General features: G+C 40.6%; 3 protein-coding genes and 1 long non-coding RNA gene across 6 annotated transcripts; 2 read left to right on the top strand and 2 right to left on the bottom strand.

Annotated features, from left to right (window-relative positions):
* Positions 1-5,149: 5,149 nt before the first annotated feature.
* Positions 5,150-11,127, bottom strand: LOC138948805 (actin-related protein 2/3 complex subunit 5-B-like). The gene is made up of 4 exons (XM_070320431.1): positions 10,889-11,127; positions 9,761-9,833; positions 6,989-7,165; positions 5,150-5,670 (listed from the first exon to the last, which is right to left on the bottom strand). The coding sequence occupies exons 1-4, from the start codon at positions 11,029-11,031 to the stop codon at positions 5,608-5,610; spliced, it is 456 nt and encodes a 151-aa protein (XP_070176532.1). The 5' UTR covers positions 11,032-11,127; the 3' UTR covers positions 5,150-5,607.
* A 145-nt stretch (positions 11,128-11,272) lies between these two features.
* On the top strand, positions 11,273-17,929 carry LOC138948806 (large ribosomal subunit protein uL29-like). Its single transcript, XM_070320432.1, has 4 exons — positions 11,273-11,353; positions 12,025-12,099; positions 13,268-13,329; positions 17,662-17,929. Exons 1-4 carry the CDS (start codon positions 11,351-11,353, stop codon positions 17,891-17,893), a joined length of 372 nt encoding a protein of 123 aa, XP_070176533.1. The 5' UTR covers positions 11,273-11,350; the 3' UTR covers positions 17,894-17,929.
* A 15,567-nt stretch (positions 17,930-33,496) lies between these two features.
* On the bottom strand, positions 33,497-39,247 carry LOC138948801 (uncharacterized). The gene is made up of 3 exons (XR_011450083.1): positions 39,027-39,247; positions 37,751-38,087; positions 33,497-36,449 (listed from the first exon to the last, which is right to left on the bottom strand). It is a non-coding gene; the product is annotated as an uncharacterized lncRNA (long non-coding RNA).
* A 6,947-nt stretch (positions 39,248-46,194) lies between these two features.
* LOC138948798 (multiple epidermal growth factor-like domains protein 10) lies at positions 46,195-61,504 on the top strand. 3 transcript variants are annotated; one of them, XM_070320416.1, is made up of 6 exons: positions 46,195-46,745; positions 51,720-51,851; positions 52,935-53,084; positions 56,194-56,331; positions 57,173-57,232; positions 57,844-61,504. In XM_070320416.1, the coding sequence occupies exons 1-6, from the start codon at positions 46,643-46,645 to the stop codon at positions 57,969-57,971; spliced, it is 711 nt and encodes a 236-aa protein (XP_070176517.1). In that variant the 5' UTR covers positions 46,195-46,642; the 3' UTR covers positions 57,972-61,504. The 3 variants fall into 3 exon arrangements, with proteins under 3 accessions (XP_070176517.1, XP_070176516.1, XP_070176518.1); XM_070320415.1 differs by having other exon boundaries at positions 51,717-51,851; XM_070320417.1 differs by lacking the exon at positions 51,720-51,851.
* The last annotated feature ends 3,043 nt before the right edge of the window (positions 61,505-64,547 follow it).

Below are 64,547 nucleotides of genomic sequence, written 5' to 3'. Positions count from 1 at the left end.
ACCACACCATATCCTGAGTAAAATACCAAAACCTGTCCCAATATAGACCATCTGTACTGTCTCGGTAAGTATCATATAGACAGTAGGCTTAAAAAGAAGCCTTACACTCAAGCAAAAACAGAAAAACGTAATTGGTTTTGATTTGTACATAGCAATGCTAGTGAACATTGAAGTGTGAACTGACTGAAAACATTGTGATTGAATGCTATTTTGTTCCCCAAGTTCCTTTTTACATTTAGTCAAGTTTTGACTAAATGTTTTAACATAGAGGGGGAATCAAGACGAGGGTCGTGGTGTATGTGTGTGTCCGTCTGTGTGTGTGTGTGTGTGTGTGTGTGTAGAGCGATTCAGAGTAAACTACTGGACCGATCTTTATGAAATTTTACATGAGAGTTCCTGGGTATGATATCCCCAGACGTTTTTTTCATTTTTTCGATAAATGTCTTTTATGACGTCATATAAGGCACTGTCACGCCCTCAATTTTCAATCAAATTGATTGAAATTTTGGCCAAGCAATCTTCGACGAAGACCGGACTTCGGTATTGCATTTCAGCTTCGTGGCTTAAAAATTAATTAATGACTTTGGTCATTAAAAATCTGAAAATTGTAATTAAATTTTTTTTTTATAAAACGATATAAATTTACGTTCATCTTATTCTTCATCATTTTCTGATTCCAAAAAACATATAGATATGTTATATTTGGATTAAAAACAAGCTCTGAAAATTATAAATATAAAAATTATGATCAAAATAAAAAATTCATCTTATTTCTTGTCGGTTCCTGATTCCAAAAACATATAGATATATGTTTGGATTAAAAACACGCTCAGAAAGTTAAAACGAAGAGAGGTACAGAAAAGCGTGCTATGCAGCACAGCGAAACCACTCCGCGCTAAATAGGCTCGTCAGTTTCACTGCGTTTTGCACGCGCGGCGGACAACGGTCATTGTGAAAAAATGCAGTGCGTTCAGTTTCATTCTGTGAGTTCCAAAGCTTGACTTAATGTAGTCTGTAATTTCGCCTTACGCGACTTGTTAGTTTTACACTTATGTTTGCCATCGTGTTGATATTCTTGATACTCATTCAGGTAGCGATCCGGTGTACGTGTTCATTTTTGGCTCACGTAAGTGTAGCCTATGCGATGGTAAACTCTGTCTGTCTGTGCGTGCGTGCGTGCGTGCGTGCGTGCGTATGTATGTATGTGTGTATGTCTGTGGTAGAAACTTTAACATTTTTGGCTAAACACCGAAATACTCATTTCACGTTTTTAATTTTCAAGCACCATCTTCAAATTATTGAAGCAATGATCAACATTGTGTCGGCATGTGTGTAGTTAAAGCGTGTATCCAAAGAAAACGGGTGGTGGGGGGTTTTGAAGGGGTACAAGCAGTTGACTGGTTTGTGTCGTGTTTGGCATGCAGACGGCAGGTCAGGTGTCAAGATCAGGTCAGGGGTCGCGCGAAGGATTGTGGTCCAGTTCTCACCTCGCCGATTCGCCGGGGAAGACGATTTCATGTTGTTCGGTTTCTAAGCTCCAGAAAAGTAAATAAAGAAGATACCAAAGGGAGATTTCCTACAATTTGATCTGCACAGCGTGTTTCCAATGTCCACGCGAGGAAGAGCTGTCGAAAGCGCGGCAGTCAGTGCCGATCTTGCAGCCGTATCCCGGTAAGTTCAGAGACAGATCTAGTGTCTCCCACTCTCATAACGTGTCACCTACTGTTAATCCGTTTTGTTTTAATTTCTTTTTATTTCAGCAGACACGGATGTCAAACACAGTGCTAGGCAGTCACCTCTAGTGAAATGAGTTGATCTAAAGTGCCTGTAATGTTTGGATGTCTTTGCTCGTGGTTCGATTTATGTGAATTTCAAGACTTGCAGTAGAGTCTCAAGTTAAGTTTACTCTGCCCGAAAAAAACTGTCCACCATTTACTTGAACATGCAGATATAAGGAAACAGAATGAATCTGTTCTCAAAGTCAAAATGATCACGATTTTTTCCTCAGATTCAAAACATGCACTGTCATGGTTTTGTCTGTACAATTTAGTAAGTCTTAAGTACTTTGCAACAACTTCCTTGAACGTGAAAGACAGTTTTTGAATGCTAGATCTGTATCGCGTTTCATTCCAGACTCGATCCTCTCTTTGATTGTAGATCTACTGTTTGCTGTTTACGCACTATCATATGATTCGCTATGTAACGTTTGGTAAGCTTACCTTGCAACAGCTTTCTTGTCTTTGTTGGCATTTCTGGCTGTGTTGACCGTCAGAATTATTTTAAGAACCAGGCTGCTGCAGTCGACATGTTTCGCATATTGTAGGGTCACCATGCTGCATAGGTAAAGTGGCTTGTATAACCTGACTATTCTGTTTCAAAACACTGTTTATATTTGTGTAGGTTGTAGTCATCATAACTAATCGCATTTTGCCATTTGTTTCAGAAAGGAGGTTAACCTACAACAAGATCGACGCTATGATATATGCCTCAGCCACATGAAGACTTCCGAATTTAGATCTACTCGGCATGGTGACAAGTCTTGATGAAAAGTATAGGACTGAGGACAGCAGTGGAAAAAGTGCCCACATGGCAGGTACCTAACCTATTACCCTAGTCAGTTTGCCTTCTTTTGAAAATTATACATGGAGTTGATATGATGCGTTAGTTTTAACTGTGTGTGTGTGCGTGTGTGTGTGTGTGTGTGTGTGTGTGTGTGTGTGTGTGTGTGTGTGTGTGTGTGTGTGTGTTACGGAGTGAGTGAGTTTGTGTTATGTTACTGTTTGTTGATTTCTTACGGGAGCCTTGAAGGCTTCGCCTCTTGTTTCTTCTTCTTCTTCGTTCGTGGGCTGAAACTCCCACGTACACGTATTTTTTGCTCGAGTGGAATTTTACGTGTATGACCGTTTTTTACCCCGCCATTTAGGCAGCCATACGTTGTTTTCGGAGGAAGCATGCTGGGTATTTTCGTGTTTCTATAACCCACCGAACTCTGACATGGATTACAGGATCTTTTTCGTGCGCACTTGGTCTTGTGCTTGCGTGTACACACGGGGGTGTTCGGACGCCGAGGAGAGTCTGCACACAAAGTTGACTCTGAGAAATAAATCTCTTGCCGAACGTGGGGACGAACTCACGCTGACAGCGGCCAGCTGGATATAAATCCAGCGCGCTACCGACTGAGCTACATCCCCGCCCCACGTGTTCATTTGATTAAGAGACCATGTTGGGAAGAAATCACAAGCAATGAAATTGATATATCTGTGTACACTTGTGTTTGATGAATTTCAGTAGCATGTTCATTTGTTTAGTTTTTGATTGGCATTTTTATTATCTTTTTTTTTTTTTAGGGGTGGAGAGAGTAGCAGGGGTGGCATTTGCAGATGCGGGGCAGTATTTTGTGGACAGACTATAACATATTAACATGTTATAAATAGCTAAATATTCTATTCCAGGCAATGGATATAATCATGTATTGTAGTTCAAGATGAAAGATATGTTTAGTAGACTGGTGGAAGTGCCCTTTTTCTTTTATAGCAAATCATTCAGTTATTAAGGCGTCTGTTATTTCTCATACTGGGCTTGAAATCTTTCTTCTTTTGGAGGAATTGCTCTGATGAAAACACGTTTTCTGCCTCCTGAAAGTTTGATTTCTGAAGCCTTCTCTCTTTGACATAGTTGGTCCCATAATGCAACATATTGTATAGATTTGGTTCTTATTTTTCACAGGGGGTGGGGTTGAGGGTGGCAAGTCCTCAGACCCCCATAGAGGGGCGCCGCTGATTTGCTGAGCCACTCCAACAGTTCACACAACAAAATGTCTTTATCGATCTCGTATCGTTCAAGCATTGCTTGTTGGCATCACAGTGTTTTGAGGGGCATGTTTTGATCTAATGTTCAAATGGGTTGCACATGGTAAGAGGGGTCGGTTCCTCCAGTGGGATTTTATATCGACTTTCACGTTACAGTGTGAGTATGAGTGTGAAAGTAACTGTGATCGTACATTAGTCATTAACATGTGAGGGTTAGTTAGAGTATGTATGTGTGCTGATACTTAACAAAAATATGAGTCTGGCAGAGAGAGTTAGAGAGACAGCAAGAGAGGAAGAGAAAGAAAAAGAATGTGTACAGATTTATTTTATTTACTGAGTTTTGTGATCATGTTCTGCTTAACTGGGTTTAGACTCGGAAATGTAACTTGTCGCCATGAAACAGTCAAAAATCATTCTTTCTCCGCGGAAGTCGCCATTTGGTGGTTGTCGTTAAGATAATCAAGGAGCAATTATGCATCATGTGTGAAAAAACATAATTGGTTTTGTTCTTAATATTTACTATAATAGATTTGGTTGAAGCAAAACGGTTCATTACGATAATTTGAAAAACCAAAACTTAGATTGGATTTACTCCGTTATGTAGAGTCAGTAAATCCTGATAAATCTTCATAATTCATGGAAGTTTGAACTCATAGACGCTTACTTTCTTTACTTTAATCTGGCTGTGAAAAATATATTCATGTCTGTTTCTTTGCCAGACTGTGTTAAGTTTGCTGATCTCCAGTGCAATACATAAAGTATGTAAAATTTCAGTGTGACACAGTAAACATTTCAAGGAGTGCGATGCACCTTTCTTCTTCATATCATTACAGGCTTGAATCATTTGTTTTTCTGACAGCTGTAATGATCATACTCTGCTATTTTGCTTGTTTATTTGTTTGATTCTCCATTTTAGTATCTGTTGGAACATATGGGATTGAAAATTTAAAATGCAATTGCCTGGCTGAACATATGAATCTGAGTTTAAGATGTTGCACTGCCCTGGCTGTATGTGGTAGTCAATGTTGGTGTCCTTTGCATGTATATAACATGAAGAGGAAAAATCACAAATCTTCAAATGAAACCTATCAATGTGTGGGGTTTGTTCTATATTGATGTTTCAGTATGTACAGTGTACAATGCAAACACAAATACATGTTATTTATTTATTATGCCTTACGACTGTGTGAAGTATTTTTTAAGTGACTGAGTGGAGCAGATCTTATTGTGTGTGTGTGTGTGTGTGTGTGTGTGAGAGAGAGCATGTAGGAATATGTAAGAACCATCCAAACAGAACTAAACACAGACACACAATGACACATACAGAAATGAACACACAATGAGACATTAATAATTTTATAATCAGTTATGATAAAAGGATGTCACAATGAAAAAACAATTTATAAACTTTATAAAAATTACAACAGTCTTTGTACGTCTTTGCCCAAATCAAGTACACTTCTATTTAGTTTGTCATGCTATTTGTCAAGACTATGAAAATCGCTGATAAAGGTTTTGTACACAAAAAGTTACGGTGTATTTTATTTCAACTTAAATCACATGTCGATTTTTTGGTTAGCAAAAAAGACACACTTGGACCTTGAAATCAATTGTGTTAATTGTATAATCTCACTGCCCCTCACCATACCTTTGAAGAAAAATAAAAGATAACAGGAAAACAAAAGATACTTTGACTCGCAATATATTGCCCAGCTCCCTTATTCAAACAATGCATAATAAAACATCAAGGTGAAAATATTTACAGACAGAACAAGCCACAGCACCTAAGGACATAGAATCACACACGCTTTCGATCCGTCAGGACTCGAACAATGCTGCCAAGTCCTCCAGCGACGAATGTCTGAAACAAATACACGAACGGGTTTACTATCACAGTAATCTGATGAGGGTACGTATGTTGAGGACAGTGTAACCCTCTTCAGGACTTTTCTTTCTTTACAAGACCTGGATTTTCTTAGATTTTTTTTTAGGTGGTAAAACGGGAGTTCCACTGCATAATAGCTTGCTTTGTTCTGTTCTTCACACAAAAGTAATGCATACATGAACGGTAAAATCATCACTCACACACGCAAACACACACATACTCGAGCATCTAAATTGTTTCTCACGCAAAACTATCAAGCAAGGCTCATTCTTCTTTACTATCCATCATAACAAATTGGCAGACGCATTCCAGTGTAGATCTCTGGGATAAGGTTGTTTATGGAATATTTGAGATACAAATTTGATTGTTCTTTCCAATGACATGCATAACTTGTTCCGTGTGAGCTATTCTGATTTTTATTTTATTTTAACTTTACGTAGGAACCTTGCTTTCGTGAATTTGATTTCCGGGGGTGTCAGTGTTGTTTGTTCATGTACAACCAATCTGTTTCCTGAATATGATAGGGGCATGAATGGCCTTTTCAGTCACAGAACTGGTTTCCTATTAAACCGCCTCATCACAAAGTTCTGCACTCAAATGCCTCTTGCTTAGTTATTGATGACGGGTAGTATAGATGCTTTCTGCTTTACAACTTCAGGCTGACGACAAATACTGTGAGACGAACAACAAACTTGAGATTTCATGTTACCAGGAAAAGACCACTAAAAATGCTTGCCTTAAAACTAAAAGGGTGAGGGTCTTCCAATGGAGATCTTTCTTTCTTTATTTGGTGTTTAACGTCGTTTTCAACCACAAAGGTTATATCGCGACGGGGAAAGGGGGGTGGGGGGGAGATGGGATAGAGCCACTTGTTAATTGTTTCTTGTTCACAAAAGCACTAATAAAAAAATTGCTCCAGGGGCTTGCAATGTAGTACAATATATATTACCTTACTGGGAGAATGCAAGTTTCCAGTACAAAGGACTTAACATTTCTGACATACTGCTTGACTAAAATCTTTATAAACATTGACTATATTCTATACAAGAAACACTTAACAAGGGTTATAGGAGAAACAGAATCCATTAGTCGCCGCTTACGACATGCTGGGGAGCATCGGGTAAATTCTTCCCCCTAACCCGCGGGGGGGGGGGGGGAATGGAGATCAATTTACACTTACAGATGTTATGCTTTGAAAAGTCAAGGTCAGGAAAGGTCAAAATGATGTCTAAACTCGAGGGTCTTAAAAGGGCGTAAGTAAATGTATGTTCCCCTGTATAAAAGAAGACGTTACCTTTTCATGCCATGTGAGGAGCAGTGCACTGCTATTGTCGGATGGAGTCTCAAATCCTCTATAGATGTACTTCATCAACGTATCTATGCTCCTGGGATCTAAAGCTTTGACAGATTTGTCGATGTCCGCTGATTTGAATGATGTCAAAACTCGGAGAGCAGTGTTGAATGCTCGATCCTGTTTTGGGAGAAAAACAACATCTCAATCATCAAAACAGGAGAGAAAAAAGTACCCAAAGCAGATAAACAGATTGATACACTTTTCCTGAACATGCATCTGAGGAAAGATTATTTTAGATATATATTTACAGACCCTGAGTATATATATATATACTTTCAAGTTTATGGTGGGACTGGGAAAACTGAACACACGCCTGGCTTTTATGCTCTATGTCACATTATGCCCACAAACCTTAGTTGAGCAGTAATCACTAATGTATGGAACAGTATGAAAGATATAAATCATTATGTATAAAAAAAAAAAATTTAAACTTTTTTTTTAATTTTTTGTTTTTAAACAGTTTTTTTTCAAGCAAGAACATGCATAATTATACAAAAACTGTAACAGGTAAACTCGCATACACACAAACTTAAAAATGTAAGTTATCTTGTAACCCTTAATTAAGTTAATGAGGCATGTTGAATAACAACATTACAGTGGGACCCCCCTCCCCCTTTTATTTTTTAGATCCCCAGATTTAAAACTGACCCTCCCTTTGAAGATCCTGTTTTTTTCAGATTGTCTATATATAGCAGCTGTAAATCTACCCCAATTTTAACAGTCCAACCTTTTCATTATTCTAAGACCTGTTTTTCTCAGATTTTTTTTAGTTCATAAAAGGGAGATTCCACTGTAAAGTGTAATGTATCGATTGGACATTGGATTTCCCTTCTTTGAGCCATGTGACGTCAGAGGCCTACAAAACTTCATATATGGGCGTTTCAGGTTGACCGAAACTTTAAAGGAACTACAAAACACACGTCATGTGTTTGATTGCGCGTGTGTGTGCTGTTCAATGTCAAAACAACAACAAAGTCAGTACATGACGTGTGTGTTGTAGTTCCTTTGAAGTTTCGGTCAACCTGAAACGCCCAAATATGAAGCTTATGTGTTTGATTGCATACATGTGTGTGTGTGCTCGTTCAATCGTCAAAACAACAACAAAGTCATAGTGCCTGAAAGGAATTCGATCGATACATAAATGTTATTTGCGTTTTTGACCAAAATGACATTTTACACAGATCTTGACAGTCATTGTTCACCTCGACCGCGCCTCGGAGAACAATGACTGTCTCGATCTGTGTACAATATCATATTTTGGTCAAAAATACAAATAACGTATAATATCACACTCATAGAGTTGAGCCCACCATTAAGATCCTGTTTTTCTCTCTCCACATTTTCTGTTCATAACCTCTGTAAATCTAAATGTACCCCCATTTCAAGACTCGCGCTGCTTTCGAAGGCCTGATGTTCTCAGATTTTTGGAGGTCTTCTTCTTCATTCATGGGCTTAGACTCCCACGTACACTCGTGTTTTTGCACGAGTGGAATTTTACGTGTATGACCGTTTTTACCCCGCCATTTAGGCAGCCATACGCCGCTTTCGGAGGAAGCATGCTGGGTATTTCTGTGTTTCTATAACCCACCGAACTCTGACATGGATTACAGGATCTTTTCTGTGCGCACTTGGTCTTGTGCTTGCGTGTACACACGAAGGGGGATAAGCCTGTAGCAGGTCTGCACACAAGTTGACCTGGGAGATCGGAAAAATCTCCACACTTAACCCACCAGGCGGCTGCGATTCGAACCCTCGACCTTCCGATTAAGAGGCCGACGTCTTACCACCACGCCCGTCTATTGGAGGTCTAACAAGTCGCGTAAGGCAAAAATACAACATTTAGTCAAGCTGTCGAACTCACAGAATGAAACTGAACGCAATGCTATTTTTCAGCAAGACAGTATACTCGTAGCATCGTAAGTCCACCGCTCGTGGCAAAGGCAGTGAAATTGACAAGAAGAGCGGGGTAGTAGTTGCGCTGAGAAGGATAGCACGCTTTTCTGTACCTCTCTTCGTTTTAACTTTCTGAGCGTGTTTTTAATCCAAACATATCATATCTATATGTTTTTGGAATGAGGAACCGACAAGGAAAAAGAGGAAAGTGTTTTTAAATTGATTTCAAAAACTTAATTTTGATCATAATTTTTATATTTTTAATTTTCAGAGCTTGTTTTTAATCCAAACATAACATATTTATATGTTTTTGGAATCAGAAAATGATGAAGAATAAGATGAATGTAAATTTGTATCGTTTTATAATTCTTTTTTTTTTTTTTTACAATTTTCAGATTTTTAATGACCAAAGTCATCAATTAATTTTTAAGCCACCAAGCTGAAATGCAATACCGAAGTCCGGCCTTCGTCGAAGATTGCTTGGCCAAAATTTCAATCAATTTGATTGAAAAATGAGGGTGTGACAGTGCCGCCTCAACTTTTACAAAAAGACGGATATGACGTCATCAAAGGTATTTATCGAAAAAAAGGTCCGGGGATATCATTCCCAGGAACTCTCATGTAAAATTTCATAAAGATCGGTCCAGTAGTTTAGTCTGAATCGCTCTACACACACACATGCACAGACACACAGACACCACGACCCTCGTCTCGATTCCCCCTCTTTGTTAAAACATTTAGTCAAAACTTGACTAAATGTAAAAAGGGAGTTCCCCTGTAAAAGGTATCCATACACACACATACTGCACATCAATTTACCTTGACTGCTTGGCTTTTGGAACCAACAGGGGCACTGGTTAAAACTAGCTTCAAGGCGTCTTGGCTCTTGCCTGTGATACTGGTTAAGGAAGGTAAACATGTCCATCTAAATATATTATATATACAAAATCATAATCACTCAGCTAAAACATGCAATGACATGCACAAGAGTGCGAAGAACTTTTTTCTCAGAGAGTGGTCCTTGACTGGAATAGCCTACCAGTACCAGACAATGTCGTAGCAATCGACACCGTCAACGCCTTCAAGTCAAAACTAGACACGTACTGGAACTCTACTAGCAATATATACATCCCAAGCTGCCTATGCTAGAGCCCACGCACAGCAGCTTATTTTTCATACCAAGATCGGCGAACAGGTTTTTCTATAAACCTACAACGTCGCACAAGTACAAGTAAGTAAGACATATTTAATGCACACACACACACACACAAACAGAGGCTATTACTATCAGCTTCACAGTCTGCATACAAATGTATAAATAATCTTGCAAAAGTTCTTGTAATACTTGAGAAGACTTTTCAGTGCTTACAAGCAACATATATATGTTTATAATCAAGGACTGGTTAGTGATTTGAGCTCCAGTGCTCGTGTTAACAGGGAACTGTTTTGCAGCTTGCCAAGAGATGGAAGCTTGCACATATATTCATATCTTAAAAAAGATGAGAGCTGCATGTGAATAGTGTTGTTGTACACATCCCTTTACAATTACATGAACATCCCAGGAATTCAATATCAGTCATGAACATCTTAGAAATTCAATATCAGTCGACAACAACGCATAAACACCAACTGCAGGATTATACTACCTGGTTCAGCTTAATTGTCAGTTTCCTCTTGAGCTGAAGAGGAAATGTTGATGATTCATCATTCATGGCAATCAAACATCAGCTAGTATGACTTTAGCTCGCACAAGTTTCTCTTCTTGGTGAGATAATGCCAGCAGTTCTGTACACTACACAACACACGTAAATCAATATACAGTGTTAACATGTCTTTTTGAGACTTTTTATCTCCCTTTAACGACTATTTCAATTTAATTAAAATGATCTTTTAACTCAAAGTCCAATGATCAAACATAGCTCTAAGTTTGTAGTCAGCAAAGGATATTGAGCTAAGAGGTTGTTCACTTCCGCGTCGTTCGCTCCCTCCGCCGATTCGGCTTCTGTGTCAGCGTCATCTACAAACTTGTCGTCATCAAATTGATCGACATCTACTCTCCGAAATTTACTTGCTCCCGTGTTCTTGGCCATGGTAAATTAATGGTAGTTCCTCGCACAGAACAACGCCTAGCAGACAATGCTGACTTGATGCACACCCCGGAAGTTGAACATACAAACTTCGTTGTGCGAAACGAAGTTAGGGAAATATTGTTCACTGAGAATCAACTTGGTATGCACCTAAAATAAAACATCAATAAAACCATATGTCTGAAAATATAAAACAACGAAACAAAAGATGTTAGATTAGAATAATTAATACCCAAAAGTATTCCTCGTTTTTTAATAGCCCTTTGAATTTCCGGTCACATCGACCTCGTTTCGGTCTCTACTTCCTGCACACATTAGAAACATGGCAAGTGCTCGAATTTTATGTTGAAAATATCTGCCAATTACCATGTAATCCTTTATGCTAGCACGTTCAATGTTTGTTTTTGATTATATCTGTTATTAACACATTTATGTATACATATATTTGATTGTGATACCCATTGAAATATGAGAAAAATGATCCCAAAACTACCATGATCATATCCAGAAATGAAAGTTAGACGAAATGGCAGGTAAAGATATAGAAACAAAAAACAGCCTTACGGTCTTTACACACCCCTCTAGCATGATTTCTTCATATGGTTTGTTTTTAGTGCACACAGATTGTGTTTCTCTTTCATTATTTATTGATCTACAACTAGCCTGAATGTACTGTAGCAGAGCAAATTTCTTTGCTTGTAGTTGTGCTTACACTTACAGACGAAACGTCGCGAGAAATGTTGGAAGTGGGGATGATGAACATTGTATTATTACGTGAAATTTGTGAGGATGTATTACATGGATCGATAGGACTGACCCACACGATTCCTCAGAAACAGACGCCTACACAGGAACAATTGTCGAGTTTAGCTGTTCGGAAAGAAGCAACACACGTAACGCTAACACGAATAGATCCAGAGAGTAAACAGACCACTTTTAGTGTACCGATAACTTATTTTGCATTTGAATTGACTTGTGTTTATTTGACTTTTGCAGGGGAAGGTCAAGGCAAAGGACCTGCGGGGCAAGAAGAAGGATGAACTCCTGAAACAGCTAGAGGAATTGAAAACTGTGAGTTACACTTGTAGAGAACAAATACAAAGTTTTTTCATTCTTTTCACATCTACACTCACAGTTACTGAGTGAAGGTGATCTTTGTCAACATTGGTTGAGCCAACCATGTTTTGCTGTGTTACGTGGCATGTGAAAACCTTTTTTATGCTGAAAGAAGGTAAAAGTCGAGAGAAGATTACTCATTTTTGCACATGACAGAGAAGGCAGGTTCTGATTACTTGACCAGGGGTCGATACTAACTTATTTGGCCTGGGGCCACACTGGCCCCAGAGATGGAAATTGCTGGGGCGGAAAACAAAAATCTGGGGCCCACTCTCAGTATTCACGTGCAGCAATGCATTGTCTGTTTTTCTTCATCGTACTGAAGCCAGGGAAATTCTTTCAACCATTTGACATTGAAATTACGACAGCGCTTCGCACTTTAGGCTGCATCGGTCTCCTTTTTTCGTTTCTCTCCACCCTGTTCTTCATCTTCATTTCCATGTCTTTTTACACCAGGGATGTGTCGCCACATTTTGCGTCAGTTTGGCATTTGAAGGCGATACTTATCTCTCACGCTAAAGAGCGCAATCTGGGAGTTATTTCCCTTGCGGCATTGTCCTTCGACGATTTCAATGGTTTTTTTTCTTGACTGCGGCATTGATCGTAACGCAAATTTCAGTGACGACTTTGACTGGCGATTTTTAGTGATTGGCTCTGGCATTAGAATTTTCGGTTTGTCATTGTTGGAATTTATCCTGGGGCGGAGTGGGCCCCAAGCTTCGGCAATGTTTGGGGCGGAACACAAAACTCTGGGGCGTTCCGCCCCCCGCCCCCGCTAGTGTCGAACCCTGCTTGACTGATACTGGCAAGCAGTATCATACACTCCCATTGGCACTGTCAAATAGGCAGGGTGGGTAGAGGGGCTTTGCTTGAAAACAGGATCTGTTGGGGCATTTCCTTCACATTGTTTTGTTTTTGCCCCTAAGAGTGACATTCAAGGTCCAGGTCGTTTTGAGAAATGCATTTTTTTTTCTATAATTTGATCAAGCAAAACAAACAAATAAAACAACTTTTTTTAGCAACAATTCCTGTAATGTCTTGCTTTTAGTGTTTAAATTTGAAAGGTGAACTTGATTTACCTTATTCAAAGTATTCTTTCATATGTTTTTGTGTCTGTTTTCAGGAGTTGCAGTCGCTGCGTGTCGCCAAGGTGACCGGCGGTGCTGCTTCCAAGTTGGCAAAAATGTAAGTTGCAGATGCAGCAGTTGGCTTAGTGTATGCTCCAGTCAAAAAGCCTTTTAAACATTTAGAATTCTTGGTGAAAAGAATTCTACGCATGTGATAGATTGATTAACTTTTGTCCTGATACCAATTATCTTCTGTTTTTGTATGTGATGTATGTTATCAATGTGTCACTGGTCAGAGCAGGATTTTGAGCATATGGTGGGAATGATGAAAACATGTTACGCTGAAAAATCCATGATGGCAGTAACTTTATGGATCGATAGGACTGAGCCACTGAAACATATGCAGGCTGTCATTTCCATATTTTGAGATTGTTTAGTTTTAACTCGGGTGTCAGATTGGTTCCACATAACTTTCACTGACTCGACTGTACATAGAGCTCTTACTCCCCTTTGTTTCTAATGTTATAGGTGATCATACTAAAAAAGTTACATCACCTGCCCCTTGTTTAATGATTTTTCTTTGTGTGTGTGTGTGTCTTGGCAGTTAATGAGTTATAGACTGCCGTGTGTTCTGTCGTCTATCTTGTTTCGAGCACCATCAGTGGTGTCTTTGAGTGTGATTCTTTTTCTGTGAAATACGCAGTATTTCTCCATAAAGTATAGGGTCGGTAGACCAGCCCAAATTGCATGTATTTCATTGACATCACGCAAACATAGTGTTGTGGTGTTCATTCCACATGCATCTGTGAACAGTACAATATTCATGAGTAAACATTGTTATCAATGATCATGATAACGGTGGGAATGATGAAAACTGTTTCGCGAAGGCAGTAACTTTATGGATCGATAGGACTGACCCACGGAAGCATGCAATTAAAGAGGCTGTCATTTACGCATTTTGAGAAATTATTTAGTTTTGAATCGGGAGATTGGTTCCCCATAACTTTGACTTACCCTTTTGCTCATGGCGTGTGCATTTAGAGCGCTTACTTCCCTTTGCCTTGTTTAATGCTTTTGTTCTCTTTGTGTGTGCCTTGGCAGTTGTAGTCTCCAGTGTGTTCTGTCATCATGGGCGGGGATATAGCTCAGTTGGTAGCGCGCTGGATTTGTATTCAGTTGGCCGCTGTCAGCGTGAGTTCGATCCCAGGTTCGGCGGAAATTTATTTCACAGAGTCAACTTTGTGTGCAGACTCTCTTCGGTGTCCAAACCTCCCCCCGTGTACACTACATTGGGTGTGCACGTTAAAGATCCCACGATCGACAAAAGGGTCTTTCCTGGCAAAATTGCTTAGGCACAGTTAATAATTGTCTACCTATACCCGTGTGACTTGGAATAATAGGCCGTGAAAGGTAAATATGCGCCGAAATGGCTGCAATCTACTGGCCGTATAAAATTTCATCTCACACGGCATCACTGCAGAGCGCCTAGAACTGTACCCACGGAATATGCGCGATATAAGACTCATTGATTGATTGATTGATTGATCTATATCTTTCAGTGTTTCACTATCTGTGGTGTCTTGAGTTTGATTCTTTTCTGTGAACTAAACACTATTTCTCCTTTCCCCCCACCCCCATTATCACCACCAACATAATCAGGCATGGGAATTGTCCGACAAAAGGCAAATTTCCGCCAAATTGTTTTTTTGTTCCGCCGAAAAAACAGAAGTTTCCGCCGAAAAAAAATGGGGAAGGCAAAAATGGTTCTAAAAACTGAATTAAATGGCAAACTTAGAGCTAAGATGACACCAAATTGCACCATTTGTGTTTTTTTGGAGAGAACAAAATTCCCCTAGTAAGGCTGGGTGCTTCGCGCCGTCGACTTTGTTAATACTAAATTTTCAGCCTTTTTTACAATTTAATTCCCATGCCTGATAATATGTGGTTATAGTAATGACTAACATGACCTAATGTATAGGGCAGGTAGCTCAGCGAAACCTACATGTATTTCATTGACATCTTGAAAGTACTGTCCCTTGTTATGGGTTTCTCAAAAGGCTTGGATCAATATATATATACATGTATGTTACTTGGGTTAAGAGGGTTTGTGGCATTATTTTTTTTCCTAAACCTAACCTGAGCAATTTATGGCCTCTGTCCAACAGTCACTCATGTTCAGGAGTAAACATTGTAATCAATGATCATGGTAACGGTGGGAATGATGAAAACTATTACGCTGAAGAATCTATGAAGGCAGTAACTTTATGGATCGATAGGACTGACCCACTGAAACTATGCAATTATAGAGGCTGTCATTTACACATTTTGAGAAATTATTTAGTTGTAACTCGGGTGCCAAGAGTTTTGTTCCCCATAACTTTCACTTACTCTATTCCACATACTGTATGCATTTAGAATGCTTTTTTGAGTCACTTGAGAAAATGTGACTATGTAATCGGTCAGTGTTAGTCTGTCCGGCCGGCCGGCCGGCCGTCCGTAGACACCACCTTAACGTTGGACTTTTCTCGGAAACTATCAAAGCGATCGGGCTCATATTTTGTTTAGTCGTGACCTCCAATGACCTCTACACTTTAACGATGGTTTCGTTGACCTTTTTCAAGGTCACAGGTCAGCGTCAAAGGAAAAATTAGACATTTTATATCTTTGACAAAGTTCATCGGATGTGATTGAAACTTTGTAGGATTATTCTTTACATCAAAGTTTTTACATCTGTAGCCTTTTACGAACGTTATCAGAAAAACAAGGGAGATAACTAGCCTTTTCTGTTCGGCAACACACAACTTAACGTTGGGCTTTTCTCGGAAACTATAAAAGTGACCGGGCTCAAATTTTATGTGAACGTGACTCCCAGTGACCTCTACACTTTGACGTCTGCTTTGGTGACCTTTGACCTTTTTCAAGGTCACAGGTATGCATTGTGTTGTGAATAGCAATTTCTTCCTGTCCATCTGATGCCTCATATAATATTCAGAACTGCGAAAGTGACTCGATCGAGCGTTTGCTCTTCTTGTTCCCTTTGTTTCTGATTTCATTTACAAGTTACAGATCTAACATCACCTGTCCTTTTGTAATGTGAGTGTGTCTGTTATAGACAGGAGTGTGTTCTGTCATCTATATCTGTTCCTTGCACTATGTGTGGTGTCTGAGTTTGATTCTTTTCTGTGAATACACAATAGACAGGAGTGTGTTCTGTCATCTATATCTGTTCCTTGCACTATGTGTGGTGTCTGAGTTTGATTCTTTTCTGTGAATACACAATGTTTCTCCATCTCCCCTAACGCCACCACGTAAATAGTTGTGGTTATGGTACGTGTAATGACTAACATGACCTAAAGTATAGGGTAGGTAGGTAGGTCAGCCCAAACCACATTTATTTTATTGACATCGCGCAAGTACTGTCCCTTGTTACGGAAAGGAGTTTTAGGGTTTGGTGCATTGTCTTTTTCCTATACCAGATACCGAACATGGTGTTGTGGTGTTCATTCCATGTGCATCTGTGGACAGTACAATGTTTATAAGTTTACATTGTAATCAATAATCATGTTGACGGTGGGAATGATGAAAACTATTACGCTGAAGAATCCATGAAGGCAGTAACTTTATGGATCGATAGGACTGACCCACCGAAACTATGCAATTGTAGAGGCTGTCATTTACACACTTTGAGAAATTATTTAGTTTTATTACCTCGGTAGCCATGTGATTTGTTCCCCATATCTTTCACTTAACCTATTCCACATACTGTATGCATTTAGAATGCTTCCTTCCCTTTCTTTCTGATTTCATTCATAAGTTACAGATCTAACATCACCTGCCCCTTGTTTGATGTTTGTGTTCTCTTTGTCTGTGCCTGTTATGGACTGCAGGTGTACTGTCATCTCGTATCTGTTCCTTTCAGTGTTTCACCATGTGTGGTTTTTGAGTTTGATTCTTTCTGTGAACTAAACAATATTTCTCCACCCCTGCCCAACTAGTTGTGGTTATGGTAATGACTGACATAACCTAAAGTATAGGCACTATAGGGTAGTTAGGTCAGCCGAAACTACATGTATTTCATTGACATCAAGTACTGTCCCTTGTTATGGAAAGTAGGTTTGCGGCATTGTCTTTTTCCTATACCAGATACCATCCATATGTCCAGATACCGAACAGTGTTCATTCTACATGCGTCTGTGGACAGTTCAATGTTCATAAGTTTACATTGTAATCAATGATCATGATAACGGTGGGAATGATGAAAACTATTACGCTGAAGAATCCATGAAGGCAGTAACTTTATGGATCGATAGGACTGACCCACCGAAGCCTCTCTATTTGCAATTGAAGAGGTAGTAATTAGAACATGAATTCATAACTAAGCATTCTCCTGTGTTCTGTCTCGTTATTCAATCATTCAGTGCTAAACATTCTCACTCGTTCTGTCCGACAGTCACACCGTTCGCAAGTCCATCGCTCGTCTAATGACGGTGATGAACCAGACGAAGAAGGAGAACCTGAGGAAGTTCTACCGCCCCAAGAAGTACGTGCCCAAGGACCTGCGCTGCAAGAAGACCAGGGCCATGCGTCGTGCTCTCACCCCTCACGAGAGGAGTCTAAAGACAGTCAAACAACAGCGCAAAGAGCGATTGTACCCTGTCCGCCGTTATGCCGTCAAAGAATAAGCTGTCTGTGTGAAATTAAAAAAAAATTAAGTAGTTGTTTGTATTTTGTTTGTTGTGGGGTTTGTGAGACTGGTTGCACTCGTGATCACCCATAAACACACTCACACACACAGATATTTTAATTTATGTCAGTTGAGTGAAAATGTTGGCACAAGTGAAGAATGAATGTCAATATTATCTGTGTGTGCACGTGATTGAGAAATGTGAAGAATTAAAGGAAAATTTTGCACACCTGATGTCGGAAGTCATGTGAAGTTCAGTATGTCTTGAAAAGAAGCTCGTAGCATTGTGGAGGGTCAGTACATGTAACTATAACTTGCTGGGTCGAATTCAGTTGAAAAACATAAGTGAGGGTGTGTCTTTAAAAGTTGATCACTCTTTTTCTTAACCAAACACTTGCCCCAGGAAAAGAATGCTGTTGTGCTTTCTAAAATTGAGTTTCTTGTTTCACAGAAAGTAGCAATGTGGTACTTGGTGTAGAATGCGCAGTCTGTGCACAGTTGCTTCCCTTATAGCAAATCAAGTAGGGCTCAAAACTCATTCTCTCAAACACACACGCAGGCAAGCGCACGGAACCCGTTTTATGCCTACACACACGCTCTCTCTCTCTCACACACACACACAAAGAGCACACATTTCAAATAAAGAAGCGGGACGAATGCAAAGGTCAAAATTTAGTCTTTTTTTTTAAATTTCCTCAATTTCAAGGGTCCTATTATTTAATATTAACTTGTCTCATTTAACAAGAGAACTGAGTGTTGCTGTAAAAACAATTGTATTAGGCCTACTTATGGAGGAACTGAAATGCACGGTGTGGTTTACAAAATCGGCGCAAAACATGCAGGACAAAATGCGCTACGACAGAGGCCTTGCCATGAACGGGTGATCCCCAGTCAGTGTTCAAAAGCTCACACGTGACCTTCGGAGTGGAAATGAGAGAGAGAATAGGTGATTGTTATTCATTGAACACATACCCAATCAGTTGATCGGTAACGCAAACAGTGAGGTAATTCTATTTCCGTTATTATTTTTTCAAATGTAATGTTATTTTAGCATGGCAACCTGTGTGTCAGTGTGTGTGCGTGCCGTGTGCGCAAGAACTGGTTATATTTGGTTGTACAGAGACTGAATTGTTTTTGCCACAAATACTCCCGTTTTTGATCGCTCATGCGATCGACATCTGCATCTGTAGGAACTTGTAACACAAAAAACCCGCAAGAGAGCCATACAACATTACCTGTTCTGGTCAGATAATAGATTTGACTTTTTCCCCTCATGTAAAACTGAAAGTTGCCAAATTGTGTCAGAATTTTCGGTGATTTTTCAATTTGCACCTTACGGCGTTTTTGTCAGGTCGATTTTGGTAGTATCCTAATCAGTTGAGCGGCGACCATAAGATAAAACTTTGATCCGAAAGGTGTGCCAGATAACTAAGTTAACTGCCTTGAACCGCATAGAAAGTTTGAATGAAATGAAACGAGAATGAATGTTTTAGTTGGGGTACGAAAAATGTCCAAATAATTTTCTTGCACAGTGTATCAGTGTTGTCTGTGTGGGTGGACATTTTGCGGATAGTTAATTAACTTTATTCCCCTCTCTGCTTCTTTACCTCTGTAAACTTGTAGAGCTAGTTATTTTTCGATAAACACCCAGCAACCAAACAAATAACGACCCAGCAACAGCCTGAATCCTCGATAGCGCAATGGGTTGAGAAGCTGTTCTGCGTCGGTACTACTTTTGCGACTGAAAAGTTCCGATCGCTCTAATGTACGAAGTATACATCTCTGGAGCAAACAATACAAACATACCGCATTAAATTAACAACTACAGGCTTGAACACATGAATCTCCATATAAATCCATGAGTTTGGTTGTTTTCTGAATCTAGATCTGCTGTGCACAGACGTTCATCACAAGCAAATACCCAAGGCAAGTAACTCTCATACTTTGTCTAGCGACAAGAGTAGTTCCCCTTTCAAATTTCTTTTCACTCAGTTTCTTCGACAACAGACTGCAATCCGACGGTCAGTTTTCAACAATATTTCATTTAATAAACAGATCACACGCAACCAAATGCACACATCTCATCAATTTAAACAACATAAAGCGGTTTCATACACTATTTTCCCCAGAAAACTGAACTTCATACAATTTTTAACGTTGGAACACGGGTGCAAAAGTTCGTCTGCTAGTCCCATTTGATGAAAGAACATTATTCTAAGCGATACCAAAACATATACAGAACACACAATATCTGCCTTTGCCGCCACAGCAGAATAACAGCATATCTGTGTACTTGATTTTAGTCCAAAATAGGAAAACTGACAAGAAGTATTAACAGAATGGAATGATTTGCACGGAACTATACAACCGCGCATTAATCGATCGCCTGCGCAGGTTGACTGGTTGAGTGAATAGGATTCGATCAAACTTTCGCAAAAGAACTCCTCTTTTCTTTGAATAACTGAAGAAAGGAGGAATAAAGAGGTTACACACCTCGTCTCAGTGATTATAAAAAATAAATGTCTCAGTTCGCGGTCATGAAAAAGCTCGCTAAAGCTCGCATTTTTCATGATCCGCTAACTTCGACCATCTACTATATAATACTGGTAGGATTTTCGGTGGTTTTTCGATTCCTGTGACCAAACCGCGCGGATTTGTGCCTTCTCCTTCGGTTGCTATGCCAACGTGACCCAGGAAATCGATTCCGCTAGGTCCCGACTTCCAATTTTGTCCACGAACAAAGTTTGAAGAGGTTTGTCTCGCAAATTTGAGCAGACAACAGTGAACTTTGACCTGAACTTTGACATCGCGGCGAAAGAGATCTGTGATTGGTTCTTCTTCAACTTTCGGTTCGACTAAACACGCGACCGCACCTCAGACGAACCTAGCTGTGTGTTTTATTTCTCTACCCCAGACGAACCTAAAATAATAAGAAGATAGATAGATCTGTTTATCTGTTAATGAAACTCCAAAATATTCCATAGATTTGTTTACTAAATAGTTCGAAACATTATCACCTGATAAGTCGCCGTATAACCTTATAGGTTCCAGCGACTAAATATTTTCCCCCGGTGCAACCATAGACATGTACGTCATCATGCATGATCTCCCCTTAATTTGACCGTTATTTTGGCTGTCTTAGTGAAATGGTAAGATATATCTCTATGTTTTTTACATGTAAGTGTTCGGAAAAAATACAGTTATAGCAGTTATGTACAAAAATAAGCAGCATATGCTCTTTTCGCCAAAGTAAAGTCCTTTTTTCTTCTGGTTTCTTATATGTGTCACAGCACACCGCAAGCTTTTAGGCGAATAGCAAGTGAGTGGTATATATATATCATCAATTTTATAGTAGGTAACGGTGTAAATTACTTGCCATGTTCATGTCCATTATACGTTTTCCATATTCCATATGTGTCATATAATTGTGTGTTGCTTGATGCCATGTATGTGTGTGTGTGTGTACATGACTTTAAATAAGCATGGATTGGATGTGTGCACTCGATTGTGTGTGTGAACCATGTATATATTTTCTGTTGTCAATTACATATGTTATACTATGCGTTTGAATCATTAAGTATTTTAGACGTCGTACTTTTTTTCGTATCTTCACGATGGCTTTTTACCCGTTTAAATTTTAATGCTTCCAACTTTCAAAGCGCTGCACGGCTGGGAAGAGATGCGCACTTTTATCACTGTTGTTCATGTAGACGTAATCATGGATTTATGCAAACGTCATACCTGCTGTATTTTATTTTGTTTGTTTGTATAGTCGCGTGCGGTCGCGCAGTCTTTTTGGTCAGTTCCGATTACCTCCCATTGATGCGAAAACCTATATGACTGTTTTTTGTTATTTTTCTCTCTGTTAATTCACCAGTGGCTATGTAACATGTGTTACAGAATTGCACCGGTGTAAGGGTTAACATTTTATTTTTCACCAAGAGAATATAATTCATTATATGCGGGATAATGTGCGGGGGGGGGGGGGGGGGGGGTGCAAACAACATTTTCACAACCTTATAGGTTCCAGCGACTAAATATTTTCCCCCGGTGCAACCATAGACATGTACGTCATCATGATCTCCCCTTAATTTGACCGTTATTTTGGCTGTCTTAGTGAAATGGTAAGATATATCTCTATGTTGTTTACATGTAAGTGTTCGGAAAAAATACAGTTATAGCAGTTATGTACAAAAATAAGCAGCATATGCTCTTTTCGCCAAAGTAAAGTCCTTTTTTCTTCTGGTTTCTTATATGTGTCACAGCACACCGCAAGCTTTTAGGCGAATAGCAAGTGAGTGGTATATATATATCATCAATTTTATAGTAGGTAACGGTGTAAATTACTTGCCATGTTCATGTCCATTATACGTTTTCCATATTCCATATGTGTCATTTAATTGTGTGTTGCTTGATGCCATGTATGTATGTGTGTGTGTGTGTGTACATGACTTTAAATAAGCATGGATGTGTGCACTCGATTGTGTGTGTGAACCATGTATATATTTTCTGTTGTCAGTTACATATGTTATACTATGCGTTTGAATCATTAAGTATTTTACACGTCATACTTTTTTTCGTATCTTCACGATGGCTTTTTACCCGTTTAAATTTTAATGCTTCCAACTTTCAAAGCGCTGCACGGCTGGGAAGAGATGCGCACTTTTATCACTGTTGTTCATGTAGACGTAATCATGGATTCATGCAAACGTCATACCTGCTGTATTTTATTTTGTTTGTTTGTATAGTCGCGTGCGGTCGCGCAGTCTTTTTGGTCAGTTCCGATTACCTCCCATTGATGCGAAAACCTATATAAGAAGATAGATAGATCTGTTTATCTGTTAATGGAACTCCAAAATATTCCATAGATTTGTTTACTTAATTTTTAAAAGATAAGTTCGAAACATTATCACCTGATAAGTCGCCGTATAACCTTATAGGTTCCAGCGACTAAATATTTTCCCCCGGTGCAACCATAGACATGTACGTCATCATGATCTCCCCTTAATTTGACCGTTATTTTGGCTGTCTTAGTGAAATGGTAAGATATATCTCTATGTTTTTTACATGTAAGTGTTCGGAAAAAATACAGTTATAGCAGTTATGTACAAAAATAAGCAGCATATGCTCTTTTCGCCAAAGTAAAGTCCTTTTTTCTTCTGGTTTCTTATATGTGTCACAGCACACTGCAAGCTTTTAGGCGAATAGCAAGTGAGTGGTATATATATATCATCAATTTTATAGTAGGTAACGGTGTAAATTACTTGCCATGTTCATGTCCATTATACGTTTTCCATATTCCATATGTGTCATTTAATAATTTAATTGTGTGTTGCTTGATGCCATGTATGTATGTGTGTGTGTGTGTGTACATGACTTTAAATAAGCATGGATGTGTGCACTCGATTGTGTGTGTGAACCATGTATATATTTTCTGTTGTCAGTTACATATGTTATACTATGCGTTTGAATCATTAAGTATTTTACACGTCATACTTTTTTTCGTATCTTCACGATGGCTTTTTACCCGTTTAAATTTTAATGCTTCCAACTTTCAAAGCGCTGCACGGCCGGCTGGGAAGAGATGCGCACTTTTATCACTGTTGTTCATGTAGACGTAATCATGGATTCATGCAAACGCCATACCTGCTGTATTTTATTTTGTTTGTTTGTATAGTCGCGTGCGGTCGCGCAGTCTTTTTGGTCAGTTCCGATTACCTCCCATTGATGCGAAAACCTATATGACTGTTTTTTGTTATTTTTCTCTCTGTTAATTCACCAGTGGCTATGTAACATGTGTTACAGAATTGCACCGGTGTAAGGGTTAACATTTTATTTTTCACCAAGAGAATATAATTCATTATATGCGGGATAATGTGCGGGGGGGGGGGGGGGGGGGGGGGGGGGGAGGGGTGCAAACAACATTTTCACAAGCACATAACCAACAAAATGACATCGCATGCGCAGCACACAAAGTGCGTAGCACGGGTACCACTAGTTATTTTTAATAATCACTGAGACTCGGCATGTAACCTCTAAAGCGCTTTGAACTTCGGATAAGGCGCTATATAAATAAAGAGAATAATATAAATAAAGAGAATAATACATATATACGTGCAACTCGATCAGAAGACGTAGAGGTCACGGTCGGGTCGGGTCAGGCGTACGTAGACACTAACAGCCCCTCCTCGGAACCATTTTCTTGCAGAACAACGTATATCATCCAGAAGCAAAGATTGATCATACAGTGGTCGCCGCTTTTTGAGTCACTTGAGAAAAAGTGACTCTATGTAATCGGTCAGTGTTAGTCTGTCCGGCCGGCCGTCCGGCCGGCCGTCCGTAGACACCACCTTGTTGGACTTTTCTCGGAAACTATCAAAGCGATCGGGCTCATATTTTGTTTAGTCGTGACCTCCAATGACCTCTACACTTTAACGATGGTTTCGTTGACCTTTGACCTTTTTCAAGGTCACAGGTCAGCGTCAAAGGAAAAATTAGACATTTTATATCTTTGACAAAGTTCATCGGATGTGATTGAAACTTTGTAGGATTATTCTTTACATCAAAGTATTTACATCTGTAGCCTTTTACGAACGTTATCAGAAAAACAAGGGAGATAACTAGCCTTTTCTGTTCGGCAACACACAACTTAACGTTGGGCTTTTCTCGGAAACTATAAAAGTGACCGGGCTCAAATTTTATGTGAACGTGACTCCCAGTGACCTCTACACTTTGACGTCTGCTTTGGTGACCTTTGACCTTTTTCAAGGTCACAGGTATGTCTTGAAGGAAAAAAATTGAAATATCATATCTCTGAAACTATTCATCGGATTTGATTCAAACTTTATAGGATTATTCTTTACATCAAATTATTTACATCTGTATTGTGTTGTGAATAGCAATTTCTTCCTGTCCATCTGATGCCTCATATAATATTCAGAACTGCGAAAGTGACTCGATCGAGCGTTTGCTCTTCTTGTTTTAAATACAGTCGGATTTACCACAGTCCACCGTATATAACCTATGTAAAATTCCGCCGGTTATTAAATACTGGGGCCGTTTAATAAAAACACTTTTTGTTCATTTTCTCTCTGCTCGGCAGAGGGTTAGTAGTCGCCTTCTGGTCGTGAATTCTTGTCAGTAAACCGTTTGATGACAACTCAAGACACTTCAGCGTTTGTGTGAACAGTGATCACACCCTTGTAAACCGTCAGAGTCGCCGGACAACTCACACCCTTGTCAGTAAACCGTCAGATGACAATTCAACACTGTCTGGTCTTTCTTCTCACTGGATAAGCAGTGAAACTTGACTGAAAATGGCTTCAACTTCAGCTTTAGCTTCAAAGAAAAGAAGAAGAATGGATCTGACATCCAAAGACAAAGTTGACTTGCTTGATCGCTACCGAAAGCTGAATGCAAGAAGTATGAGGGAGGGCGCTGAAATGTTGGGTGTGTCGGCATCATTTCTGTGCTAGACACTAAAAAAAGGTCGCCCTGGAGCTGAGTGAGGAGGAGCAGAGTGAAGCTGCTCTCCAGGAGATCATCTCCGACATCAAAGCTGTGGGTGCTGCTGCTGACGACGGCGATGGCCCCAACTGACGAGGAAGAGGACGACGATGAAGAAGAAGTCCCCACCCCTACCAATTCTCAGATGAGACAAGCGCTGCAAGTCCTCACAATGGGACTTGAGAGGAGGGTGTTTGAACACGCTGCCAAGTTTGACACTATGGGAGGGGAGATCCGTGACTTTTTGCGCAAACAGCCCATGGATCAGATGACCATAGAACAATGCCTCGGCAAACTGTGATGTGCGATACATGTACATATTCTGAATCGGTTTTATTTGTCATTAAAATGCTTCAGTTTTAGTGGTAAAGTTTCAAAACGGTTGTACGGTGTAATCAGTTTAGCTTGTATGCGTGCGTCGGTCTTCTTATCTTTCGTTACTGATGGACATGATGTTCAACACATGTTCAACACACAGCCGTTTATTAAAAACGCCGCTTATATATGTAAAAACTTGCGTTCGGTCCCAAGGTGTTTTTTTTATAAGCGGCGACTACTGTACCACCTTTTGGCAGAAAACTCTTGGCAGTGACGCACATCGTGCAGTCACTGACATGGCAACCTGACCGATCTCCCTTACCGTCTGGCGGCACAGAGATGGTTCTGTCAGATGATGTCAATCTCAACCACATTCTTCAGGTCGAATCAAGGACCTGTTTGTTTCTTTTCTCGTATTTTGGATCTTGACTTTCGCAGGGTGCAGGATGCTTTTTTGTTACCACATGACTAATGAGTAAGCCGTCAATAAAAACTGAACAATGGAACATCTGCCGTCAGAAAATCCGCTGCCGTGAAAGTCTGATTACGAGTATTTCAGACACAAGAAAATCTGTCACCGTGAAAGTCTGATGTTATTTTGGGCCTCCAGGAAACGTACTGCCGTGAAAGTCTGATGTTATTCAGTTAGGCCACCAGCCAAAATCTGTACCAGCCAAAATCTGTACGTTATCAGGGAATCTGTTGGGAGACTATTGTTATTTTTGGCCAAAAGTCTGACATATGATGAAGTCTGATGTAATTTTGTTCCACCGCGAAATCTCTGTTGCCGTGAAAGCCTGATATCATTAGACAAATTTGGGCCTATTCTGACATAGCTCAGTTGGTAGCGCGCTGGATTTGTATTCAGTTGGCCGCTGTCAGCGTGAGTTCAAACCCACGTTCGGCGGAAATTTATTTCTCAGGGTCAACTTTGTGTGCAGACTCTCTTCGGTGTCCGAACACCCCCCGTGTACACTACATCGGGGTGTGCACGTTAAAGATCCCACGATTGACAAAAGGGTCTTTCCTGGCAAAATTGCTTAGGCACAGTTTTTATTTTTTTTATTTTTTTTTTAAATTTGCCAAGCACATCATTGTGGGGCTTTTAATAAAAAAATTCAAGCATCCGTCAATAACGTATCAACATTCATCCTTCAATATTTACACAATGCTGAAATATCTCAACGCTAATTCATATCCTAACATCACATTTATATCAATAGGCCTACCATATCTGTACTTACTGATACACATTTTTGAAATGAGCAAAATATGATTAATAATTTTGTTTGTGGGGGTTTGCACTTCTGGAGAATAACCAAACAATACATCTTTTTCTGTTAATATAATATTTTCTCCCGTATTAACAAATATACATCTTCTAACACTTTCCCAAAACAATTTCATTTTGCATTTGCTACATTTCCAAAAGAAGTGTTCAATATAATCCATTTCATTACAAAGACTACATAAACTATTTTCTTTTAACTTCCTTTTATGCAATAAAATATTTGTTGGATAAATATTATGTAAAATTTTCCATTGGAGTAACTTTAATCTTTCTTCGCTTGTACATGCACTTGCCAGGACCCAATACTTTTCGTCAATGGAAATGTTATATTTGTGGGACCAAAATTTTACAGAGCAGGGTTCACTGGCTTTGGATTGCGTTAATATCGCACGAAATTTCTTCGGGGAAGGGTTATTTAGCACGCCCTGAAAACAGGTCGCAGGAGGCTCGTCACCCGCGTCTTCTTTAACTGTGTTGTCTCGCAGTGCTCGCGCGCAGAGGGCCGTGTGCAAAGCGTTGTACTCAAACAGCCTTGTGGCACTATATCCGACAATGGCACAAATATGTTCAAATGACACAATATTTTCGTCTATCCATACATCACGTACACAATTCACACCGGCTTCAATCCATTTATCAAAACACAACACATTCTTTCTAAAAATAATATCTGCATTATTCCACAAACATTGATCAAAAATACTTTCTTTTTGAACAGGAAATAAATATGAGGGCCCCAAAGGGGGGGTATCATCACGATCACGGGAAGGGAAATTTTAGCACAGTTACCTTGATTTTTGTTTTCACGATCACGAACACCAGTGGCAAATCACGGTCACGGTAAAAGTTGCATGTACAGAAAGCACGTGTCAAAGTAAACACAACCACACAGTAATTCGCTCCTCTGGATCTATTGTTTATTCAACACAAAGTGAGAACCGTTGCACTTTTTTATTATTATTTTTTGAATTCTCTTTCATACACACATAGAAATACATATCATGATTTGTAATCAGTAACAAGAATGTTGTTTTCATTGTTTTTTCTCATCTCTCTCTCTCTCTCTCTCTCTCTCTCTCTCTCTCTCTCTCTCTCTCTCTCTCTCTCTCTCTCTCTCTCTCTCTTTCTCCACTCATACACATTCAACTCCCACACCCTCACTCATGAATATTATACTTGCACAATTTCACATTTCCAGAGCTAAATCTTGTAAACTCATTTTCTCAAAAACTATTGGGTGGATTGAAATTAAAATACACTAGTAATACCCGTGCTCCGCACGGGATTTTTTCTTCTTCATTAATTCAAAACATAAACGAGTACTCACCTGAGTCGAAGTTTGTGTAGAATTCCACGATGTAGTTTACAGGAACGGAGGGATATGTGAGATGCGCACACCGCCGGAAACACGCCATTTTTCACAGCTCAGGTCATCTGATATAACCATATCAGATGATCTGACTTATCTTTAAGCAACCAAAAATGTTTTAGTTGCATTTACATTTGATAAATTATCTTATTTCCTTTAATGGGGAGGGTGAAACTGAAGGGCGGGCACATATCCCTCCGTTCCTGTAAACTACATCGTGGAATTCTACACAAACTTCGACTCAGGTGAGTACTCGTTTATGTTTTGAATTCCACTTCTCGTAGTTTACCGAAACTACGTGATTTGTGAGATTTTAAAGTTGGTTGATTAAAGATTATAATTCAAACAAAGGAATAATCGAAGTCACACTAAAGTTAAATATCAAACATTTATTCTCAAAGGACAACATGAGAATAGTGAACACCTGTCTTGGCTTTTGCACCAAACATACATTGTTTGAAAACAACCATGTATTACAAAAATAAGTGATGCATTTATTTTCCATTCATAATGGGAATTGCAATTTCTTCATAACCAAAGAAACAATAAACACTGCAACACATTTGAAAACAATGGATCAATTGTCCACAAAACCATTTGCATTTTCTTTTACATGGAGACAGGGAGATAATTGTCTCTAGATCTCCATTTGTTAGCTCCCTTGTCTTGAATTTTAACCTTTCCCAATGCAAATTATCAGAATGTAATCAAACTTAGATTACTGAGCTGGAAGTTTTTTATTTTCCAACTTTCGCATAATAGTTTAAGATAGTGTTTGATTTATCTTTACTTTCCAGTGGTTTGTTATAGAACTTTTTGAAAGTGGATACATTTGACCAGCCTGCCACTTTCAAAATATCTTCAACAGCAACACCCGACTTGAACATTGCTGAAGATGATGCGCCCCGAAAGCTGTGGGGTGCAAAATTTGTAATTCCTGCGCGTATGAGGACAGTTTTTAGCCACCTAGCTATGGTGTCTTTCGCAGCTGGCCCATGTGGCTGTTGGTAACACAAAAGTAACTGGTCAGTCTCATCACTCTCACATCTGAATTCTACAGTACTATTAATGTACTGTCGAAGACAAGTCACCACACACAAAGTTTTGTCTTCTGTATAAAACGGTAACTGCAAAGGTTTTGGATGAAAGCCAGGTCTAGACTGCTTCAACTTTTCAGTTATGTAAATTGTACATCCATCATCATGAAAACAAATATTTCTCAACCTGATCAAATGAATTGTCTGCACTCTGTGGGCAGTAATTAACAACAACAAGGAACACAATTTTAAAGTCAAATCCTTCAATGAAAGTTCAGAATTTTCACCCATGTTTCTGAAAAACTGCAAAACTTTGTCTACATCCCAAGTTTCATTGTATCTTGGTTGTGGTGTACGCAGTTCAAAGATTCCCTTTAGAAATCGAATTACTAAAGGGTGACATCCTACTGTTTTATTGTCTGGTAGAATAACCACTGCAGATAGTGCACTCCTTGCAGTGTTTATAGCACTGTATCCTAAGCCATCTTCATACAGCTTAGTCAAGAACTGTAACACCTCATCTATAGTCGGACGAAGGGGATCACACTGGCACTGCACACAAAACTTGCTCCATCTGCTGAGGTAGGAGGCATACTGCTGTCTGGTTGAAGGTCGCCACGATGCCCAGATAACTTGGAAAGTCTCACCTTGAACTCCTCTTGCTTCAAGGGATTTCCTGATAAGCAACAAGCCAGAAGTTGCAGAGTCCTGTGGAGCGGATGCACATCTTGCGTATGTGGTAGATGAATGGTAAGCTTTCCCTTTGGAAGAAGAACAGGCTCTTGTGTCAGCATTTTCAACATCTGGGGGTACTATACTGCCGTAGGTCACTTTGGAACAATCAAGATTCCTTCCGCTCTGTCGCGCTGCCATTTGTTGAGCACTTTCTGCAGCAAGCTGAAAGGCGGAAAGGCATATATTAACCATTTTGACCAATCTTGGATAAAGGCATCAATGGCCAAGGCTTCTGGGTCTGGTATCCAGGACACGAATGGTTTCATCTGAAAATTTAATCGTGATGCAAATAGATCGATGTCTGGCTTCAGCAGACGATCTTTTAATTTGCAGAAAATATCATGATTCAATTTCCACTCAGTACGATCATTGAATTGTCTTGACAAAACGTCAGCTTCTGTATTCAGTATTCCTGGGATATGTGAAATTGATATCCAAATACCATTTTCCTTGCACCACATCCAAATTTGTTTTGCAACGTTATTGCAATCTGGAGAACGCGATCCTCCCATATTGGATATATAGGAGACTGCACATGTGTTGTCTGTCAAGACTTTTACATGTTTTCCTGTGATCATTTCTTTGAAACTTTTCAAAGCGTACAAAATTGCCATCATTTCTAGAACATTGATGTGCAAATTCATTTCTGTTTCGGACCATCGCCCTCCAGTCTTAATTTGACCACAAACAGCTCCCCAACCACCTGAACTTGCAGCATCCGTCTGGATTTCAACTTCAGGATTAGTTTTTTCAATGGGGAAAAAAGAGGAATCTAAATTTTCAATCCACCAGTCTAGTTCTTCTGTTGTCTTATCTGTCAAGCTTGTCAGCGATTCAAAATTTCCTGCAGAAAATTTTAACGATGTGGATTTCAGTCTGTCTAAACTCCTATAAAACAGTGGGCCCCACTGAACAGCTGGAAAAGTTGCTACCAACTGGCCTATAACTTGTGCCAGTTCTCTTATGGTCACCCTCTTCTTTCTTTTGAGTTCTGAACATGCGAGCACAACTTTTTGCTTTCTTTCCAGGGGTAAAGTAACTGTCATATCTTCAGAGTTTAAAAGAAACCCCAAGTACCTCAGTTTCTTGCAGGGTTTGAGGACTGATTTCTCTGTGTGGATAATAAATCCCAGTGAATCGAGTAATTTCACTGTCTTTGACACATTCTCTGCACACTCTTCAAAAGAATTACCTTGCAGATAACTATCATCAATAAAGGAAGTGGATAAATATCCCTGTGATCTGAGTGTGGCATAGACTGGTTTCATTAACTTTGTGAAATAACGAGGGCAGTTACTTAGTCCATTTGGGAAGCAGGTATACTGATAAAGTTTGTTTCTCCACATGAATTTGAGGTATTTCCTGCAATCTGCTTTTATTGGTACAGAGTAGTATGCATGTCTGAGATCCACTGAAGCCATGTAGCAGCCTCTTATCATCATTTGAGTTGCTGACGTAAGATTGTCCATCTTAAAGTGCTCATATTGTACTGAATCATTAAACTTTTTTAGATTCAAAATGAGACGGTAGGAGCCATCAGGTTTTGGGACCATGAAAACAGGGGAGATAATTTCATCTTCCTGATGCACCGATTTTTCAATAACTCCCAAGGATAACAGTTTTTCAATTTCCGAATCCATTTTTGTCCATAGATTTCCTTGTACTTGATTTTTCAAGTAAGAAAGATTTTCAGAATTTAAGTCAGAAACTCATCTATTGGAATATCAGCACCGCACACCATGTCAAGAATAAATGGGTCTGATGTTATTTCTTCCCATTTTTGAACAAACTTTTTTAGTCTACTGCTTCAAAAGGGCGGTTAGGTATTGTATCTTTACTTACAGATTTTGGCAGAGAAGGTAGTGGAGCTACTGCTGGCCTTGTTGCCACTCGGTTCTTCCGCTGCCGCGGTAGTTCATTCTGCCCCGTGCACGGTAAGGTCCTCTCCCTCTCATTCTGCCTCTTGGTGTCCAGGTTCTTCCTGCACCTCTTGGCCTCCAATTCCAATCGTTTTTTGCAAAGGGGTTGTTTTGTGGAAAAAACTTTTGACCTTTTACTCCACTTGACTGACTGAGACCCAGGCCCATTCTAGCTGTTGTATCAATGTTTGCACATGCAGCTTTCAGGTCATTGCCAAACAACATATCTGTGATTGGAACTTCAGCTGAACCAAGTTTTTTGTACTTTTTGTTCAGTTGAGCATTTGAAATTTTCCCCCTTCTGTCAATTGACAAATCATGGTTTGTTTTCTGTACAAGTGCAATAGAATCTGCTACACCTTTCATGAGTCCCCGAATTTCGGGTGATTCACTTTTCAGTATGGTTTTCCATATGTTTGTGAGTGCATAGGTCGCTGTACACAGCGCTTTCTGATACTGCTGTAGTTTCAAATCTGCACCTCTTGTTGCACGGTCAAGTATTGACCATATCTCCGGATTGACCTTTGGAACAACAACCTTCAAGTTTTTAGGTCTGGCATACTTGTTCATTTTTTCTTTCATTTTTTCTTCTGAAATTTGACCTTTTGCCATGGTCTCATCAACCAGCTTCGCGATACCTTCCGGTATTTCTGGTGCAAGCTTTTCAGCATTGTCGAACTCTTGTTCTATTTCTGCCATTTCAGTGTCAGAATTACTAGTGCCACAAGTTTGACCACAAGTTTCACCTTCGTTCACTCTGATCATCGATTCTATTTGATCATCATAATCTTCGAACGAATCAGATTCATCTCCAGATTCTTGTGACTCTGCTTTTTGCTTTTGTCTTTGTGTCAACTTCGAACCATGATCATCAGGCGATTCGCCTTCGGTCTGGCCTTGGCCCTGACCTAGCAGCGCTAGGATACGTTCGTTTTGTTTTTTCATGTTATTCCAATCGCTGATTGGAATGGTCACTGCCTCTAACCGAGGTTTTTTCTTATTCTTTTTCTTCCCTTCTTTTTCGTTTGACACATGTTTGTCCTTTTGACTTGAACAAGGCAAGTCTAACAATTGATCCACTTCATCCGCGTGGATTTGGATTTCAGGCACTGATTCAGTGCTGTCCATTGTTCGAACAAATTCTAAGCATTTGCGACAACAAATAAGGAAAATACACTTACCGCAGGTTAAAACAAATGGTTAACCGAAGGAATAAATCAGTCAAGTTAGGAAAAAAGGATCCTAAAAGGAAGGATTAACCTGATAAAGTAAGACCGAATTTTGGAGAAGCTGCTATGGCGGCCGGAAGTCGTACGGGAATGGCGTGTTTCCGGCGGTGTGCGCATCTCACAAATCACGTAGTTTCGGTAAACTACGAGAAGTGGAATTACAGAGTTAATTATGAATAAGCAACAACAAAAACGTGTTCAATGTGCAATGGCACGCGCGTACAGAACAAAATGCCATACATTTATTGGGAGAGATAAAAAAAAAGGGCACAGAGGTGGATTGGCCATGACTTGTGCAGTGACAACAGTAACATATTAAATTTAGAAGTAATTGCGACAAATTTACCCCAAAAAAGCGCTAGCACACACAGAACAAAATGTGATAAAACATCAAACCTAAGAAAAACAGCGTTCAATGTGCAATGAACTGCAAACCATTTACACAGCAGCAAACATGTGACGCTTTCTGAAATTTCGGTCAATGTAGCGATATTTTCTTTTTACCAGGCTCGGCGCTTGAATACACTTTCTTTCTTTTCTTGCGTAGCTGCTCACCATTAGTAATGCAAGAATCTACAGCTTGGTGAAGGCAGACAGTTACGAAGGAAAGGCTAAATGCGGCAAAACTAAAAAAAGTGGCTATATTAACCGAAATCTCAGAAAATATGACACATGGGAGTGAAACAAACACATAAACACAGCATTAAATGAGCAAATCGTGTGCACAGTAAAAAAAAAAGTTTTACACATATAAAAATTTACATGGTTGCCCATATGGTCTTTGTTGATGTTCTTTGTCTCGTGACGTTATCAATATGTCCACAAAATTCAAAACAGGGATCAGATTTTACCCGCAACTACTGACTCGAGCAAATAGTGTGCACAGTACAAAAAAAAGTTTTACACATCAGCAAATAGGAATGAAAATGTAACCCAGTGGTAAATTTACAGTGGGTTCTGTGAACAATAACAAATCATGTAATTGGGAAAGAATAAAACAGCGTTAAATTGTGCCCTTTTTTGAGATTTCAGTCAATGTGGACAGTCTGAGAATTCAATCAATGTGACAAAATCATTTTGTCACGCTTCAACCAAGATGATGAATGCTAGTTAAAATGTGTAAAAGAATATATAACACCAATCATATAATTGGGAAAGAAATCTCGTCGCAGTACCCTACAGCTCGAGTCACCCACAATGAAACGTTTGCACGATTGACTGGACTTAAACAAATTAGCGGCTACATTGACATAAGTGAGGGACATAAATGTGCAAAAAAATGTGCCCAGAGAACAATAGTTGTACACATCACCATATATGTCTTAAGACGGGGAAAAAAACAGCACTAAATGGAACAAAATTTGTACACTTCAGCAAACATGCGAGTGAAAAATAAGATGTTAACCCTTACACCGGTGCAATTCTGTAACACATGTTACATAGCCACTGGTGAATTAACAGAGAGAAAAATAACAAAAAACAGTCATATAGGTTTTCGCATCAATGGGAGGTAATCGGAACTGACCAAACAGACTGAGCCAATAGCGCGACATATGTCGTGACAACCAGGTGACAGTATACGTAAAGTAGCGCGACATATGTCGCGACAACCAGCCAATGTGAAATTGGTTCTGCGTTCTGCGAACAACAAAATGTTTACACATGCATTGTGCACAGAGAACAAAAGTTTTCAGATCACCATGCATATATGGCATTATGATGGTTAGGCCTGAAGAAATACATTTGCTTTTGTTTAATATTTCTCTAAAATGTGAAATTGGTTCTGCGTTCTGCGAACAACAAAATGTTTACACATGCATTGTGCACAGAGAACAGAAGTTTACAGATCACCATGCATATATGGCATTATGATGGTTAGCAGGGGCGGATCTGGGTTTTGAAAGGGGGGGGTGCAAAGTTCTTTTTTTGTTTGTTTGTATCTTATCAGCGAAGGCGCGAAGCGCCGAACCGATGGCGCGAAGCGCCGAGCATGCTAGGGGGGTCCGGGGGCATGCCCCCCCGGAATTTGTTTTAAAAAGGAAGCAAAATTGTGCAATCTGGTGCAATCTGAGCGTGTAAAGTGCTATTTTCAGGTGATACATTTTTCTTCTTTTTGTTTTTGTTGTCCCACTTGGGGGGGTGAAATTGCACCCATTGCACCCCCCCCCCCCCCCCAGATCCGCCCCTGGTTAGGCCTGAAGAAATACATTTGCTTTTGTTTAATATTTCTCTTGGGCTGCAAGCCAGCACAAAATAATTAAAACATTTCATTTGCCAAATCAGCGCCACCAAAACTGATAAATAGGACTAAGCATGGAGTATTCATGGCAGGGGCTCTTTTTTGTTTGTCATGCTGTGTGCCACACGCGTTGCAGTTGTCACCGTGTGTAGAGTTTAAGATGATGTGATTCCTATTCTTATAAAGACAAAGTCGATCTCCGTTACACCCCCGCAACAATTTACATGGTTGCCCATATGGTCTTTGTTGATGTTCTTTGTCTCGTGACTTTATCGATTTGTCGCAAAATGATTCCACCAAATTCAAAACAGGGATCAGATTTTACCCGCAACTACTGACTCTGAAAAGGTTGTGAAAAAATGGGTTGAATGTGAATGTTTATTCCTGAGACAATGCTTGGAGAGCTTCTCCCGATGTGACTGCGTCATCTGAAGTGGACTGGGTTGCGTTTTGTGTTGCATCAAACATGTCTGTGGATTGTGTTGAATTTTGTGTTGCGTCAATCATGTCGTCATCCATGATTTGACTGAGCGTTAGGACGTCGACAATAGGTGGTTTGATGTGTTTGTAGGAGTGCTTGTTGCTGCAGGGTTGTTTGGTGCAGCGGTGGGTGAACGTAGTGCAGATGAAGATTAGCTGGCTATTGCCGCAGGGTTGTTTGGTGCAGCGGTGGGTGTAGATGAACGTAGTGAAGATGAGGTGGCCGACTGGAGGCGTTGATTTTCACGCCTAAGATTGGTTAGTTGTGTGGAGTCTTTGCTCGCTTTGGTTTTTGCATCTGACAATTGGTTGATGATGGTCTGGAAAGATTGCTTTTGTTTTTGTCGAAGTCGGGGTACTGCTTCACAGGTCAAGTTGTGGTCAGCGTCTTGAAGTGAGGTCGCAGTGAGTTGGTCGTTGGGACGCCATATCTGAAGAAAATTACAAAAAATTATACCTTATACACAGGAGTATGGAACACTGAAAAAAGATTTGTTTTGGCAGGAATGACGTTTGCATGATTACGTCTACATGAACAAAATTTTCTCTTTATACGTTTGCTCATTGGTGTAAAAATCCAGCCCCCCCCCCCCCCCCCCCCCCCAAAGCATTAAAGGTAAAAGCCATCGTAAAGATACGAAATGGAAATCTATAACGTCTAAAATATATAAAGATTCAAACGCATATTGTAACTAATTGACAACAGAAAATATACATGGTCCAAACACACACACACACAATCGAGTGCACGCATCCATGCATATAAAGTCATGTACACACACACACACACCCAATAAAGGTACGTCCAATGGCACGTGTGTGTGCTGTTTTCAGGTAATAGCACCGCCCTCCCTCCCCCTCATGTATGATTTTTACGAAATGGAAATCTTTCCTTGAACCCCCCCCCCCCCCCCCCCCCCCCCTCATGTATTGCCTATGCCTGGGTTGGTAAACAACGAAAGAATGCAGCGTTTCTTTCTGCATCTGCATGGGTAACGCGGGTGTGACGTTTTCATCTTTCGCTTTGTAACGGTGTTGATATTTTGATTCTCGGCCTCGTTGATCTAGTATAAACTCTACACTGAACAAAAAAACACCCTTCGATTGTACTGATAAGCGACCTTGTGTACCCTACATTCATGGGGCCAAATTTGTCCAACCAATTTTTTTTATTTAACTTGAAATTTGATTCATCCTCAAATGTTTCCCTTCTTACTCAAAGGACGTAACCACTCGGTACACGTTTTCGAAAAAATCGATTTTGGGTGTGAAATCTATTAAATTTAACCAATTTTCTTCACATGCAAAAAAATGACATGCTTTTCGTCCATAAATAATTTCACTTCTTAATTTTACCAGGAAACATTTCAGTCTTGAGTATCGAGGGGGAAATATGTACACAGGCGAAAGATGAAATCGTGACACCGGCAGAATCCCAAACTTTGGCTTAGTACCGCACCCCCCCCCGTCCATAATGTATGGCAAGATTCCTTGAATCCCCCCCCCCCCACCCCCCATATGGCCTATGCCTGGGTTAGAAAACAACCAAAGAATGCAGCGTTGAAAGAGCGAAAATCCTGCAGTTCAGCCGTGGCGTGTCAAAATGGCGGGGGAAGACTGAGAAACGTGGCGAATAATGTTGCAAATTCTCTATAGTATAACCCCTGTGGTAGAATACAGCAAGGTTAGGAACACTTTAAGAAAGTTTTACAGACTGATAAATGGGATTTACCTGTAGAGCCAGTTGTAGGATCCAACAGCAGATTTGACAGTTGCCCCGATTCAAAGCTGGGGGAGGAGCGGCAACATCCGCTTTGCCTTTGGTTCTGACTAAAGACTGCGCGACCACACGCGACCGCCGACTGGAGGCGTTGATTTTCACGCCTAAGAAGATTGGTTAGTTGTGTGGAGTCTTTGCTCGCTTTGGTTTTTGCATCTGACAATTGGTTGATAATGGTCTGGAAAGATTGCTTTTGTTTTTGTCGAAGTCGGGGTACTGCTTCACAGGCCAAGTTGTGGTCAGCGTCTTGAAGTGAGGTCGCAGTGAGTTGGTCGTTGGGACGCCATATCTGAAGAAAATGAAAAAAAATTATACCTTGTAGTTGTACACAGGAGTATGCAACACTGAAAAAAGATTTGTTTTGGCAGGAATGACGTTTGCATGATTACATCTACATGAACAAAATTTTCTCTTTATACGTTTGCTCATTGGTGTAAAAAATACAGCCCCCTCCCCCCCCCCCCCCCCCAAATGATCACACACACACACAGTGATGAAAGTGCGCATCTCTTCCCAGCCTTGCAGCGCTTTGAAAGTTGGAAGCATTAAGCATTAAAGGTAAAAGCCATCGTGAAGATATGAACAAAAAGTAAGACGTCTAAAATATATAATGATTCAAACGCATAGTATAACATAAGTAAATAACAGAAAATATACATGGTTCAAACACACACACACACACACACACACAATCGAGTGCAGCATCCATGAACACACACACAGACAAACACACACACAATAAATGTACGTCCAATGGAACGTGTGCGCGTGTGTGTGGATGCTGTTTTCAGGTAATAGAACCCCCCACATGTATGGCCTATTATGCCATGGGTTAGAGAAGTAGAAAAAGCAAGATTCGATCACCCCCCCCCCCCCCCCCCCCCCCCCCACATGTAATGCGCCATGGGTCATAGATTTTTACGAAATGGAAATCTAAAACGTCCAAAATATATAATGATTCAAACGCATATTCAGACCTGGGAACCCCTGTTTTGCACTTTGACTATTCTCTGTTTCTCAAACAAACTTGGTGTATTATCAAAAAAATGAGCGTAGTCACTACTCCACACAGCGTTTGCACATCCATGATTAAAACATGCCTCATGCGCGTCAAAATGGCGGGGGGAGACTGCAAATTCTCTATCTCTATAGTATAACCCCTGTGGCAGAATACAGCAAGGTTAGGAACACTTTAAGAAAGTTTTACAGACTGATAAATGGGATTTACCTGTAGAGCCAGTTGATGCGACAGCAGATTGACAGCTGCCTCGATTCAAAGCTGGGCACTGAGAAGCAAGCGGTCCGAATGTTGCCACGCTTTAGGTCTGACTAAAGACTGCGCGACCGCACGCGACTATACAAACAAACAAAATAAAATACAGCAGGAATGACGTTTGCATGAATCCATGATTACGTCTACATGAACAACAGTGATAAAAGTGCGCATCTCTTCCCTAGCCGTGCAGCGCTTTGAAAGTTGGAAGCATTAAAATTTAAACGGGTAAAAGCCATCGTGAAGATACGAAAAAAAAGTATGACGTCTAAAATACATAATGATTCAAACGCATAGTATAACATATGTAATAAACACACAATCGAGTCCACACATCCATGCTTATTTAAAGTCATGTACACACACACACACATACATGGCATCAAGCAATACACAATTAAATGACACATATATGGAAAACGTATAATGAACATGAACATGGCAAGTAATTCACACCGTTACCTACTATAAAATTGATGATATATATATACCACTCACTTGCTATTCGCCTAAAAGCTTGCAGTGTGCTGTGACACATATAAGAAACCAGAAGAAAAAAGGACTTTACTTTGGCGAAAAGAGCATATGCTGCTTATTTTTGTACATAACTGCTATAACTGTATTTTTTCCGAACACTTACATGTAAAAAACATAGAGATATATCTTACCATTTCACTAAGACAGCCAAAATAACGGTCAAATTAAGGGGAGATCATGATGAAGGGGAGATCATGATGACGTACATGTCTATGGTTGCACAGGGGGAAAATATTTAGTCGCTGGAACCTATAAGGTTATACGGCGACTTATCAGATGATATTGTTTCGAACTTATCTTTTAAAAATTAAGTAAACAAATCTATAGAATATTTTGGAGTTCCATTAACAGATAAACAGATCTATCTATCTTCTTATTATTTTAGGTTCGTCTGGGGTAGAGAAATAAAACACACAGCTAGGTTCGTCTGAGGTGCGGTCGCGTAGTGTTTAGTCAAACCGTTCGCTTTCGGCCAATGGGATAGCTGGGATATTCTGTCTGCTACGACATTTCACGTTAAAAAGGCCTCAAAAAGCCATTTCGCTTTCGAAGTCGTCAATCTAACCCAGCCTATCGTCTTCATCGCGATCCGTTCCTACGGAAAAACCGAGGGACAGGGTCCAAACCGGCGGGGTTTGGTAGGAGATACGTCCACACGGCGAAAAAGGCCACGCGTATTATAATATAGATGTATGTGTGATGGGTTCTTTATTTTCAACTTTGCCATACAATTTGAGGTACACCATCGCCTGGGTTCATGGCCTTGAAAAACAAACAGGAATGCTACAGGCCAAAAATGGTTTTACCTGAAAGAAGCGCGCAGTGCCAGTGGCGAAGCCACAAGCCTGAGCCTGCAAAGCAGGCGAGCCAACTAGGGGAGTCCGGGGGCATGCCCCCCCGGATTTTTTTAACAAAAACCGGTCAAAATCTGTGCAATCTGGTGCATTCTAGTCATCATTTTCAGGGCTGTAATAGTGTTGTGATCTTGTTAAAAATCCCATTTTAACCTCCCCCCCACCACCATTCAACACACCTCCAAACTGGTGAAAACAACACTACTGTGCGCTGGCTTCATACGGGGGCCCGGGTAGCTCAGGTGGTAGAGCACTGGACTTGTGATCGAAAGGTCGCTGGTTCGAATCCGGGCTGGGACGGACACGGGTCAACTTTATGTGCAGACCCAGAGACGGTATCCATCTCCCACCCCCGTGTCACCACAATGGCACGTTAAAGATCTTGGTCATTCTACCATAAGTGCAGATGGCTGATACCACCTAAACACGCAAACAACAAAAAGCCGTGTGGGCGTAAAACTCGAATCGTATCTAAACCAATTCATGTCCAATATATTCAATTAAGACCTGACGGACAATAAGCCCCTTAAAATTTACTTTTTTTTTTTTACTGGCTTCATTGAGACCGGTCGCGTTGCGCGATATTCACACGGATCGTTTTTGCGGAAATTTTTCAACTTCACCGGAATAAATTTGACTTTACCGGATTTTGAAAACGGCTTTATCGGATTTCCGGCAATTACCGGAAAAGTAGCTTGCCTGACAAAATCCCCAACGAACATGACTTTGATCGTCTTTGACATGAGGATCAAGTGACCCAAACTGGCACGTCTCCCCGCCATTGTTTCTGAATTTAACCCATTGTTGATATTAAAGTTTACAGGCGCTAAAATAAATCCAAGCTTAATGCAAAGAAGCGACAATTAGAATCTATGCCAAGCGTGTCCACGTTGCTGAGATGAAAAACACATTTCTAGTTTCGGTTTTGGCTACACGCAGACTCGATCTCGAGCCAGTCGAGGTCACACTGAGCGAGTGACGGCCGGACGTGGCAATGTCGACAATGTCAATGATCTCACTCAAACTCAAAGATCTTGAACAAATTTCAAGATCTTTGCCTACATTCAGAACAGTCATAGAGCAACATAGATCAACATACCTTGATATTTCGTCTTCGGAAAGACCGACCCGTAGCCTGACCTTTCCACCAAGGAAGGCATTCTCGCCGCCTGCTTTGGTCTGGCTTGAATCCACAAAATATATTAGAAGTTCGATGACAGCACCGCGGCACGCCATTTTTGATCTTCGAATTCGAATTTGACTTAATGCACTCAAAACTTTTGCACGAAGCCCTTCCATTGGATGAAGTTTGGCAGATTTTGCAATTTGCCTTCTGATTGGATCTCTTTTTTTGTGTGTGATTGATTCTCTTAACTGTCAAAATCATATTTCTGAATGTGTTGTTGCTTCCCTTCAATCGGGATTGGCTCCTTGACGAATAGAGGATCATAGAGTGATACAGCTGTGAAAAATGTACGTTGAAAATAAAATGCTTTGCAATAATGCCCATCACGATCACAAAAACAAATGACGATCACGATCACGAGACTTGATTTTTTTGTCATCACGGATCACGGGCAAAGTCCCATCACGATCACAGAAATGGAAATTTCGGCAATCACGATCACAGAAAGGTCAAAAAACGCCAATCACGATCACGATTTTAAACCCTTTGGGGCCCTCAAATATCTGTTCTCAATCCATATTTTTAAAACTTGTTGCCAAAATTTTGATTTAACTCTGGTCAGACCAATAAACTGTTTCGGTTTGGCAGTTGATTTAAAGCAACACAGCTGGCTTCCAAGAACCTCAAAATAATGTCTTGGAATCAATTGCCAATTTGCAAAATCTGTTTGTTGTAACCTGGCTGCCCAACATAACAAAAAGGATGTCTGCATATCATGCATATTTATCATGTTAATACCGCCTATTTCTATTTTATTACATACAACTGTTCGTTTCACCTTTTCAAAAGCTTTACTATTTGAGTACTTCCGTTTCCACAAAAATTTAAAAAGGATAGTTATACAAACTGGGATATCAAAAAAGTTTTAATTATACACAATTTACCACTAATGCTTAAATTCCGTTTTGACCACATTCCAACAATTCTTTCAATTCTATCAAACCGTACTGACCAATTCTCTTCAATGTCAGAAGCACCGATATCGTTTCTAAATATTATACCCAAAATTTTTAACTGTTTTTTCCATCTTATATTACAGTATTGCTCAAGACTGTTCTTCATGGATCCTAGCCACATTGCCTTAGGCACAGTTAATAATTGTCTACCTATAGCTCTTTCTCACTAGCGAGGCCGGAGGTGTGCACGAGTTTCGTCCCTTTGGTTCGGTAAGTTCCGGTTAAGATAGAGGCGGCAGTCGAGCGCATGAACGTGAAAGAATTGAAAGATTTTCTTCGGAAACATGGCCAACTTGTCAGTGGAAAAAAAGAAGAATTAGGCACGTTTCAGCTGCGAAAAGATGGCAAGGATGCTATCGATAATGCTGTGGAAACAAATGATTCAAGTTAGCATTTGACAGACAAATTCGACTGTCAGTGTCACGAACTTGTAGCCTGTGTATCAAGAAAGAAGAAGAAGAAGAAGATGTGTTAAATGTTATCAATAATTATTGAGCACACGCGGAATTTGTGCGTGAATCAGTGAGTCCTTTTGATGCTTGGTAGTCATGCATTTATTGTTGTTAACTGGATGTGCGTGTTGTCTAAGGCTAATGTCAGACGGAGCTCGCAAAACACGAAACAAAAGCCGAACAAAAGCAAAACAACACACAAAAGCACCATGTTTTGCTTTTGTTCGGCTTTTGTTTCGTGTTTTGCGAGCTCCATCTGACATTAGCCTAAGAGCAGTTTCACATTACCAGTTCATGGCTCTTTAATGTTACTTCAGTTGTTTTACTTTACATTGTTTACCAACTTTGTTAAACTGCTATTGTTTGTATATGTTTTAGATAAATAAAACCCAAACTGTATCAACTGCGTCTGTTGAAGTGTGTGTGATTATCTGTAAAACAAGTCATTCATCAAGCTTCACTGAGATTCATCATGCCTTTATTCTTTGAATACATATATAATTATATAATACACTGCATTGTCGTTCCTCGGCAAATATTTCAGCCAACTGTGATTAAAAAACAAAATGTAATCACACACAGGTAATAAATATTTTTCCCTTAAAAACATAAAAAGCATAGATACACACCACACAAACCCTATTTATAATTTCATGTACATAATCCCACGTTACAAAATAGTGCACTCCTTACAACACACGCTCACACCTGGTTGGTTTGCGTTCAACTTCTCAGACATATTTTAACTGGATACAAAAATTTGGAGTACAAACCAGCATCAGTTTTCATGCATACTAGTTTTATAATTTCTGTCTTCCATGCATTGGGAATGTAAGCATCAATGAGTGACATACACAGAGTCAATGACTGAGATTTATAGTGACACTAGAGACTACAGTCATACTGAGACACGGCAGTCCTTCTTACAGCTCATGTGCCTGTTACTGTTTCACACAGACAAGAGCAAAATGCACTAATGATTGAAGGAAGTATGTTGTACAACAACATTCTTTTACACTTTTATGTACATGAACAAATAATACCCATCTGATTAACTAGACGAGAAAGTCACTCTGTCAAGTTGCACAAAATCTTGTCATTTTCTAAAAGAAAGAGTAACACGTAGGCGCTGCTCCCAAGCTCTTTTCAGTTGCTTGTTTGTTGGAAGTTTATGTAGCCTGACAACTCTTCCTTCAATAATTTTTCCACGATAGTTATGGCAAATGACACAGTACTGCTTTCCACCACCACACACTCTGAGCGAGCTTTCTTTCAGTGCAGACGCCATGATGTAGAAGATACCGGAACTAACCCAGCGTTTCTCCTTCGTTGAAGAGCATGGAAAGATAACTCGTACTTGACTAGAAGTGAGAAAGAGCTATACCCGTGTGATTTGGAATAATAGGCCGTGAAAGGTAAATATGCGCCGAAATGGCTGCAATCTACTGGCCGTATAAAATTTCATCTCACACGGCATCATTGCAGAGCGCCTAGAACTGTACCCACGGAATATGCGCGATATAAGCGTCCTATTGATTGATTGATTGATTTGTTGTCGTAAAAATCTGATGTCGTTTTGGTCCCATTAGGACATTTGTTGTCGTAACAGTCTGATATCAGTTTGGGCCATCCTGAAACTCCCTGCCATTGAAAGTCTGACGGTGTTTCGGGCCATTATGAAATGCCCTGCTTTGAAAGTATCATGGTATTTCGGGCCATTCTGAAATGCCCTGCTTTGAAAGTATCATGGTGTTTCGGGCCATTCTGAAATGCCCTGCTTTGAAAGTATCATGGTGTTTCGGGCCATTCTGAAATGCCCTGCTTTGAAAGTATCATGATGTTTCGGGCCATTCTGAAATGCCCTGCTTTGAAAGTATCATGGTGTTTCGGGCCATTATGAAATGCCCTGCTTAGAAAGTATCATGGTGTTTCGGGCCATTGTGAAATGCCCTGCTTTGAAAGTATGGTGTTTCGGGCCATTATGAAATGCCCTGCTCTGAAAGTATCATGGTGTTTTGGGCCATGATGAAATGCCCTGCTTTGAAAGGCTCATGGTGTTTTGGGCCATGATGAAATGCCCTGGTTTTGTTTGTAACTGATTAAGTCTGCATAGGACGCTCTTTCGTGACCGCTAAATAATATTTTATTTTATTCGATAACAGTTTCCATTTAAGTAAGATTTATCTTACGGCCAACCACAGAAACTTTTTTTGTTTTTGATAAACCTGTGGGCGTACGCTTTAGAAATATTTACCTTCTCATGAAATTCTTAGCATGTAGCCTACACTTTTTTACCATTATTATTATCATTAACTTTTTGAAGTCGGTGGAGGGGGAGGAATGGATGAAGGGGGTGAGAGGGGGGGGGGGTAAACAGTTCGGTTGCCTGTGCGTGTAGTGCACGTTCTACGACAAAGCAGACAATAAAGCTGTAGGGACTGTGCGCGTGTGTGCATTGGTTGCACCGCCAATGAACCGCAACGTCACTGACTTTCTTTCTCGTGACAGGCAGGCACGTGGGTACCTCTGGCAGCGGAAACTGCGTTCGATACGCAGTAAGGAGAGCGGGGGTGGGGTGGGGGGGGGGGGGGGGGGGGTGGTGAGAAAAGAAAAAAGCAGATCGGGAGGATGGGAAAGGGGGTAGTCCTGCATGGTTTGCAGTACCGCTTTTCCCTCTGTGCTTGGTTCTCTTCAAAGGTCAGTCATCCAGAGTCATTTTGAATGTGTTATGGCAGCGTTGTCGATTGCCAGAAGTTTGTATAGCCACTGATTTCAACAACAACATCAGCAAAAACAAAAATCCTTGCAACATCTTCCCATTCGTAATGCCATTGTAAAGGCAAACGAGACGTATAAAAAAAGCAGCAGGACATAACTGAGTTCAGAAGCCCCCCCCCCCCCTCCCCCCAAAAAACCTACCCAAACAAACAAAAAAAAAACAAACAAAAAAAACAACTCAGATAACAACACGAGAAATCCGAAGGTTAGTTACAGATTCTAGATGTATGACTTCTGGTACACTAAAATGTTGTAGCTTACATAATGAACAGAGTTCGTCAATCCACGGTGGATCTGCTGGTCGCTGACCACTTTAAGAAAAAGTCGTCTGCTTTCCGGTTCGTCGGCACTTAGCGAGTTTCTGTCTCAGCTTCAGGCCTGACTTCTGGAGGGAAATATACAGAAAAACCTATGGTAACTAAGTGGCAGAAGAAATTGTGACTCTTTCATAAACTCATCAGCAATAGCTGTGCGACTGACTAAGCGGGGCACGGCAGTCTAATTGTGAAGCGGTCACTGTGTCTCATTTGTAAACGTTTTCATCAGAGGGGAGAGATTCCACGAAGAACTACTGTGTATGTTATTGCTGTGCATTTTAATGCAAGATTTTTTTTCCGCGAAAAGATCATTTTATGTGAAAAGAGTGTGAATCCAGACAGCAGAATCTGTTTCTTCCAAGTTCATTCCTGTTTTAATCGCCGGTGACCTGACTCCAGCGGATCTCAGAATTTGCTCTTTTCCTGGATTTTGAAAGAAAAAAAAATCGAAAATCTGTTGTGTGACGTCAGCAGGACTGAAACACGTCACCATGGGATTCACGCCCATGATATTTTCTTGCACACATGACGTCAGACCGATCTCTGTAGCAGTGGCTTTGTTGGCTCTGTTTGGTGTCCATGCCGCTAATGCAGGTAATCAACTGTTCATTTTCTTTTTCACCCCCCTCCCCCGCCGCTTTTTGTTTGTTCCCAGTGTTCTGTTTCCAAATTGTTGCTTTCAGTTAAATTTACATTAGAGTTAGCATATTGAGAATACAGGGTGACCCAAAATGAGTGCAACCCATAAACGTACTCACAACTGCTACAAATGTGAATGGATTGAGTTTATTTTTAACACACATCAACGCAAGATGATAACAATTAAGTTCTGAAAGTTGGAGTCATTTCGGTTGGGTGGTCCATATGTTAGAGACGTTGATGGATATGCTCCAAATGTCCACCGCGTTGACGGAGACACTCCTGAATGCGCCGTGCAAAATTGTCCGGCTGACCTTAACCCCCCCCCCCCCCCCGATTTCTATTTGTGGGGTTATTTGAAAGACCACGTCTATGAGGACAACCCCCAGACAATCATGGACTTGAAAGCTGCAATAACAACAAAGATCAGGAGGATTCCAGGGGCAGAGTGTGTCCGCGTGGTGGACAAATTTGCACGGCGCATTCAACGCGGTGGACATTTGGAGCATATCCTTCAACATCGCTAACATGTGGACCACCCAACCGAAATGACTCCAACTTTCAGAACTTAATTGTTATCATCTTACGTTGATGTGTGTTAAAAATAAACTCAATCCATTCACATTTGTAGCAGTTGTGAGTACTTTTATGGGTTGCACTCATTTTGGGTCACCCTGTACTACATAGCTTGCTGTGTCGTACCTAAATTACACGAGTTGCTTTTTTAAATATTGAACTGCGAGCAAAAGCGAGCTTTTCAATATTTGAAAAAGCAACGAGTGTAAATCTGGTATCACACAGCAAGCCATGTCGGATTCTGTTTATCCTACATACTGTACTTACGTGTATTTTTTACAAAACGTCCCGCAGTCGAGGCGTCCACATTGAAGACGGTTCTTTTGGAATCCCGCTCGCTTTCAAAACCTCGTGAAATCTTTCACTTCAAAGCAAAGAAACGTCACGCTAGAACGTGTAGCGTGACGTGTATGGCCAGGTGAAACAGCAGACGTAGTTTCCATAATGACGTTTGTCTCGGTGACTTTGGCATCATAAGCAGTGGAAAAGCAGGTCCCTGTCGGACTGGTTTGACACGACCTCATTGCATTTACATGATATACTCACGTGTGGTTTGAACAATATTGTTCAGTATTACTCATGAGTGGTCTCTCTCACGTATGTAGGATAAATTAGTTACTGTATTAGTTTTTCATTCAAGATTTATATGAATGTGGTTAATTTGTTGCAGTTTTTTTCTTTGCTCCTACGTCTAAACTTTTTATCGACAACCTTTCCCAGCTGTTTGTATTAATTACGATTTAACGTTGTTTCTTTGAGACTATAATTATAATGTGTTGATGTGATGTGTGCCTCCCTATCATTACAACAGATCCCAGAATGTGTGTGTGTGTGTGTGTGTGTGTGTGTGTGTGTGTGTGTGTGTGTGTGTGTGTGTGTGTGTGTGTGTTGGATTCATTTTCGTTTTTGATATTCTTTTTTTGTGAGTTTATATTTGTATAAGAAGTTGTTTTAAGCTGATTGTGTTCATACTCTAAACACAGCACTAGTCAAATATGCATGTTCGTCTGTGCCACCATTAAAAACATTCGCTGAATGCGCAGTTAGCGATTTCCCTGTTAATGTTGCATGCCTAGTGACCTTCCACAGTCGTTTTTTTTTAACCTTCATCATCATACTTATCATATTGGTTGTTTTTCCCTGTACGTATAAGATTTGGAGGGTTGATAGTGTATGTGGCTTTGAGGATAAGCCGCTTTTCGGTCTCTTACCAAGTATTCGAACCGTTGTGTATGTGTCACTGTGTGTGTGTGTGTGCAAATACAATAACTTTTCGTCTGCACAGTAGAACTAGAAAACAACACACAACAGCATAGAAACAGTCGATAGAATATTCAATTTGTGTACATTCCCGCTGACAGACAACGGCCTTTTCAATATTCAAGGTCTTCAAATACAAAACAAATATGTATACCCAGAATTACACCGAAAAACTAAGAAGCAGCTCATGAGATGTTTAATTTTTGCGCGCCAGTTGTCACCGACTGGCATACAACCGTCCGTGCATTGCCCCAGATGTAGCCTAGTGAACTTGAGCCCAGGAAACCAGATTGCCAAAGTGGACACAGGGGGGCAATCCCAAGTGTTACGTCTATAGGCTATACAGCTTCAGCGATGCAGCCAGTTTTTCTTGCCACTAAAGATACAGTTCCTTTCTTGCAAGCGAACGTGTGTTCAATCGCAGATCTGTGCAGGCTAGTACATGATATAACACCTTCCTTTGACTTGGTCACATATCAAAAATCAACAGTCTGAATGGGACATTTTTTTCTGAATGAGCTGTCATTTGTGTCAATCTGCAAATTAACATCAAATAAAAAACAATATCTCTCTCTCTTTCTCTCTCTTTCTCTCTCTTTCTCTCTCTCTCTCTCTCTCTCTCTCTCTCTCTCTCTCTCTCTCTCTCTCTCTCCCCCTCAGTCTCTCTCTCTCTCTCTCTCTCTCTCTCTCTCTCCCCCACCCCCCCTCTCTCTCTCTGTGACAGATTGTAAGGTAAGCCCCAGTCTTAAATCTCAAGATTTGTAAAGCAAACTTCAGTTCAGTTCAGTCCCCCCCCCTCTCTCTCTCTTAGTCCTTTTTGCATAAATTTCAAGTCTGAGGAGCTCAATTTCTAGGCGTCAGAAAAATCATTAATATGCCTTACTCTTTGGGGAATTGATTCCAATAACGGCACTCTCGATACCAATAAATCAATATCCACTGGTGTTAAGTCTGCCTCATTAAGCAATGTTCATCTCTCTGCTAGATTAGATCCTTTTGCGTGAGTTCAAAGTCCAAGGAGCTCAATACGTTAAAAAAAAAGAAAAAAAAGAGAAAAGATTATTAGTTTGCCTGGCTCTTCAGGGGATTTATTCCAATAACGGCAGTCTCAATGGCAATAAAACCATGTTCCTTGGCACTTCAAAGTAGCATGGTTTTCATTTATGGTTCAGTTGATGGATTGACAAATTTAACTCCCTCGGCGTTCTGTCTCTATCTCTGGCTCTATCTCTTTCTGTCAGTTTCTGTATTTGTGCGTCTCTCTACCTCTGTCTCGGTCTCTCTTTCTCACCTCTGTCTCTCTGTATGTGTGCCAGTGTCTCTCTCTCTGTCTTTCTACGTCTGTCCATGTCTCTCTTTTCCCCTCTGTCTCTCCGTCTCTGTCTGTCCATCCGTCCGTCCCGGCGTCTTTCTCCTCCTCTTCCTCTGCCCCCCCCCCCTCTCTCTCTCTGTCTCTGCGCGCACGATATTTTTGACATGTTCCCAGCATTTAAGTTCGAAACATGACCGATTAAACATTGGCCCTCATTTATCATCGTATAATCATATTGGAGCTTGTCGTATCTGTAGAAACTCGTTGGCACTGGTATAAACCGGATTCACTTCATATCATGCTGCACTTCTCAAACGATCGCTTAGACTGCCTGTTTGGAATTATTAAAGTACTTCGGCACACACTGCACTTCTGAAAATGCTATGTTGACTGCCTCCATACACTTATTACCAAGTTCGCCGTCAGAACATTGCAACTGCTCACTGATGTAGGCGCCCCACACACAGACCAGAAAACAGGTGAACTGTTTTGCATCACTGACGGAATGGAATCTGTCACTATAATGATGATTATACAAATACAGATTTTGCGAGGTCAAAAAAGCAAGACACTTTGTGCATGCAAGATAGCAAGCAGTACTGTTATCTCAGATCTGGCCAGGATTTGACCCATTGTAGTTTCTTTGATAACTTATCCGATAAGACCATTTCCTCCAATTGGACCCATACACAAAACCAACACCGTCCTTATTGCTTGCTGTGGTGAGTTCCAATTTGTTGATGAATTGATTTCGTAAAAGCCACTATATTGGCTTTTTGAGTCACTTGAGAAAAAGTGACTCTATGTAATCGGTCAGTGTTAGTCTGTCCGGCCAGCCGGCCGGCCGTCCGTAGACACCACCTTAACGTTGGACTTTTCTCGGAAACTATCAAAGCGATCGGGCTCATATTTTGTTTAGTCGTGACCTCCAATGACCTCTACACTTTAACGATGGTTTCGTTGACCTTTGACCTTTTTCAAGGTCACAGGTCAGCGTCAAAGGAAAAATTAGACATTTTATATCTTTGACAAAGTTCATCGGATGTGATTGAAACTTTGTAGGATTATTCTTTACATCAAAGTATTTACATCTGTAGCCTTTTACGAACGTTATCAGAAAAACAAGGGAGATAACTAGCCTTTTCTGTTCGGCAACACACAACTTAACGTTGGGCTTTTCTCGGAAACTATAAAAGTGACCGGGCTCAAATTTTATGTGAACGTGACTCATTGTGTTGTGAATAGCAATTTCTTCCTGTCCATCTGATGCCTCATATAATATTCAGAACTGCGAAAGTGACTCGATCGAGCGTTTGCTCTTCTTGTTAATAAATGAATTCATCAAAATATTCCCACTGTGCACATGCTGTTCATTTTCGGTATGTGACCAAGTGGAGGGATTGTCTTATCCCATGTACAATTCTGATATAAGATGGGGAGCCGGCCTGTTTCCAGGAGAAGGAGTGTGCCTTTAACCCAGACTCTATAAAGATCAGTATACACATGCACTTTCTGCGTGCACTCTCACCGTTTCGCCATGTCACCGCGGTGGGGACTCCAAAAAATCTGATGACCTTGTTGTTTGGTCAAAAATTCATTAGCCTGTATCGCATGCAGTAAGAAGCAGTACTGCATACCCTAGGCACTAGAGAAAGATCAGTATAAAAATGAAGATTCTGCGTGCATCCTCACTGTCTCACCAAAGCACAGCAACTTCACTATACATTCTTTTAATGGAAACTTTTCTTAAACACTCCCATTCTGATCTGACGTCACAGCAGACGCTTCTGAAAATATACCTGACGTCACCCTGACGGGGAAGTGTCCTGTGACGTGTCTGTCCGGTTTCTGCGATGACGTCACGGGTAGCTGTATCATCGACTGGGGATCTGGAGTGGATGATCCTCCGCTAGGTAAAGAACTGGAATCCTGCAAAACAGGATGAAAACTGTCTTTAACATTTTCAGGGTAAAATGATAAGAATGCAGCAAAATAGACTTTTTTTTTAATAATAAATAATAAATAAGGGTATTTATATGGCGCAAATTCTACCATAGTTCTGAGCGCCTTGCAAAACATCAACGAATCAGTAAACAAATACAAAGTCATGTACATGATGAACTCTTGAAAAAACAAAAACAATTTTCAGATAGATAGGCCCTTTAACCATGCAAATGATGTAAAATGGGGTCAGCTTGTTGGATCAAAGGTTAAAGGGTTCATGCTTACAAATCTTATCAGATCTATGCATTCCTGGATCAATCAATCTTCGATCCATCGATTTTTTTGTGATTTTTTTTTGAGATCCAACGACATGCATGCGGGCACCAAGAATCGATTAATCAAATTAATGAACTTCTTTTTTGATTGATCGAACTTTGTATCCATCGGTAGGTAACCGTGTCAGATCAACGGGCCACACATTTTGCAGTTATAGTGTTGTAGTTTATTTTTGATTGAACATCTCCCAGTTACGCAATATGTTTCCCCATAAACCTTTAGAATGGCCAGGTGCTGATTGACACCGATACTAACCTACATCTTTTGAGTTCCCCTTTTCACTTTCTTTGAAAGGAGGATCTTATCTAACGCATTATATATTTGTTTAGAAGCTTTAAAACTACTGGTAGTGTTTGTGTTCTTCATTTAGTTGCACGCTATATCCAGCGTATAATGTGTGACATAAATGTACGCGTGTGTGTATGTGAATGTATACGTTTGTGTGTGTGTGTGTGTGTGTGTGTGTGTGTGTGTGTGTGTTTGGTTGCGTGCGTGAGTGAGTGAGTGTGTGCGAGAGTGAGTGTGTGCGTGTACGTGGGCATATGAGCGCGCGCGCGCGCGTGTGTGTGTGTGTGTGTGTGTGTGTGTGAGTACGCGCACGCGTGTATGTGTGTGTGTTAGCGCGTGCGTGTCAATGTACGTGCATGTGCTTGCGAGTGCGTACGATCATGCGGGAACGTGACTTTCAATAAACATTCCTCGTTTTGTACACACAGTGACGCGTATAGGGTGTCCTCGGGGTTTTTACGGGAGTGACTGCACCGAGGTATGTTCAGTCAACTGTGTCAACAGCACGTGCAGTCAGGTCACGGGTGAGTGCACAGAGGGCTGCGAGACAGGCTACGCTGGTGACGACTGTACTCAAGGTCAGTTTAAAAAAAAAGTGTATTTGCGGTTTGAAGACATTTTTTTTATCTCAAATTCATAAGGCCAAACAAAAATATGTGTTGGTTTAGGGTAACGTAACCCAAAAAGATAAGGTTGGTAGGTTGGGCTTTTTTAAAAATATATATTTTGTAATATTTTTTAAAAATTTAGTCGATTTTAAAGGAGTTTAGTTCCCTTAGTCTCGGTATGGTTCGCAAAATGTGCGAAAAGTTTTTGGTTTTTTGAGAAATGAAAAAAATGTTTTTGGGTCGGCGGGAAAAAATAGGCTCTGTGAGGTTACCTTAAGCAAACATTATAAGATGTTTGATGGGTTGTTGACAGACCAGCTTTTTTGTCTGTCCGAGGGGGAGCATATTATAAGATGTTTGATGGGTTGTTGACAGACCAGCTTTTTTTGTCTGTCCGAGGGGGAGCATATAGTCTTTTGTTTCATATGTATTGACCAAGGCCGAAGGCCGCGGTCTATTAATATGAAACAAAATTCGATATGCCCCCCGAGGACCGACAAAAAAGCTGGTCTGTAAACAAAGCATCAAACATCGTTTTTGTCATCATTTTGGTAGTGAGAAAATAAGTGCACAATCAACCCAGGGAGCCATGTTTTGAAACACGGGTTCCGTGCTGATAACCACACGAGTCTCGGTTTGATAACCACTGGCAATCAAAGCTGGCGTGTGAAAGCAACTTTCTGTGTTTTTGAGTTCATTAAATGTTGGGATGAATATGTCAGGTTTGAGGATGCACAGTTCTGTAGGTTCATCTCGGTATTCCACCCCCTCGGCTTTCTGTTGAAAATATTAAGCTGAGTGATCGAATGTGGAAGCTACGTTTGGTCAAAGGTCACAGAAGATTTGCGTCGTGCAGCGAAGGAAAGAATCGCGATCTTGTTTCCGACTCAGTACCTCTTTGTTTTTCATTAGACCTGTCTTTCTGCTTGCTCGGCGTTGTTAGATGTTTGCATATCTTGTTGCTATTTTCTTTGCTTTTATTATTGTTTCTTATTTGTGCTTCGTTTATCGATACAACGTCTTAATTGTGCACGGGTCAAAATGTGTGTGTCAGGGGTCGTTTTACTTGAACTTGACGTTCGTGTTTCTTCGAACGTCTGTGTATCGAAACACAGATACACGCACTCCATGACTCTGTGAGAAGACCAAAAAAATCGCTAGGTTTCATTTGTTTTTAATGAATGTATGACCTTTCATGAAGTAGTTTTGTTTTTTGTTTACTTTTGCTAGTTTGCCAGTTCGTTTTTGGAACTTTGCAAAGCAGTGTTGTGTCGTCTGTTTAGGTCCAATGAAATGAGCCGAAGAATCCCCGAGCGTTTCTATTGGGTTTGCTTTTGATTATCCATGTATAACCTGCTTCCTGCAACTATGGTAACCGGGGATTTATTGCCTGGGGAACATGAGATTTATTTCCCAGGTGCTTGTGAATGAAAACTCGTGAAAATGATGACAAATATTTTTATTTGGCCTAACCTGAAACAATTAACAGTCAGCGACTAGGGCACGAACTCAAGCAAAAGCGTATATATATATTACTTGACCCAAACAATACAAGTTCCACAACTATGTATGGTGGCGGACATGACATTAACAAACCATGCAGGAAGAACAAAATAATCGAGGGGGGGATGGGGGTGGGGGGGGGGGGGGGGTGGCGAGGGTATAAGTTATGTGTGTTAACTATGGTCTATATCTAGCAATGTGTCCAATCAGAACATACAGAAAATGTACAATGTTTGAAGACTTTCGTATAATTATGCTTGAAAACTTTGTCGAAATAAATTAGATATGTGCAACTTGAATAATAGCTTTTGTCTTAAAGGTAATTCTTTTTGGTAAAAATAAACATGTTCATCATCATCACCCCCCCCCCCCCACGGGTCTGCTCACGCTCTTTCAACTTGAACACATACCAAAATGTAACAGCTTCCTGTGTAGTGCTGGATAGTGTGTGTGTGTGTGTGTGTGTGTATGTGTGTGTGTGTGTGAGTGTTTGTTTGCATGTTTGTGTGTTTGTGTGTGTGAGTGTGTGTGTGTGTGTTTGTGAGTGTGTGTGTGTGTGTGTGTGTGTGTGTGTGTGTGTGTGTGTGTGTGTGTGTGTGTGTGTGTGTTGTTGAACCAGATTGACAATAGTCAATTTGCTTCATCAACTGATTCAAAATCAAAAGCAGCAATTGAATGCAGCGACGCTGTTCATTAATGGTTGATAGTGCGCCAGAGTCAAAGGATGATCTTATTCCATGTTAACCTTAACTCATTGTCTCCCAGGTACGGATATATCCGTACCCACTCATATGGCTCTATCTGACCAGGTACGGACATATCCGCTCAGACTGTTAGCTTCAGTCGCTTCCCGGCTGTAACGTCCATCTAACGCCTGCATTACAGCGTGTTGATACACAGTTACTACACAGTTACTACAATTCTGAGTGACCTGCTGCAGCACAGCTGGTCTCGGTTAAAAAAACCCACCTTGGTCAACATAGGTGGGGTAGAAAGTGTTAACAGATCTGTGAAGGTGAAGATGATCGTGTGCGGGGTGCGTGTATCTGTTTAATAGGTTTAAACTTTTAGACAGCTAAACTGATCAGCACAGTGGCAGTGACCATTGAAAGCTGAGTACGGACGGGCGCAGTGGCCTAGTAGATAAGACATCGGCCTCCTATGCAGAAGGTCGCGGGTTCGAATCTCGGACCCTGGTGGGTTAAGCCGGCGGTGGAGATTATTTCGATCTCCCAGGTCAACTTATGTGCAGACTTACTAGTGCCTTATCCCCCTCCTTGTGTACACGCAAGCAGAAGAAAAGATCCTGTAATCCATGTCAGAGTTCGGTAGGTTATAGAGACACGAAAATATCCAGCATAAATCCTCCGAAAGCGGCGTATGGCTGCCTAAATGGCGGGCTGAAAACGGTTATACACGTAAAAATCTACTCGTGCTAAAAACACGAGTGTACATGGGAGTTTTAGCCCATGAACGCAGGAGGAGGGGAAGGACAAGAAAGCTGAGTACAGCTAACTAACACAACGCCCACCCAACGTTTTCGGAATGGGTAACCGTTGATCATGTTTACTTTCAGACTGCCCGTTTGGTTTCTATGGTGACGAGTGCCAGGAGCGGTGTGCCAAGAACTGCCAGAACGGCACGTGTGACTCGCGGTCCGGGGTGTGCAGCGATGGCTGTGTCGAGGGCTTCTGGGGCAGTGACTGTAGTTTAGGTTGGTTTGCTGCAAAGTGTTCTTTTTCTCCTCCTCCTCCTCCTCCTCCTCCTGCTCCTCCTCCTCCTCTTTCGAGCTTCTTACTTGCTTTCTATATCCCTTCATATTTAGTGTGTGTGTGATTTAAACAACATTTCATTTAACTGAACATATATTGGACTAATTTGCTTCTGCACTATTTATTTCAAGTTCCATCTTTATTTTCGTCTTTTATGCTCTTTAAAAGTCAAAATTTGGCTACATATTTTCATAGACTGGGAATCGAGACGAGTGTGTGTGTGTGCAGTGTGTGTGTGTGTGTGTGTGTGTGTGTGTGTGTCGGTGTGTGTGTGTGTGTGTGTCTCTCTCTCTCTGTGTGAGTGTGTGTATGTGTCAGTGTTTGTGTGTTTGTATGTGTGTGTGTGTGTGTGTGTGTGTGTGTGTGTGTGTGTGTGTGTTTATGTGTGTGTGTGTGTGTGTGTGTGTGTGTGGCGATTCTCAGAAAACTACGAGACCGATCTACATGAAACTTTACAATGAAACTTTTTTACAATGAGAATATTTTCGATAAATGTCTTTTTAGGACGTCATATCCGGCTTTTTAAAGATGTTGAGGCGGCAGTGTCACGGCCTCACTTTTTAATCAAATGGGTTGAACTGTTGGTCAAACAATCTTTGACTCAGTCGGGAAGATGGGATTCTTCATACAAGGACTTTGAATTGTCTACTTGAAGGAGAGTCTCACTTGAAGGGGAGTAACCAATCTTTCCTATACACATTACTTGTGTACTGACATTCTCTCCCTTTAGTCATGTGACTTCAAGCAGGTGCAAACCAGCAGTAATTATCTCTCTTTGTGCAGGTGTGGAAATGAGCAGAAACACTCCTGACGAGAGGCGTTCGTTTTACAAACATTTATCAGGTATGAAGCACAGCCTTTTTACTGCTTTTAATGTTTACATTATAATTCCAAAAAATAATTGTTTTTATGTTTTAGTTCAGGCTGGTCATTGGTTGTCGTCGTCGTCATTAGTAAATATCAAGTTATTTGCTTAATTTCTTGGACGCGTAAGTAAGGCCTTCTTAAATCTGGACTAATTATAATTCTGGGTCCCGGGCCCATCTAGGTATAGCATCTGTGGTACCTATTATATGTATCACATATTGTAAAATATGCAATCTAAAACGGATGCTGCACATTTTTGAAAAAATGATCAAGAATAAAAACCAACAAGAAAAGGGAGTGATAGGAACGTGTAATCATGGTCAAAACAAAACATGTACCAGTACATCGACCTACATGATTTGAAGATGACGGACAAACATTTTATCATTGATGATGAGATAAGGCACAATAGTAAACTTGTCGTTTCTTTGATCTCAATATATATGTATTTAAAAAATGTCGATGAGTACAGAATTGTTTTGTTTTTCAACTTTGTTCATCTCACTACAGTCACTTTGTTATTTAGATTTTGTATTTAAAAAACCCAAATACATTGAATACTAACTTCGTTACCACGTCTGTTTCAGCGGAGGGGAAGAGTGTGTTACTGTATGTGCTGTCGTCACGCTACGAGCACGCGTTGGCGCGTGTGCAGTTCGAGATCAAGCGAGCAATTCAGGACAGAAACGACATTTCACAGTTGCTGGATGGCTGACGTCTGCGAATGCCGCAGATGACGTGAAAGACGTCACTTCCTCTTCTCGACTCTTAGCAAACAAGGATAACATGGAAGAAAATATGTATGGAGTGCTTGTTACTGAAACAATTTAGGACTCTTGTTTTTCTTTTTATATTTAGTCAAGTTTTGACTAAATATTTTAACATCGAGGGGGAATCGAAACGAGGGTCGTGGTGTATGTGCGTATGTGTGTGCGTGCGTGTGTGTGTGTGTGTGTGTAGAGCGATTCAGACTAAACTACTGGACCGATCTTTATGAAATTTGACATGAGAGTTCCTGGGTATGAAATCCCCGAACGTTTTTTTCATTTTTTTGATAAATGTCTTTGATGACGTCATATCCGGCTTTTCGTGAAAGTTGAGGCGGCACTGTCACGCCCTCATTTTTCAACCAAATTGGTTCAAATTTTGGTCAAGTACTCTTCAACGAAGCCCGATGTTCGGTATTGCATTTCAGCTTGGTGGCTTAAAAATTAATTAATGACTTTGGTCATTAAAAATCGGAAAATTGTAAAAAAAAATAAAAATTTATAAAACGATCCAAATTTACGTTTATCTTATTCTCCATCATTTGCTGATTCCAAAAACATATAAATATGTTATATTCGGATTAAAAACAAGCTCTGAAAATTAAATATATAAAAATTATTATCAAATTTTTTTTTTCGAAATCAATTTAAAAACACTTTCATCTTATTCCTTGTCGGTTCCTGATTCCAAAAATATATAGATATGATATGTTTGGATTAAAAACACGCTCAGAAAGTTAAAACAAAGAGAGGTACAGAAAAGCGTGCTATCCTTCTCAGCGCAACGAATACCCCGCTCTTCTTGTCAATTCCACGTGTTCTGTGAGTTCGACAGCTACTTGACTAAATATTGTATTTTCGCCTTACGCGACTTGTTTCTTTCTCTGATGGTGTGCTAGAGCAAACATTTCAATCATCACAGTTCACACTCGTCATGGAAGGTAAGTCGTCCGAAAGAAGTCTCAAGGACATTTGCTGTACAATAATTGAGAAGCATGTGCAATGGTTTTCACAAAATGCTCCTTAACTATCCTTTTTCTCACTCCCATGGTGTGACAGCAAATATTTCAATCATCACAATGTTCCTTAACTTTGAAGGCATCGGGCAACATTTTGGAAGCGTTTTTTTGGCAAATTTGACCGAACCTAAGGGAAATGTTGCTGTACCTTAAATTGAAAAGCACGTGCAAATGTTTTACACACAAATGCCCCTTAACCATGCTAAATAAAGGCACAGAGACAGGCGTTTACATGGGATAGGACCATCCCTCAACTTGGACACATGCCCAAGATCAAGCTTTTCCCTGAAATTGCTATCGAGATTTTCTCTATAAATATAATTCACTAGAAACACTAGACTGATAATTATTGTGATGCACACAAATTCGTGCGTAATGATGCGAATGACCCTTCACCCAGTGAGGTCAAGAACAAAGGGTTTATAAGAGTGTCCAGGAGAAATTAATTTTGCTTTCTTACATTCGAGGTTTTCTTATCGGGAGACCCCGGATATAAGAAATATGTTTCTCTTATCGGAGGAAAAACAAATGTCATCATAGTTTTGGAAATGCATTGCATTATATGCCCGCAGGCAGGTGCATGAATGTGTATGTGATAATGAATATTTATGTTTGTAAATGTGCGTGCGAATTAATATGTGTATTTTAATGTGTTATTCCCGACTTGTAGTAGGGTTTGGGACATAGCACATGGTGGCCGCCAATATTAGCCTCGGCTTTCCCATCTGTGTGTGGGGCTTTAAACCTCCTGTTAAAACACACGTGGAAAAAACACTTTTGGACAGGAATTAAGATAAGTGTCGTCGTGGTTTTGTTTGCTTGTTTTGGGATTGTTTTTTTTCCCGACATCAGGTCCAATCTTTTTCGTTCTGTAACTTGTTCTTTTCTTTGATTTTATGTTCCCAAACCTTTCTTCGTAACTAAAAATGTGTGTAGTTTCTAATGGAGTTCCATATCGATACACACCGACACATATTTTGCAAGCACAAGAAGAGTAATTGCTATCTGAGTGTAAATATTCAGAATTATATACAATACCAATGAATAATGATACAAATTAGATTGTTGTTTGCTTTTTTAAGATAGAATTTCTGTTTATTGTTTTACCAATTTTTTTTTGTAACAGGAATAGAACAAAAGGTCAATGAAATCTATTTCTTTAACACAATACGAGCTATGTTAAATCTGCACTATGGGATTTACCCATTCTAAGAACAGAATATTTATGGAATGTAGTACGAAGGCTACCACAACGCAACAGTCTTAATCTTGTTTCTTTCATTAAACCGGTAACATTGTTTTTGTACAAGCTCGAAACCGAATTTATATTTCCAAAATAGTGCTGTAATAGGTTTGCCTACTGTGTTTTGTTAAGGATTATTCGGATCTGCAGGGAACTCATGAAAAACATTGTGTGTTGTTAACCCGTGATTTGTAAAAATTTAAAAACATTTTACAAATCACGTCGAACCTAAAACCGCGATTTGTAAAAATGTAAAAATCTAAAAATATCGCATTCCACAAAGTAATGCATGCCTTTTATTATTATTAATTTTTCTTGTTTAGAGCCTTTACGCTGAGAGGTGGGGGTGGTTTTAGATCCACATCCCATTTTTTTCCCCATCCTATTTTCGCGACATTTCACAAGCCAAGCGTCATTTTACTAACATGTCATAACAATAGCGCGACATCCCATTTTGACACCATATTCCATTTGGCCGCCATGCCGTTTCACCGCCATTCCATTTTGCCCCCATCCCATTGTCGCGACATTTCACAAGCCAAGTGCCATTTTACTACCGTGTCATAACAATAGCGCGACATCCTATTTTGACACCATCCCATTTGGCCGCCATCCCATTTTTGATTTATTCTTCTTGCCAAGCCTCACTATACTACTATACTGCGTTATTCAACTGGGAAGACATTCTGTTTACGCAAAATCCCATTCCCAGAATGAGCATAACTTTCCTGAAAGACAAGCTAGAACGCTAACATTTTCTGTGCAAATCATGCAGAGGCTACTTGTGTGTGTAAATACATTTTATGAAGATTGCTTTTTTTTGGTTCAATTTATGACGTTTTGTTTGGGTACTCTTTTTTGGGGGTCACCCTGTACAAGTTAGATAGTAATTGTAGTCTCATTTTTCAAAACGGTGTACCTCTTAGGGCGGGCAACAACTCAACGGAGCTACGGAATGAAGTCCTGAAATGATATACTTGATTCCAGCGTCTGTGGCACCGGCTGTTTGGTTCTGTGAAGATGCTCAGTCATTTCTTTTGAACATGAACAGATATAATTATGTTATCAGTACTTGAAGACATTGACTGATTCCAATTTGTAAAAAGCAAGTAGTGTGTTCATGACTGTCTTGTTGTTGTTGTTGTTGTTGTTGTTGTTGTTGTTGTTGTTGTTGTTGCACAAATAAAAGATGGGGTCGTTTGTGTTCCATGGCACTGTGCTTCTTTCTTTATGTCCTTCTTCCATTCTGTCTCTTTCTCAGTTTCTCTGTTTGTCTGTCTGCCTCTATCTGTGTCTATCTCTTTTATTGTCTTTCTCTGTCTCTGTCTTTCTGTCTGTCTGCCTGCCTGTCTCTGTCTGTCTGTCTGTCTGCCTGCCTGTCTCTGTCTGTCCGACTGACTGACTGACTGACTGACTGACTCTCTCTCTCTCTCTCTCTCTCTCTCTCTCTCTCTCTCTCTCTCTCTCTCTCTCTCTCTCTCTCTCTCTCTCTCTCTCTCTCTCTCTCTCTGAAAAAGGCATCTGACCTAGGTTACAGTCTGTCGGCCGTAAAGGAGTATGTGTCAGGACTGAAAGACAGATCAGCTGTGCGCGCTGTGAAAAATGCACACAGAAACAACTCATTTCGAAGGGTAGTCCGTGACAACTCAGGTGACAGACAATCACTGCTTTGTGAAACCGACGATTTTGTGTTGGTCACCGGTTGCAGCATTGACGGAAGTCCATACATGTACTGGTTGATCAAGCAAACAGCTCGCCACATGCCACGAGAAGAGCAGGAGTACATTGACAAGCTTCGGCATGGTTCACCCGTCGACAGGAGAAAATTCGACGATCAGCTTCGATCTGCTCTTCAAGAAGTGTCTGCACTCCGGGATGTCACTAAATTTTACCTCGGTTGACAGCAAAGCTATTCGGTTCGGATATCGTGTCGATGTTGTAGATGTTATTCGTGACTTTTGTTCTCATGTTGACATTTGGGAGAACGGTGTAATTTGCATTGCACAGAACAAACGGACAATACGAACACTGACGCGGAGATTGCCATATCGGTAATTGGGATGAACCGGCCGCTGTGAAACATCCCTGTGATCGGTGCATTGTTAAACGTTTGCATGTTTTCGAAACTATGTGTACACCGATTTCCCTTCCCCTCCTTCCCCATTGCAAGGGGCCGATGGCCTAGCAATTAAACTTTCGTATTCGTATTCATTCTCTCTCTGTCTCTCTGTCTCTCTCTCTGTCTCTCTGTCTCTGTCTCTCTGTCTCTCTCTCTCTCTGTCTCTCTCTGTGTCTCTCTCTCTCTCTCTGTCTCTCTCTGTCTCTGTCTCTCTCTGTCTGTCTGTCTCTCTCTCTCTGTCTCTCTGTCTCTCTCTCTCTGTCTCTGTGTGTGTGTCTCTCTCTCTGTCTCTCTCTCTCTGTCTCTGTATCTCTCTCTGTCTCTGTCTCTCTGTCTCTCTGTATCTCTGTCTCTCTCTCTGTATCAGTGTCTGTCTGTCTGTCTGTCTGTCTGTCTGTCTGTCTGTCTGTCTCTCTCTCTCTCTCTCTCTCTCTCTCTCTCTCTGTACACTTACGCAACATAATATTCACGTGAAGTATTGCTTCAGAGGACTGTGTCCTGCCCAGGCCTTTATGTAAACAGAAATCATAGACCGCAACAGCTGTCCAGGAAGCTCATACACGCGAAAGATCAGCTGACGCTAAACAAGCCTGTCTTTATGTACAAAGTAATTAACAATAATGTTCCTGGATATTTAAAATCACATTTCAGACATGCCACAAAAAGATATGGGTCCCAGAATCGGATTCCCCCTATCCTTCGTCTAGACTTGTATAAGTCAAGTTTAGCCTTCTCAGGAGCGTCTCTATGGAATTCCATACCCCTACCCCTCCGAAATGCCTCTTCTGTGAAAACGTTTAGGCGCCAGTTCCATTCCCGTTTGATGGGTAAATATCGTAAATTTCATGTCTGATATTTTCAGTGCTTTTTTTGTATTTTGATTTGTTCTTTATGTGTATGTATTGATAATAATATGTATGCTAATGATTGTGGTCTGGGTGGCCGAGTGGTAACGCACTTGCGCTCGGAATCGAGAGGTTGCGTGTTCGACCCTGGGTCGGGCCGCTATTTTCTCCCCCCTTTCCTAACCTAGATGGTGGGTTCAAGTGCTAGTCTTTCGGATGAGACGAAAAACCGAGGTCCCTTCGTGTACACTATATTGGGGTGTGCACGTTAAAGATCCCACGATTGACAAAAGGGTCTTTCCTGGCAAAATTGTATAGGCATAGATAAAAATGTCCATCAAATACCCGTGTGACTTGGAATAAAGGCCGCGAAAGGTGAACATTCGCCTAACAGGCTTGAGGTTTGCTGGTCGATGTGAATGCGTGATATATTGTGTAAAAAATTCCATCTCACACGGCATAAAGCGCTTTGAACTTCGGATAAGGCGCTATATAAATAAAGAGAATAATAAAAAAAATTGTGACAATTCCTCCCCACATTTTCCCCCTTTTGTTATTAGTTGTTTTGGATGTTTATATGCAATGCGTTATTGCAACTATGCTGCAATTTCCACACTATATTGTTTTCTCATTTTTGAGTGTGTACAAGAAACCATGATCCTTTTCCTTTTTACTATTTACATTATGTACGTCTGTAAGAAACTATAACCTTTTGTTTGTATAAGGCCCGACAGGTTGTAAGATTAGGCTTTGCCTCAAACCTCTATCCTTTGGTAATAAAGTTCAGTTTCAGTTTCAGTACACACATACGCACGTACACCCTCAAACCCGCCCCCCCCCCCTCCCCCCCCCCCATCTCACACACATCCGCTCCTTCACTCGGCCTCCTTTCAAAACATACCGCCCTCCTCCCCACCAAAGACATCCCCCACAATCATCCCTCACCCGCCCCCCCCCCCGCCCACTCCCTAACCCCTCCTTCCGGCTTCTTTAAACAATGACTCCCCCCCCCCCTCCTCCTCCACCCCGTAACCCTTGCGCACTCCTCAACCGGGCCGTGACCCGCGCATCCGCCACCCTCGCATCAGCCTCTCCCATGAATTCACAACTATATTAGATTTATATCTGACGCTCGGCCGCCACCCCCCGGCCACCCAAAACGTGTGCGAACGCATATTAAGACGGGGAGTTTGACTAATTAAGCTCGTATATCACAACATGCGCAAAAAAACACTCATTAAACGCTCCCAAGCGAGAGAGACAGACGAAAGATAACTCCATTCTGTTTCCTACTCTCT

Source organism: Littorina saxatilis, linkage group LG15 (genome assembly GCF_037325665.1).
Source record: "Littorina saxatilis isolate snail1 linkage group LG15, US_GU_Lsax_2.0, whole genome shotgun sequence".
Taxonomy (NCBI): Eukaryota; Metazoa; Mollusca; class Gastropoda; order Littorinimorpha; family Littorinidae; genus Littorina; species Littorina saxatilis.
The sequence above is the reverse complement of the archived record's forward strand: the minus strand, read 5'-3'. Positions and strand labels throughout refer to the sequence as shown.

Excerpts from the sequence above, each read along its gene's own strand:
- LOC138948805 (XM_070320431.1), bottom strand. The coding sequence starts at position 11,031 with ATGGCCAAGAACACGGGAGCAAGTAAATTTCGGAGAGTAGATGTCGAT. Across the intron at positions 9,834-10,888 it reads GTGAACAACCTCTTAGCTCA|AGGCAAGAGCCAAGACGCCT; the intron begins ATATCCTTTGCT and ends AACCAGTATCAC. Across the intron at positions 7,166-9,760 it reads CCAAAAGCCAAGCAGTCAAG|GATCGAGCATTCAACACTGC; the intron begins GTAAATTGATGT and ends CTCCCAAAACAG.
- LOC138948806 (XM_070320432.1), top strand. Across the intron at positions 12,100-13,267 it reads AGCTAGAGGAATTGAAAACT|GAGTTGCAGTCGCTGCGTGT; the intron begins GTGAGTTACACT and ends GTCTGTTTTCAG. Across the intron at positions 13,330-17,661 it reads GCTTCCAAGTTGGCAAAAAT|TCACACCGTTCGCAAGTCCA; the intron begins GTAAGTTGCAGA and ends TCTGTCCGACAG.
- LOC138948798 (XM_070320415.1), top strand. The coding sequence starts at position 46,643 with ATGGGATTCACGCCCATGATATTTTCTTGCACACATGACGTCAGACCG. Across the intron at positions 53,085-56,193 it reads TGGTGACGACTGTACTCAAG|ACTGCCCGTTTGGTTTCTAT; the intron begins GTCAGTTTAAAA and ends GTTTACTTTCAG. Across the intron at positions 57,233-57,843 it reads GTTTTACAAACATTTATCAG|CGGAGGGGAAGAGTGTGTTA; the intron begins GTATGAAGCACA and ends CGTCTGTTTCAG.